Source organism: Oncorhynchus clarkii, chromosome 6 (assembly GCF_045791955.1).
Source record: "Oncorhynchus clarkii lewisi isolate Uvic-CL-2024 chromosome 6, UVic_Ocla_1.0, whole genome shotgun sequence".
NCBI classification, from domain to species: Eukaryota; Metazoa; Chordata; class Actinopteri; order Salmoniformes; family Salmonidae; genus Oncorhynchus; species Oncorhynchus clarkii.
The window spans coordinates 32,328,108-32,400,196 of NC_092152.1; the positions used below are offsets into that span (position 1 = coordinate 32,328,108).

A 72,089-nucleotide genomic window follows, 5' to 3' on the forward strand; every position below is an offset into this window, starting at 1 on the left:
CTTTCCGTTCACCTTCCCACTCCTGGGCCAGACTACACTCAATCATATGACCCACTGAAGAGATGAGTCTTCAGTAAAGACTTAAAGGTTGAGACCGAGTTTGCGTCTCTCACATGGGTAGGCAGACCATTCCATCAAAATTGAGCTCTATAGGAGAACGCCCTGCCTCCAGCTGTTTGTTTAGAAATTCTAGGGACAATTAGGAGGCCTGCGTCTTGTGACCGTAGCGTACGTGTAGGTATGTATGGCAGGACCAAATCAGAGAGATAGGTAGGAGCAAGCCCATGTAATGCTTTGTAGGTTAGCAGTAAAACCTTGAAATCAGCCCTTGCCTTGACAGGAAGCCAGTGTAGGGAGGCTAGCACTGGAGTAATATGATCAATTTTTTTGGTTCTAGTCAGAATTCTAGCAGCCGTATTTAGCACTAACTGAAGTTTATTTAGTGCTTTATCCGGGTAGCCGGAAAGTAGAGCATTGCAGTAGTCTAACCTAGAAGTGACAAAAGCATGGATTAATTTTTCTGCATCATCTTTGGACAGAAAGTTTCTGATTTTTGCAATGTTACGTAGATGGAAAAAATCTGTCCTTGAAATGGTCTTGATATGTTCTTCAAAAGAGAGATCAGGGTCCAAAGTAACGCAGAGGTCTTTCACAGTTTTATTTGAGACGACTGTACAACCATTAAGATTAATTGTCAGATTCAACAGAAGATCTCTTTGTTTCTTGGGACCTAGAACTAGCATCTCTGTTTTGTCCGAGTTTAAAAGTATAAAGTTTGCAGCCATCCACTTCCTTATGTCTGAAACACATGCTTCTAGCGAGGGCAATTTTGGGGCTTCACAATGTTTCATTGAAATGTACAGCTGTGTGTCCTCCGCATAGCAGTGAAAGTTAACATTATGTTTTCGAATGACATCCCCAAGTCTTCACTGACATTTTCAACCTACAGACTGAGTCTGTAATACCAACATGTTTCAAGCAGACCACCATAGTCCCTGTGCCAAAGAACACGAAGGTAATCTGGCTAAATGACTACCAACCCGTAGCACTCACATCTGTAGCCATGAAGTGTTTTGAAAGGCTGGTCATGGCTCACATCAACACTATTATCCCATAAACCCTAGACCCACTCCAATTTCCATTCAACCCTAACAGATCCACAGATGATGCAATCTCTATTGCACTCCACACTGCCCTTTCCCACCTGGACAAAAGGAACACCTATGTGAGAATGCTATTCATTGACTACAGCTCAGCATTCAACACCACAGTGCCCTCAAAGCTCATCACTAAGCTAAGGACCCTGGGACTAAACACCTCCCTCTATAACTGGGTCTTGGACTTCCTGACGGGCCGCCCCTAGGTGGTAAGTCTAGGTAACAACACATTTGCCATGCTGATCCTCAACACGGGTGGCCCCTCAGTCGTGCGTGCTCCAACACCATCATTAAGTTTGCCGACGACATGACAGTGTTAGGCCTGATCACCGAAAACGATGAGACAGCCTATAGGGAGGAGGTCAGAGACCTGGCTGTGTGGTGCCAAGATAACAACCTCTCCCTCAACGTGATCAAGACAAAGGAGATGATTGTAGACTACAGGAAAAGGAGGATCGAGGCCGCCCCCATTCTCATCGACAGGGCTGTAGTGGAGCAGGTTGAGAGCTTCAAGTTCCTTGGTATCCACATCACCAACAAACAAATGGTCCAAGCACACCAAGGCAGTCGTGAAGAGGGCACGACAAAGCCTATTCCCCCTCAAGAGACTGAAAAGATTTGTCATGGGTCCTCAGATCCTCAAAAAGTTCTACAGCTGCACCAATGAGAGCATCCTGACTGTTTGCATCACTGCCTGGTATGGCAACCGACCGCAAGGCACTACAGTGTTGTGCGTATTGCCCAGTGCATCATTGAGGCCAAGCTTCCTGCCATCCAGGACCTCTATACCAGGCAGTGTCAGTGGAAGGCCCTAAATATTGTCAAAGACTCCAGCCACCCTATTCACAGACTGTTCTCTCTGCTACCGCATGGCAAGCTGTACCAGAGCACCAAGTCCATGTCCACGAGGCTTCTTAACAGCTTCTAGCCTCTCTACTGTTATTTTACTGCTGCTCCTTAATTGTGTGTTATTTTTATTTTTTTACTTAACACTTATTTTTTCTTAACTGCATTGTTGGTTAAGGGCCTGTAAGTAAGCATTTCACTGTAAGGTGTCCACCTGTTATATTCATCAGCCATCAGAGTCCAGCAACTGTGGGGCATATGCTTTGGTAATGCCAATTTCTGAGGGGGTTTTGGGAGGCATTCATGGGCCAGATGGTGTTTGAGCTGCTAATGGAGAATGGCTATTGTTTATTTTGTTTCAGTACAGGCAGTTATGTCATGTCAATGGTTACAATATGCAGATACTGTAGGTGTCACAATAACAATGGAATCCAATTTTCTTTTGTTCATTTAATTTTCTCTTTTCTGTATTTTATTTAAACTGTTGCATGTATATATATTGTAATGTTTTATTTTTTGTTTCAGTCATTGTTCTTGTTGAATTGTTTTGTATGATGCCTTGGTGGAGTGGGTGGGAAGGATCAGTTCTGGGGATGTCGTATTGATGTCAATCTCTCTCTCCATGTTCTCAAATTTGAAAATGTATGAAGTATAAAAAAAAACACGAAACATAGATGATTTTGTTCAATAGCTGAGAATAAAAACGGACTTCTATAGAAATAGGTCCTACCTTGCGCTAAATAGTTGACAGCAGATTATTCAGTCTGCGTTCCCATCGGTCCTAGACTATGGCGACATCATCTATATGAACACAGCTGCCACTTCCTTAAAGCTGTTAGATGCAGTTTATCATAGTGTACTGCGCTTTATTACAGGTGACCATTTTTGTACTCATCACTGCATTCTCTGCCAGGAAGTTGGTTGGCCATCTTTGATGTCACGTAGGTTGACACAATGCCATGTTGTCTTTTGGTTCCACTGTACCTAACATCTTTACTAAACTTTAGACATACGAGTTACCACACCCGTTACCACACCCGGTCTCAGGGATGATTCCCTGGAAATTCCTTTGGTCTCTGCTGAGTTAGGAGAATCAGCTTTTAGTTGTTGCACATTTGTGGATCTTCAAAATGTTCTTAAATGTGATGTTCTGGTGCCTCTAGGGCACTTCAGAAAACTGAGTGAGAACATCATTACTGATGAATGTGTTTTTTTTTTAACCTTGTTTCTCTTTCTGCTTGCATTTTGTATTTATATTGCTGTGTGTATTTTGTGTAATTTCTGTAATTCAGGGCTCGTCTGTAAAAAAGAGGCCGTGTTCTCAGTAGGACAAAAGAGGTTACATTTTCTTCAAAATGTGTTTTTTGTGAAGGTGTAAACCTGACTGACTCGCTCACTCATATACAGACCCAATGGAGTCTGGAGTGACAGACTGTGTGTGTGTAAGTTCTCTCCTCCATCTGATGGGCTCAGTACTGTACACACCATTCTCTCTCCTCTAAGATCTATCTATCCCATTTCCATGGAGACAGCCGGCATCTGAAGTGCAGCATGCTCCTTTCACAGACAGACAGACAAGGTGCCAGACATTAACACATGATTGATGAGACTTAAACACGTTTTAATTTCAGAAAAATCATTTATTCCAGATCCAAATTGCGTAATCACACTTCTAAACACCATATCACCAGGGGTGGAATTGGGGGAGAATGTGTGTAAACACTGTTCCCAGAGTGAATTCCTAAGTGATTATCCCCCCCCCCCCCCCCAGCCCCAACATTACCCATCTGTATATTATGATCCTCTGCTAGGCATGCCTGTGGACGAGGCTGATCATATACACACAGCCAGTACATTCGGGGGGGGTGGGACCTGGCCCCATTCTAGACTACTGAGCAAGGAGTCATGTCTGTTTTACACCTTACATTTCTATCTGATCGTCCTGTAACATTGCTCCCCACTGGCAGCCCATAGTAAGGCTGGCAGTAAGGCAGGTTACATACTGTACAATCATATCACTGCTGTTGTTCCTGCTGCTGGGTCATACCATAGTACTCCGGAATATATGGCTGCTCAAATGGCGCCCAATTACCTATATAGTGCAATACTTTTGACCAGAGTCCCATCGGTCCTGATCGAAACTAGTGCACTATAAAGTGAATAGGGTGCCATTTGGGAGACGTCCTGAATAAATGACTAATAACCAAGTGTGCTTCTCCAAAGCATAGAAGACAAGATGGTTTTTCCTAAGGCTAATTGATAAGTTGAGTGTATTTGGCACAAACAATAAAAGCACTTTTAGCCAATTCAACCATTCTACCTTCAGTCATAGCAGGCCATGTAACTGTTGGGTTGATCCCCTGGCATTCAATATGGGCAATATAATACTGGTATGTAAAATCTTCCTCCACATGCACCCCTGGGGATGAACTTAAAAGAGCTCTAAATAAGTTATACACCACGAGTTATAATCTCCATCATTAGATGTTGATCACAGAGAATAAGTGAAATCAGTGCCACTGGTTTATGGTAATGTCTGTGAGTTTGTTTCTCATACTAACTCTGCTTCATAATTGTCATCCAACACTTGCAACATCAGCCATAGGCAAAATGTGGAGGAACTGCTGAAGTAATTAAAAATAAAAGGCAACACCCTTTAAGAAACAAAAAGCTAATTCCCAGCAAATAGATCTGTGGGGGGGGGGGGGGGGGGGGGGAGAGGGAGAGAGAGCGAGAGAGAGAGAGAGAGAGAAAAATAGGAAGCCGAACAGAGACAGTAAGGGCTCTATTTAATCAGATCCGATTTAGCCAACATCCGGTCGTTTTGACAGTGTCTGAGGTGGAACTGCTTTATTGCTGTCAAATCCACAAGTGGCTCCTGGCATTATACCTAAAGCGACATTACCAGTAAGAGAAATCCCATGCAGATCAAACACTGGAATGTGAAATGTAAGATAGAAATCCTTATTATTTTGCTTAATGATTTTCAATTTGAGCGTAATTATTTCTACATAGCCTAGACCTTTTCGTTCTGAACTAATGCGAGTGGGACGGGTGTGGCTTCGTGACGATGATCAAGAGCAGCCACTCCCCGGTTTGACAGCTCCAAAGTGGTTACACTTCATACACGGCCAAAACATCAGCTATGCGGTCGTCGGCTATTGCCAGATAGGCATAGATTCAATCAGATCAAGCGTTAAGTATCACACTCTAATAAACTAGACCTTTAACTGATAAACTTATAGTTGTGTCACAATCACTAGCAGTCAAATCATGTTCTTTGTTGAGATCCAGTCCATTATGGCTATCAGTCCAGCTCCAGCATTCGATGGCTAGTAGGCTACTAGCATATCGGTGCACATCTCAAATGACACTATATTCCCCATGTAGTTCCCTACTTTCACCACAGGATAGACTGCTGTTTCTAACTTTTCCTGTTTAGCATACTGTGTCACAGTGCTAGCCGATGCTAACTGGCGCTGCTATCGTATGATGTTGAGGTATCCTTGGTCTGGGTAGAGGAGGTTGGCCAGCAGAGAAAGGAGGCAAGGTCCATCTCTAAGACAGTGTCCTGGGTAGTGGATGAACTGGACAGCTTTTCCTATTGAGTCCTTTAGGCCAGCATACTGTTTATTGCTGGGCATGGACTCCAACACAACCAGAGCCTAGAAACACACACGAACACACAAGCTGAGCAACTCTCTGTGTGTGTGTGTGTGTATATATATATGTATATATGTATGCGTGTGTATGTATGTGTGTGTACCTGTTGTGCTTTAGCAGTCAGCTGCTGGTCGGTGCTGGGCTGGAGGCGGACCTGGTCCTCTGAGGGAATCTGGACTGAGAGAAACGCAGACAGACTGCGCACCACCACCCTGAACCTAAACATGCACACATCGGAGTTACCAAAAGAATCACACAGTAAACACCGAAGGTGTTTCAGAACGTTTTCAGACCCCTTGACCTTTTCCACATTTTGTTAGGTTACAGCCTTATTCTAAAGTTGATTGGATTTTTTATTTAATTTTTCCCTCAATCTACACACAATACCCCACAATGACAAAGTAAAAATAGGTTTTCACAAATGTTTAAAAAATAATCACATTTACGTAAGTATTCAGACCCTTTACTGGGTACTTTGTTGAAGCACCTTTGGCATCAATTACAGCCTCGAGTCTTCTTTGGTATGACGCTATAAGCTTGGCACACCTGTATTTGGGGAATTTCTCCCATTCTTCTCTGCAGATCCTCTACAGCTCTGTCAAGTTGGATGGGGAGTGTTGCCGCACAGCCCTTTTAAAGGTCTCTCCAGAGATGCTCGATCAGGTTCAAGTCCGGGCTCTGGCTGGGCCACTCAAGAACATTCAGAGACTTGTCTCGAAGCCACTCCTGCGTTGTCTTGGCTGTGTGCTTAGGGTCCTTGTCCTGTTGGAAGATGAAAATTCGCCCCAGTCTAAGGTCTTGAGCGCTCTGGAGCAGGTTTTCATCAAGGCTCTCTCTGTACTTTGCTCCGTTCATCTTTGCCTCGAACCTGACTAGTTTCCCAGTCCCTGTCGCTGAAAAACATACCCACATCATGATTCTGCCACCACCATGCTTCACCGTAGGGATGGTGCCAGGTTTCCTCCAGACGTGACGCTTGGCATTCAGGCCAAAGAGAATCTTGTTTCTCATGGTCTGAAAGTCTTTACGTGCCTTTTGGCAAACTCCAAGTGGCTGTCATGTGCCTTTACTCAGGAATGGCTTCCATCTGGCAACTATACCATAAAGGCCTGATTAGTGGAGTGCTCCAAAGATGGTTGTCCTTTTGGAAGGTTCTCCTCTCCACAGAGGAACTCTAGAGCTCAGTCAGAGTGACCATCGGATTATTGGTCACCTCCCTGACCAAGGACCTTCACCCCCGATTGCTCAGTTTGGCCGGGCGGACAGCTATACCATAGCAGACTACAGAACGCCAAACTTCTTCCATTTAAGAACAATGGAGGCCACTGTGTTCTTGAGGACCTTCAATGCTGCAGACATTTTCTAGTACCCTCCCCCAGATCTGTGCCTCCAAACAATCCTGTCTCGGATCTTCCTTCAACCTCATGGCTTGGGTTTTGCTCTGACATCCACCGTCAACTATGGGACATTTATGTAGACAGGTGTGTGCCTTTCCAAATCCACAGGTGGACTCCAATCAAGTTGTAGAAACATCTCAAGGATGATCAATGGAAACAGGATGTACCCGAGTTAAATTTTCAGTCTCATAGCAAAGGGTCTGAATACTTTCTTACTGACTTACTGAATACTTTTCTAAAATACTGTTTTTGCTTTGTCATTATGGGGTATTGTGTGTAGATTGCTGACGATTTTTTATTTGATTTAATCCATTTTAGAATAAGGCTGTAATGTAACAAAATGTGTTAAAAGTCAAAAGGCTCTGAATACTTTCCGAAGGTACTGTACATGTCCAGTATGTCTGTGAGTACCTGTTGGATAGGGGTGATCGGCGGCCCAATCCTATAGCCCCCAGCAGTCCTGAGCCGAGTCTCTCCTCTCCCATCTGAGAGAGCCGTGTCTGCAGCCGCAGCAGCCCCGCTACCACGGCTGGAACCTCCCCCAGCCCCTGCTGCAGATGCTCCACATACACACACAGGGCCTTGTGCCACCAGAGGAACAACTTAGCCTCATCATAGGGACCACTGTGAGAGAGAAAAAAACTATATTACCAACACACACACACAGAGAGAGACACACACACAGAGAGAGACACACACACATGGGGGGGGGGGCGGTGGTCAGACCTGGGGAAGACCTGACTGTTCCATGTGTTGAGTAGAGCGAGCGTCCTCTTCTCATTGGCCACTGTGTGTTCCGTGTTGAGGCGCTGCAGGATGTAAGCATAGAGTGTCAGGAAGCTGCCTCCTGATTGGCTCTCAGACAGGAAGTCGTCCACGGTCAGCTCAGGCACCTGCAGGGACGCCAACACAGGACCCCACCCGACACCCTCCTCTTCCGCTAGAGCGAGAAAAATGAAGATAGACGGAGGGAGGGGAGAGCAAGCGATAGAGTGAGGTTTTCACCTCATGTATGAAATAAAATACATCTGTCCATCACCAGTAACCCCTGCTGACAAACCCTGACATAGACCCTCCCCTAAGACCTTCCTTGGTAAACCCCTCCCCATGGTTACTGTCTCTGTGGTTACCATGGGTGAAGTAGGCGGTGATGCAAGCCTCAGTGATGCGGGTCATGTGGCGTACGGACGCTAGGCAACGGGAGCAAGCTGTCAGGAGCGGCAGCACTGGGAAACCCTGCCCCTTCCTGTCCAGCCAGCCAATGACACGAGCTGCCAAGGCCTCGCCTGTAGACACGCCCACTCCGTTCAGCAGAGCCAACGAATCACAGAACAGACTACAGAACGCCATGTGTCTCTGCTCCAAGCCCACCTCTACAGACACAAGAGACAGAGAGAGACAGAGGTTATTCATGAAGGTGATGATGAAGATGACTATGAAGAGTTCTTACCAGGTGGGTTGAAGGTGATGATGCTCTCCAGTAGTGCCTCTAACTGCGTCTCCAGGTTAGCCAGACTGATGCTACCACTCTGCTCCAGAGAGACCAGACACTGGACACACCAGCGCACACACACACTAGCCTTCAACGTCTCCTCCTACACAGAGAGAGAGGGAGATTAATGCATTAATTTTGTCTGCGGTAATGAGAGAGACAGTCTGTCTATATTAGAGTGAGGAGAGATTGACTGTCTGTTAATGATAAAACTAGAGAAATAGGGGGAGGGTGACATTCTGTTGTGTTCCCTCTTTCTCACCCGGTATGGCATCCCATGGGGGCGTGGCCGCAGCCCAGCAGCACTGCGTAGTGATAGGAGCAGTGTCTGAGCGGCGGAGTCTGCGCTGAGCAGCAGAGCGTGAGGGTAGTGGGTGCCTACATATCCCATGATTCCTTGGTAGGAGGAATGGTCCACCTGGTGCCATGGCAGGGAGACAGACTGGACCAACAGACTAAGGAGAGGGGAGTCCTGGAGGACAGAGGGGAAAATAGGCTAAACCAGGGACAGACCCTCGACAATTCCATCAATTGTGTACAAACACAAATAGCTATCCAGTGTCCTAATTCTCCCTCACCGGTTGGCTGAGAAGCTGCTCTTCTTTAGTGAGGAACACCAGCATGTAGAGTAGATAGACCAGCATCTTGTGTGAGTCTGTGTGTATGTTAGTGTTAGAGCTGGCTGGAGTTTGCAGGCTGTCACTCAGAACGCTGACCCAGTTGACCTTACAGAGGACTGCCCCTAGGAACAGGAAGCAGCTCTTAGGACTTCCTCTCTCCACCTGCAGAGGAACAGATTAACCTTCGGTAAAGAATCCCTCTACACCTCCCTAATGCTACATCGCACAGCACTACCCGCAAACAAGTCCTATTGACTGTGACACTCAAAGTGTACGAGGAGTCCGTTTGTTTTAGGAATCCAATAGTTGTGGGTTGAGGTTAGGGATTAAGGAGTCTGGGGTCAGAGTCTTACATTGAACAGCTGTTCCATGAGGTGTGTATCGGGGTGCAGGTGTGTCCAGGGCAGGCTGCCGAGGTGTGTGTGGTAAAGGTAGAGGAGGTACTCTGGTGTACGAGGAGAGCTGCAGCTGTCACAGTACTGCATCAGACACAGCCACAGAGCTCCACGCTGCCCGGGGAGGAGGCGGTCTGGAACACACACACACACACACACACACACACACACACACACACACACACCTTAAATGTAGGCTCAAACACATGAATGACCTTCATTACATCTAACATCACACGCAAACCTCTGAACTTGTGGTGTAGTGTTTGGGTCAGCTGGGTGTAGAGATCCACAAGACAGCCTGCAGCGTTGGCGTCTGACTCCAACCAGGGATAACACCTCGGATTACTGAGAGAGACAGAAAGGAGGAGAGAGAGTAAGAGAAGATAGGAGAGAGGGAGAAAATATTATAGTCCAAACAGCGCAATGCCACAGGCCTGTGCTTTTGTTAGCGTTATACAAGGCAAAGTAAGAAAGGGAGGAGTGAGATAGAAAGATGGAAAGGAGAGAGAAATAGACAGAGGGATAGAGACGTGTGTTTACCTGACATCGTCTGTCTCCAGAACCAGGATCCAGGGCTTAAACAGCCGGACCATCTTACCGTGTAGATCCTGCAGGGCTGAGAGAGACAGAAAGAGGAAGAGATGAGAGGTGGGGAGGAGGAGATATGTCAACAGCGACTGGGGGGGGGAGCAAAATGTCTTAATGAAAAACAGCCTAAACTGTGTCTGGTACCTTTCAGCACTCTGGCTCCCCCCAGTGGCTCCCTGGAGCAGGTGCTGAGCTGCAGGTCGATGAGGTAACCAATCAGATATCCCCAGAACGTGGTGACCTCACTGACGTATGGCGCCCAGGCGGAGTAAAGGCCAAAGCTGCGGAGGTCCGGCTTACTGAGACGACAACGCTGAAAATACTCACACAGCCAATCAACCGTCTCCTCCACCTGAGGAGGGCCAATCAAGAGACAAGGCAGGGTTAAATAAACTGGACTGGAAATGAACAGTATTGAATATGAAGATTTAGGTAGGACTTTCAGCACTCACCTGCTGAGGAGAGAGGGTGATGGGGGCTTGGCTGGGGGAGATGGATGTGGGTTTGGGGGTATCTGCGGTACCGGAAGGCTCTGCTGTGGGTTTGGTGTTGCAGGGGAGAGGAGAGACGCCAAGCACACACAGAGTCACCCTCCAACACTCTGGGCTCAGCAACTGCTCTGTCGAACCTGACAAGGACACACACAAGCACACGTTCGACGTCCGCACACACGTTGAAGTCCGCAATAAGAGATAACAAACAAAACAGTCTTACTGGTCATGAGCAGGCGCAGGCAGTCGCTGTAGTGGTCAGGAAAGTGGTGTCTGAGCAACAGGGTCCAGTGTCGTGTGAAGAGGTGAAAGGGCGTGAGGAGGTCAGCCTCGGGGTCACGGCCACAGGAACACAGAGCAGTGTGGACCAGCTCTACCAGTCTGCTACGCTCCGAGAACACTGGCTCGGCCTTACTCAGCCACGTACTCAGGTCAAACTACACAGGTAGAGAGAGAATCTGGTCATCTTAACACAGGAATACCACAGGCCTCCAGTTCTCTGTGTGATGTGTCGAGGTGGAAGTGTGTGTTCTGTGTGGGTGGTGTGTGTAGCTGTTGTGTATGTTTCTGAAGGTGGAGGCTGACCTTAGTGAGCAGCATGAAGATGACGTCAGCGCTGTCAGGGTGCAGTGATGTCACCACTTCCTTATAGAGAGAGACAAGCTGATTGGGTGCTGCATTTGGGGTGAAGAAGGGGGAGAGGAGGGGACACAGACGTCTCTGCTCCAGGATAGTGCTGAGGACACGCCCGCACTCTGCCTGGTTGCCCTGGATAAAAACCTACACACACAAACTGGATTAACACCTACACACACAAACTGGATTAACACCAACACACACAAACTGGATTAACACCTACACACACAAACTGGATTAACACCTACACACACAAACTGGATTAACACCTACACACACAAACTGGATTAACACCTACACACACAAACTGGATTAACACCTACACACACAAACTGGATTAACACCTACACACACAAACTGGATTAACACCTACACACACAAACTGGATTAACACCTACACACACAAACTGGATTAACACCAACACACACAAACTGGATTAACACCTACACACACAAACTGGATTAACACCAACACACACAAACTGTATTAACACCAACACACACAAACTGGATTAACATTTACACACAGTCACGTCCTATGTGTATGAAATTAGTTTGTTTGTGTGTTTGTGTGTGTGTGTGTGTGTGTGTAGTACCTGTCCCAGTATCTCGACGCAGGAAGAGAGGTACTGGCGAGTGGGTGGGTGGCGGAGTGTGTCCTCACAGACGAAAGAGACCACCTTGTAGAAGGCAGCCACTCCTACACTCTGCACTGCTGCCGTCGGCTTGGCCTTGTACAAATTCACTAGAGCACTACACACACACATTTTTAAACTTTATGGCACATATGACTATCAACAATTCTATTGAGAAATAATATGATACAGGTATGGTGTGTGTGTGTGTGTGTGTGTGTGTGTGTGTGTGTGTGTGTGTACTGACGTAATGAACTTCTCAGTGTGTACTGCAGCCTGGGCAAGGCTCTGAGGGGGAGGAGTCTTGGCTTCCGTCTGCAGCTGCTTAATGTCGCTTCTCAGAGACACGATCTGAGTCTCCACTGCTTCCTGCTTCTGTACACACTCGCACTGCACACACACAGAGACGGGAATGAGGGGAATAGGATGCATGTTTACAGAAGGAACACCTATGTGAGAATGCTATTCATTGACTACAGCTCAGCGTTCAAAGCCATAGTGCACTCAAAGCTCATCACTAGGCTAAAGATCCTAGGACTAAACACCTCCCTCTGCAACTGGATCCTGGACTTCCTGACGGGCCGTCCCCAGGTGGTAAGGGTAGGTAACAACACATCCGCCACGCTGATCCTTAACACGGGGGCCCCTCAGGGGTGCGTACTCAGTCCCCTCCTGTACTCCCTGTTCACTCAAGACCGCACGGCCAGGCACGACTCCAACATCATCATTAAGTTTGCTGATGACACAACAGTGGTAGGCCTGATCACCGACAACGATGAGACAGCCTATAGGGAAGTGGTCAGAGACCTGAACGTGTGGTGCAAGGACAACAACCTCTCCCTCAACGTGATAAAGACAAAGGACATGATTGTGGACTACAGGAAAAGGAGGACCGAGCACGCCCCCATTCTGATCGACGGGCTGTAGTGGAGCAAGTTGAAAGCTTCAAGTTCCTTGGTGTCTACATCACCAACAAACTAACATGGTCCAAGCACATCAAGACAGTCGTGAAGAGGGCATGACAAATTCCCCCTATTCCCCCTCAGGAGACTGAAAAGATTTGGCATGGGTTCTCAGATCCTTAAAAAGTTTTACAGCTGCACCATCGAGTGCATCCTGACAGGTTGCATCACTGCCTGGTATGGCAACTGCTCGGCCTCCAACCGCAAGGCACTACAGAGGGTTGTGCGTACGGCCCAGTACATCACCGGGGCCAAGCTTCCTGCCATCCAGAACCTCAATACCAGGCGGTGTCAGAGGAAGGCCCTAAAAATTGCCAAAGACTCGAGCCACCCTTGTCATTTACTGTTCTCTCTGCGACCGCACGGTAAGCGGTACCGGAGCGCCGAGTCTAGGTCCAAGAGGCTTCTAAACAGTTTCTACCCCCAAGACATAAGACTCCTGAACAGCTAATCAAATGGCTACCCAGACTATTTGCATTGCTCCCCCCCTCTTCTACGCTGCTGCTACTCTCTGTTATTATCTTTGCATAGCCACTTTAATAACTCTACCTACATGTACATATTACCTCGACACCGGTGCCCTCGCACATTGACTCTGTACTGGTACCCCCTGTATATAGCCCCGCTATTGTTATTTACTGCTACTCTTTAATTATTTGTTATTCTTATCTCTTACTTTGGTTAAGGGCTTGTAAGTAAACATTTCACTGTAAGGTCTACACCTGTTGTATTCTGTGCATGTGACAAATACCATTTGATTTGATTATTTGAACAGTCAGTTAATCATGTCACCCTTTCTTAGTGGAATTTTCAAGCAGAATCAGCCCATTCTGAAAATTAAATCAAAACAGAATTGACTCATTGTCCTACCGTGACAGTGATGTGTGCCGCTCCCTGGCAGGGCTGGCCCCCCCTCTGCCCTCTGCACTCAAGCGCCATGGTAACCTGCTCTGGCCTGTTCCTGTAGAGTAGAGGAAGACTCTCCAGCAGCTCTGACTCCAACGCCACCTGCTGGGCCTCCCGAGACACTGCAAACCTAAACACACCAAGAACACTGTGAACCATGTCCCAAAACATCACATACAGGTATACATCCATGGTGTGACGGTTGGTGTGTGTGTGTGTACCTGGCCTGCTCCTGCAGACAGCAGAGGTCCTGCTGTAGGAGAGTGGAGGCAGCAGCAGGGTCAGCGAGGCAGGCAGAGGGGACCTCTGGTACCGGAGCTCTCTGTGATTGCAGCTCGGGGAGCGGCCGAGGGATAGTGTGCTTTTGCAGGTTAGACTGGATACGCTTCCTCGCTACACACACACGAAAAGGTTACAACAACGACAATAACAAGGCCGCTTGGTTTGTTAGTACTAAAATCATTTACAATGTACACCCTACCTAAAAGCGAGCGATCGCTTTGGGCACAAGTAAGATCAGGGATATTGCCCCTGCGTATTGAAACAGGTCGGTGTAATGGTGAAATGTAAGAGGAAAGACTAATGTAAATATTGTGACCTTGATGAAATAGAGAATGAAATTCATTGGATCCTCTATTGCCCTTTCTACCTTGACATATACGCTTGTCCTTATTCCAGAAAGCCCACCAGATATACCCTGGAAATATGTGGCTGAGCCACGAGGAAAAACTGAAATGTTTTTTTTCTGTAAATTATGTATTTCCATTTACAGATTTTTTTTATAAAGCCTGGAATAAAAGAAAAAGGTTCACCTATAATAAAATGATACAAATATTTTGCTCCCACATAGGGAATGGCACCTATGTATATAGATTGTATGTAGGCTTGTCTCACACATGAATGCCTTCTGTGTATTTTTTCTGTAATTAACTGTGTTTATTTGTGTTATTTTTACTGCTCTTGGGATAAATAATTATTGCTTGGATAACCTTATTTACTATTATATATGGGTTTCTTTTCCCACTCTTTATCCGCTGCATCCTGCACAGGAACACCGGAAGAATTATCACTGAATTATTGTAATGTGTCAATTAAACCCATGAGGAATGGGCTGCCAGCCAATAAAACGTCATTAATTCAGTCAACTGCTATGTGCTGAGGCTGTGTTCATGTGCGTGTACCTGCGCTGGGGTTGGTGTAGTCAGTGAAGGCAGGGTTGTTGCTCTGTATGAAGGTGGGTTCATTCTTCACTTTGTCCCAGAGATCCAGCACCTCCCTCTCATCATACTGGACACGCTCCTGGTCCACATACTCCACCCACAGCTCCTACACTCAACCAATACAGTATGATACATCTAGCAAGCAATACAATATGATACATCTAGCAACCAATACATCTAGCCACAAATACAATATGATACATCTAGCAACCAATACAATATGATACATCTAGCCACCAATACAATGATACATCTAGCAAGCAATACATCTAGCCACCAATACAATATGATACATCTAGCAACCAATACAATATGATACATCTAGCCACCAATACAATATGATACATCTAGCAACCAATACAATATGATACATCTAGCCACCAATACAATGATACATCTAGCAACCAATACATCTAGCCACAAATACAATATGATACATCTAGCAACCAATACAATGATACATCTAGCAACCAATACAATATGATACATCTAGCAACCAATACATCTAGCCACCAATACATCTAGCCACCAATACAATGATACATCTAGCCACCAATACAATGATACATCTAGCAAGCAATACAATATGATACATCTAGCAACCAATACAATATGATACATCTAGCCACCAATACATCTAGCCACAAATACAATATGATACATCTAGCAACCAATACAATATGATACATCTAGCCACCAATACATCTAGCCACAAATACAATATGATACATCTAGCAACCAATACAATATGATACATCTAGCCACCAATACAATACATATAGCAACCAGTACAATATGATACATCTAGCCACAAATACAATATGATACATCTAGCAACCAATACAATATGATACATCTAGCCACCAATACATCTAGCCACAAATACAATATGATACATCTAGCAACCAATACAATATGATACATCTAGCCACCAATACAATACATATAGCAACCAGTACAATATGATACATCTAGCCACAAATACAATATGATACATCTAGCAACCAGTACAATATGATACATCTAGCCACAAATACAATATGATACATCTAGCCACCAATACATCTAGCCACAAATACAATATGATACATCTAGCAAGCAATACATCTAGCCACAAATACAATATGATACATCTAGCCACCAATTCATCTAGCCACAAATACAATATGATACATCTAGCCACCAATACATCTAGCCACCAATACAATATGATACATCTAGCAACCAATATATCTAGCCACCAATACAATATGATACATCTAGCAACCAATATATCTAGCCACCAATACAATATGATACATCTAGCAACCAGTACAATATGATACATCTAGCCACCAATACAATATGATACATCTAGCCACCAATACAATATGATACATCTAGCAACCAGTACAATATGATACATCTAGCAACCAGTACAATATGATACATCTAGCCACCAATACAATATGATACATCTAGCAACCAATATATCTAGCCACCAATACAATATGATACATCTAGCAACCAGTACAATATGATACATCTAGCAACCAATACAATATGATACATCTAGCAACCAATATATCTAGCCACCAATACAATATGATACATCTAGCAAGCAATACAATATGATACATCTAGCAACCAATACATCTAGCCACCAATACATCTAGCCACAAATACAATATGATACATCTAGCAACCAATACAATGATACATCTAGCCACCAATACAATGATACATCTAGCAAGCAATACAATATGATACATCTAGCCACCAATACATCTAGCCACAAATACAATATGATACATCTAGCAACCAATACAATATGATACATCTAGCCACCAATACATCTAGCCACAAATACAATATGATACATCTAGCAACCAATACAATATGATACATCTAGCCACCAATACAATACATATAGCAACCAGTACAATATGATACATCTAGCCACAAATACAATATGATACATCTAGCAACCAATACAATATGATACATCTAGCCACCAATACATCTAGCCACAAATACAATATGATACATCTAGCAACCAATACAATATGATACATCTAGCCACCAATACAATACATATAGCAACCAGTACAATATGATACATCTAGCCACAAATACAATATGATACATCTAGCCACCAATACATCTAGCCACAAATACAATATGATACATCTAGCAAGCAATACATCTAGCCACAAATACAATATGATACATCTAGCCACCAATTCATCTAGCCACAAATACAATATGATACATCTAGCCACCAATACATCTAGCCACCAATACAATATGATACATCTAGCAACCAATATATCTAGCCACCAATACAATATGATACATCTAGCAACCAATATATCTAGCCACCAATACAATATGATACATCTAGCAACCAGTACAATATGATACATCTAGCCACCAATACAATATGATACATCTAGCCACCAATACAATATGATACATCTAGCAACCAGTACAATATGATACATCTAGCAACCAGTACAATATGATACATCTAGCCACCAATACAATATGATACATCTAGCAACCAATATATCTAGCCACCAATACAATATGATACATCTAGCAACCAGTACAATATGATACATCTAGCAACCAATACAATATGATACATCTAGCAACCAATATATCTAGCCACCAATACAATATGATACATCTAGCAAGCAATACAATATGATACATCTAGCAACCAATACATCTAGCCACCAATACATCTAGCCACAAATACAATATGATACATCTAGCCACCAATTCATCTAGCCACAAATACAATATGATACATCTAGCCACCAATACATCTAGCCACCAATACAATATGATACATCTAGCAACCAATATATCTAGCCACCAATACAATATGATACATCTAGCAACCAATATATCTAGCCACCAATACAATATGATACATCTAGCAACCAGTACAATATGATACATCTAGCCACCAATACAATATGATACATCTAGCCACCAATACAATATGATACATCTAGCAACCAGTACAATATGATACATCTAGCAACCAGTACAATATGATACATCTAGCCACCAATACAATATGATACATCTAGCAACCAATATATCTAGCCACCAATACAATATGATACATCTAGCAACCAGTACAATATGATACATCTAGCAACCAATACAATATGATACATCTAGCAACCAATATATCTAGCCACCAATACAATATGATACATCTAGCAAGCAATACAATATGATACATCTAGCAACCAATACATCTAGCCACCAATACAATATGATACATCTAGCAACCAATATCATATGATACATCTAGCAACCAATACAATACATCTAGCCACCAATACAATATAATTCATCTAGCAACCAGTACAATATGATACATCTAGCAACCAGTACAATATGATACATCTAGCAACCAATACAATATGATACATCTAGCAACCAATACATCTAGCCACCAATACATCTAGCCACCAATACAATGATACATCTAGCAACCAATACATCTAGCCACAAATACAATATGATACATCTAGCAACCAGTACAATATGATACATCTAGCAACCAATACAATATGATACATCTAGCAACCAATATATCTAGCCACCAATACAATATGATACATCTAGCAAGCAATACAATATGATACATCTAGCAACCAATACATCTAGCCACCAATACATCTAGCCACAAATACAATATGATACATCTAGCCACCAATTCATCTAGCCACAAATACAATATGATACATCTAGCCACCAATACATCTAGCCACCAATACAATATGATACATCTAGCAACCAATATATCTAGCCACCAATACAATATGATACATCTAGCAACCAATATATCTAGCCACCAATACAATATGATACATCTAGCAACCAGTACAATATGATACATCTAGCCACCAATACAATATGATACATCTAGCCACCAATACAATATGATACATCTAGCAACCAGTACAATATGATACATCTAGCAACCAGTACAATATGATACATCTAGCCACCAATACAATATGATACATCTAGCAACCAATATATCTAGCCACCAATACAATATGATACATCTAGCAACCAGTACAATATGATACATCTAGCAACCAATACAATATGATACATCTAGCAACCAATATATCTAGCCACCAATACAATATGATACATCTAGCAAGCAATACAATATGATACATCTAGCAACCAATACATCTAGCCACCAATACAATATGATACATCTAGCAACCAATATCATATGATACATCTAGCAACCAATACAATACATCTAGCCACCAATACAATATGATTCATCTAGCAACCAGTACAATATGATACATCTAGCAACCAGTACAATATGATACATCTAGCAACCAATACAATATGATACATCTAGCAACCAATACATCTAGCCACCAATACATCTAGCCACCAATACAATGATACATCTAGCAACCAATACATCTAGCCACAAATACAATATGATACATCTAGCAACCAATACAATACATATAGCAAGCAATACAATATGATACATCTAGCAACCAATACAATATGATACATCTAGCAACCAATACATCTAGCCACCAATACATCTAGCCACCAATACAATATGATACATCTAGCAACCAATACAATATGATACATCTAGCAACCAATACAATATGATACATCTAGCAACCAATACATCTAGCCACAAATACAATATGATACATCTAGCAACCAGTACAATATGATACATCTAGCAACCAATACATCTAGCCACCAATACATCTAGCCACCAATACAATATGATACATCTAGCAACCAGTACAATATGATACATCTAGCAACCAATACAATATGATACATCTAGCAACCAATACATCTAGCCACCAATACATCTAGCCACCAATACAATATGATACATCTAGCAACCAATACAATATGATACATCTAGCAACCAATACAATATGATACATCTAGCAACCAATACATCTAGCCACCAATACAATATGATACATCTAGCAACCAATACAATATGATACATCTAGCCACAAATACAATATGATACATCTAGCAACCAATACAATATGATACATCTATCAACCAGTACAATATGATACATCTAGCAACCAATACATCTAGCCACCAATACATCTAGCCACCAATACAATATTATACATCTAGCCACCAATACATCTAGCCACCAATACAATATTATACATCTAGCAACCAATACAATATGATACATCTAGCAACCAATACAATATGATACATCTAGCAACCAATACAATACATATAGCAAGCAATACAATATGATACATCTAGCAACCAATACAATATGATACATCTAGCAACCAGTACAATATGATACATCTAGCAACCAATACAATACATATAGCAAGCAATACAATATGATACATATAGCCACCAATACAATATGATACATATAGCAAGCAATACAATACGATACATCTAGCAACCAATACAATATGATACATCTAGCAACCAATACAATATGATACATCTAGCAACCAATACATCTAGCAACCAATACATCTAGCCACCAATACAATATTATACATCTAGCAACCAATACAATATGATACATCTAGCAACCAGTACAATATGATACATCTAGCAACCAATACAATACATCTAGCAACCAATACAATACATCTAGCAACCAATACAATACATCTAGCAACCAATACAATACATCTAGCAACCAATACAATACATCTAGCAACCAATACAATACATCTAGCAACCAATACATCTAGCCACCAATACAATATGATACATCTAGCAACCAATATATCTAGCCACCAATACAATATGATACATCTAGCAACCAGTACAATATGATACATCTAGCCACCAATACAATATGATACATCTAGCCACCAATACAATATGATACATCTAGCAACCAGTACAATATGATACATCTAGCAACCAGTACAATATGATACATCTAGCCACCAATACAATATGATACATCTAGCAACCAATATATCTAGCCACCAATACAATATGATACATCTAGCAACCAGTACAATATGATACATCTAGCAACCAATACAATATGATACATCTAGCAACCAATATATCTAGCCACCAATACAATATGATACATCTAGCAAGCAATACAATATGATACATCTAGCAACCAATACATCTAGCCACCAATACAATATGATACATCTAGCAACCAATATCATATGATACATCTAGCAACCAATACAATACATCTAGCCACCAATACAATATGATTCATCTAGCAACCAGTACAATATGATACATCTAGCAACCAGTACAATATGATACATCTAGCAACCAATACAATATGATACATCTAGCAACCAATACATCTAGCCACCAATACATCTAGCCACCAATACAATGATACATCTAGCAACCAATACATCTAGCCACAAATACAATATGATACATCTAGCAACCAGTACAATATGATACATCTAGCAACCAATACAATATGATACATCTAGCAACCAATATATCTAGCCACCAATACAATATGATACATCTAGCAAGCAATACAATATGATACATCTAGCAACCAATACATCTAGCCACCAATACATCTAGCCACAAATACAATATGATACATCTAGCCACCAATTCATCTAGCCACAAATACAATATGATACATCTAGCCACCAATACATCTAGCCACCAATACAATATGATACATCTAGCAACCAATATATCTAGCCACCAATACAATATGATACATCTAGCAACCAATATATCTAGCCACCAATACAATATGATACATCTAGCAACCAGTACAATATGATACATCTAGCCACCAATACAATATGATACATCTAGCCACCAATACAATATGATACATCTAGCAACCAGTACAATATGATACATCTAGCAACCAGTACAATATGATACATCTAGCCACCAATACAATATGATACATCTAGCAACCAATATATCTAGCCACCAATACAATATGATACATCTAGCAACCAGTACAATATGATACATCTAGCAACCAATACAATATGATACATCTAGCAACCAATATATCTAGCCACCAATACAATATGATACATCTAGCAAGCAATACAATATGATACATCTAGCAACCAATACATCTAGCCACCAATACAATATGATACATCTAGCAACCAATATCATATGATACATCTAGCAACCAATACAATACATCTAGCCACCAATACAATATGATTCATCTAGCAACCAGTACAATATGATACATCTAGCAACCAGTACAATATGATACATCTAGCAACCAATACAATATGATACATCTAGCAACCAATACATCTAGCCACCAATACATCTAGCCACCAATACAATGATACATCTAGCAACCAATACATCTAGCCACAAATACAATATGATACATCTAGCAACCAATACAATACATATAGCAAGCAATACAATATGATACATCTAGCAACCAATACAATATGATACATCTAGCAACCAATACATCTAGCCACCAATACATCTAGCCACCAATACAATATGATACATCTAGCAACCAATACAATATGATACATCTAGCAACCAATACAATATGATACATCTAGCAACCAATACATCTAGCCACAAATACAATATGATACATCTAGCAACCAGTACAATATGATACATCTAGCAACCAATACATCTAGCCACCAATACATCTAGCCACCAATACAATATGATACATCTAGCAACCAGTACAATATGATACATCTAGCAACCAATACAATATGATACATCTAGCAACCAATACATCTAGCCACCAATACATCTAGCCACCAATACAATATGATACATCTAGCAACCAATACAATATGATACATCTAGCAACCAATACAATATGATACATCTAGCAACCAATACATCTAGCCACCAATACAATATGATACATCTAGCAACCAATACAATATGATACATCTAGCCACAAATACAATATGATACATCTAGCAACCAATACAATATGATACATCTATCAACCAGTACAATATGATACATCTAGCAACCAATACATCTAGCCACCAATACATCTAGCCACCAATACAATATTATACATCTAGCCACCAATACATCTAGCCACCAATACAATATTATACATCTAGCAACCAATACAATATGATACATCTAGCAACCAGTACAATATGATACATCTAGCAACCAATACAATACATATAGCAAGCAATACAATATGATACATATAGCCACCAATACAATATGATACATATAGCAAGCAATACAATACGATACATCTAGCAACCAATACAATATGATACATCTAGCAACCAATACAATATGATACATCTAGCAACCAATACATCTAGCAACCAATACATCTAGCCACCAATACAATATTATACATCTAGCAACCAATACAATATGATACATCTAGCAACCAGTACAATATGATACATCTAGCAACCAATACAATACATCTAGCAACCAATACAATACATCTAGCAACCAATACAATACATCTAGCAACCAATACAATACATCTAGCAACCAATACAATACATCTAGCAACCAATACAATACATCTAGCAACCAATACAATACATCTAGCAACCAATACAATACATCTAGCAACCAATACAATACATCTAGCAACCAATACAATACATCTAGCAACCAATACAATACATCTAGCAACCAATACATCTAGCCACCAATACATCTAGCCACCAATACAATATTATACATCTAGCAACCAATACATCTAGCCACCAATACAATATTATACATCTAGCAACCAATACAATATGATACATCTAGCAACCAATACATCTAGCCACCAATACATCTAGCCACCAATACAATATTATACATCTAGCAACCAATACAATATGATACATCTAGCAACCAGTACAATATGATACATCTAGCAACCAATACAATAAGACACATCTATCAACCAATACATCTAGCCACCAATACAATATGACACATCTTTCAACCAATACAATATGACACATCTTTCAACCAATACAATATGACACATCTATCAACCAATACAATATGACACATCTATCAACCAATACATCAAAGGCAAAGCAGAGGCAACAGTGGCAAGGAAAAACACACGACACACACACCTGTTGCTTGTGCATGACCTTGGCCAGTCTTTGGGGGTCATACTGTGGTGGGAGAGAGGGCAGATACACTTCCTTCTTCTGAAGAGTCTCATCGTCCAACCACACGGCAAACACACCAAACAGCCTGTAAACAACCAATCAGATCAGCCTGGGAAACAGCCAGTCACAAAGTTAAGGGGAGGGACTAGTAGCTGTACGTACCTGACCAGCTCTGTGTGTATCTGTGGGGATGTGAGGAAGAGATGTGGAGGGGAGTTGGGGCGGTCCTCACCCTGGCTGGGTGTGTGTGTGGGGGGCACCCTCAGGGCCTGGCTGGCGGCGTGGTGGAAGTCAGACACCTCCTGTAGTCTCTGTCTCAGATCTCTCAGTAACACAGCCTGAGTCGAGCCCTGGAAGAACCGACGACCAATACAGCCCCCTGCATCCAGACTGCAGACACCAGAAACAGGGGGACACTGAGAACATTACTGAATTTATACCAGCCTAGAGCAGGGTTCTCCAAGTGGGGTCTGAGGTCAAATTTCTAAATAAATAAATAAACTAACAGATTAAACTCATTTGGGCCAAAAGAACCGTGGAATAAGTTTAGAGGGTGTGGTACAATTAAATATTATTCATCTACAATTTATATTCTTAACCCTGGGCAACATGGGCCTGGGAGACTCACAGGGATATCGGTATTCACAGTACTCCACCAAGTATTTCCCCAAAAGCTGTAAAACTCCCAAGTTCTCCCTCTGCCACATCGACAAATGTGTAGAATTGCAGGAGATTATCTTGTAAACTGCAACATTCTCTCACTGATGTCAAGAGGCAGGACTCTAAAATGTTCATTCCCAGGGCCAGAGACTGGGTTCGTCCAGCCACGCAGCGCTGAAGTCATAGAATCCCTGGCCTAGAGGTTATGGTGTGTGTGTGTCGTACCCATACTCAGGTCCTGGCTGTCTCAGGTAGAGCTGCAGGAACCTCTGCCAGACGAGGGGGAGTAGTGGGTGGTCAGGGGGTGTGGACAACGCCTGACACGCCCACCTGTACACCTGCAGCCGCTGCAGAGATGGAGCCACTGGGAGCTTCAACCTCTGCTGGGCCTTCTGTCTCACACAGACACAAGAAACAAAGATAGTGAAACACAAACACTATGTATCTCAGATTAAGGCTTATTAATCTCTCATAGTTTTATTGTTCTGCTGGTCAGGTGAGAGGTTGGAGTGTGTGTGTGTGTGTGTGTGTGTGTACCTTCAGAGCCTGGTCAGGTGAGAGGTTTGGATCAGACAGTAGTTCATGCTCCACACAGCGTCCCAGCTGAGAATCCTCCTCAAACATCCCCTCCATGTTCAACACCAGCCACGCAAACCACACCTAAACACATACAGTTATCATTTCACATACAAACCACACCTAAACACATACAGTTATCATTTCACATACAAACCACACCTACACAGACGTTTTGTTTAGGTGTGGTTTTTAGCAGAATATTTTGGAAAATGCAGCAAAAATGTTTCCTTCTGTTTCACACAGAATGACAGCACGGATACGACAAGTTAGATAGGACTGAGGTTAAAGTTCTCACCTCCCCGCTCAGCGATTGGCCCTCAATGAATGAGGGTGTGGCATTTCCAGCAATCCAACCAACCAGGGAAGAGAGCAGACCCCGGTCTCCATGGTAACCTAAAGCAATCTACAGAGGGGTGAGAGAGAGCATCACAGACTGATCTACTGTGTGTGTGTGTGTGTGTGTGTGTGTGTGTGTGTGTGTATACTCTTTCTTCACAGAAAAAGAACACACACTGATCAAAATAAGCATAACAGCTGAAATATTTGGGACTCTACAATCTCCAGTCTCTCTGTGTGTGTGTGTGTGTGTGTGTGTGTGTACCTTGTGCTGCTGGTACAGTAATCTCTGTACACACTCCTCCTGGTGGTGTGTGAAGGCAGAACGACAGATCTGATCCATCAGGAATAGAACGGTCCTGTCTCGGTACCACAGGTTCTGCTGGGTTAGAATTCCCACCCAGAACTCTAGAACCGCTGCCGGACCCACACGACCTGGCCTCGAACTCTCGACCACGTGAGTCTGAAAGAGAAAAAACACACACACTCATCGTGAAGAGATTCATGGACTGTTTAGAGGCAGGAACATCCACTTCTACAGCTGGCCAAACTACTGATCTGGTTAACCCCATGTTTCACACCAGTTTGGATGTATTAGGTGTGTGTACATACCTGTATGACACTGTTGAGCAGGCGTACCATGTCCCCATAGGTGCCTCCAGTGAAGAGTGGCGCCACCCTGTGGGTGACCTGCTGCGTTACACCCTGAGGACACACACCGTCACACTGCAGGAACAACTGGACACAGCCCACAAACCTGGCACAGAGAGAGGAAGAGAGAAACATATATCGTAGTCCAAACATAGCAATACCACAGCCCTCCAGTTGTGTGAGATTTTAGTGTGATTTTAAGGTTTAGTTTAGGCAGGGGTAAAAGATCCTGAAAGTTAACTGTAGAAGCTGCGCGGGCAGAAAAGAGGGAAGATGTTGTCCAGTACAGAGGAAGTAGGGTCTAGGACATAGTGTGTATCTCTTACTGTGTGTTCTTCAGCAGGTAGAAGCTGAGAGGGTAGGTAAGAGGGAGGATGTTGTCCAGTACAGAGGAAGTAGGGTCTAGGACATAGTGTGTATCTCTTACTGTGTGTTCTTCAGCAGGTAGAAGCTGAGAGGGTAGGTAGGAGGGAGGATGTTGTCCAGGAGATGGACAGCAGCTCTCAGATGTTGAGACTGAATCAGGTTCTTCAACAGATCCACTCCTTCTGTGCAAAACACCTCCAGACTGGGATCAGACAGACAGACGGACGGTAATAGATGTTAGACACATGTAAACACACAGTATGTAACTGTGCTGTGGTCCTCACCAACCGGCCAGAGGGCTCATAGGGATAGTGACTTTGCACTCTGTGCCGGACACCGCAGCTGGTTTCACTGACCTGTAATACTAATAACTGCACTATACTGCTTTTGTACCATGTACACTTCTTCACGATATTTACGACAGTATATATACACACACACACACACACTGCATATATAGATATATCCTCACTGTAAATTGTAACGTTATATCCTCACTGTAGCTCAGCCTATACTATAGGGTTTTATTATTACTGTATTTATATTGTATATTCTGTATGTCGACTTTGTGTAAATTTCTCTGTCTGTATTCTGTTTGTACATTTGTCTATTGCTGGCAGCACCTGTTCATTTAGTCTGACTCCATGTATGTGGAAATGTACTTGGCGAATAAAGGGATTCTGATGTGAGAGAGAGAGCAGATGGTCACACCTGTGTCCTACAGTTGTCATGGCAATGGCCAGGTAGCAGCCAATGGGAAGGCCCGCCTTTACGGCCCTTAGAACAGGGTGCATGTTTGGGGCGTGCGTGAGCTCCGGAGAGGGGTTGGGGGCAGAGCCGGGGGTGGACCAGGCTGCTTGAGGGTACTGGGTGTTGCCATGGAGCTTCAGCCTTAGCAACAGTTGCCAGGCCCACTGGCTGAAGGAAGCCTCAGGTGACAGACCCAGACGGAGAACACTAGCCAGGTAGGACACCTGATCGACAGAGACAGAGAGATGTGTGTTAACCTCAGAGATGAGACGGGTGTATGATGTGCACGAATGTGTGTATTTGCGTTACCTGTTTGATTCCCTCTGAGATGAGTCCATTGTATGGCTTGTCTGTGAGGTATTTCTGATAGGCTTCTGCCACCAGCAGAGCAACTTCACTGTGGAGAGAGGAGGGCAGGGCCAGAGTCCCATCCTACAAGACACACACACTCAACATTACACACTGTACACACTCAAACTCAATGTAGGGTTAGGTGTGTGTGTGTGTGTGTGTAGTACCTGTGTGTAGCCCCAGTCCAGTCCTTCCAGTAGAACACAGGCCAGGCTGTTCTCCACAGCAGAGAGGGGGTGATGGAGCAGCCAGCCCCCGATCACACACACTTCCTCCGGGCTAGGACGCCACAGGAACAGGGGCAGCTCCTTACTGAGGTACAGTGCCACCTAACATACACAAGGCTAATCAACATGCAGGTGTGCTTAACCGAACCACCTCTTTTACACTTGAGGTCTTCATCCCCATTCTTTCCACAGCAACCCCAGGTGTTGACAGACGCCACGTGAGCACACACACACACACACACACACACACACTTACCATGCCGACTGTCTCGATGGTCTCTCTGAGTCTGTCCAGCAGGACTGAGATGATGTAAGGATGAACGGTTGCTATGGCGGCCAGCAGCTCCCGCCCCACCTTCGAGTAGGTTTCCCTCGTAGACACACTGACATAGGACACCTGGAGGCAGGGATGGAAATAAAGGGCGACCTGCAGTAGAAACTGGCAGCCGGCTTTGCTGCGACCTCTATTCATTCCGTGTGACAAATGATGTGCGTGTTACCTGGAAGACGAGGAGAGCTATAGTGGTAATGAAGGTGGGGTCAGAGTGGTGGGTGGGCATGGCCATGTGAGCTAGCGCCGTGAGGAGAGAGATTCCATCAGAACTGTTGACCTCACACAGCCATTTCTCAAACCTCTCCTGGTGACTCGGCTCTGCAATACACGTTAGTACATCATTAGCGTACGGTTCCTGTGCTGACACACTGTGTATGCGTGTGAACGTATAATATTGAGCTCTATTCTGTGTTGTTGTTTTTTTTAGTACATTGTGTTTTTGGAAAAAGTACTTGACGAACACAAGTCATTCCCATCACCATTATGTGTGTGTGTGTGTGTGTGTACCTCTGAGGGCCTGTAGGCAGGTGTATGTGTTGTCTGTAGAGTTGAGTGCGTCCGGTGCAGCGGTCTCTGCACACTGCATCACGTACAGAACTCTCCACAGCATGGAACTGGACAGGGTTCCGTAGGGCATCTCTGACATGAACAGCCAGATACCCAACCTAGGAGAACACAGTCAGATAATACACAAACACTTTACACTCTCTCTTTCACACACACAAGTATGCACGCACTCCCCAATCAATATTCTTACTGCCTTGTAAGAATAGACAGCCAAAAACATGACATTTCTTCCCCCTCGCACCTCTTGTTTCTGAGGACGTGTAGTACAGCTCTGAGGAACAGATGGTCGTACTCTAGCTGTAGTTTCTCCAGAGAGATGGTCCTGGGCCGGGCTGGACCAGCAATACTCACATACTGGGCCCAGTGATCACTGACATAACACACCGTCATCCTGCAGGGAGAGAGCGCACAGGAGGCAGCGGTTACACACCGTTACAAAACACACCGACATCTAAAATGTACTGCGTGTGGGTGTCTTACCGTATGGTGTGTCCGATGCGTTTGACTAGCTGGCGGTAGCGAGCGCTGTCGTAGGTGTTCAGACCCACAGCTAGCAGCTCGATCAGTGATGAGGCGAACGCAAACACACGCATCATCTTCTGACTGGAGCAGGACTTGGGCTCATAGACACCTAGATAAAGAACATCCGTTATAAAATGGTAGGACAGTCACACAGCTACACACACGCACATCTGAAGCCAAACAGCAGGCGCCAGAATAACAGAATTACCACGTCAGTCAAATACATGACAACACACGCGCGCACGCATACACACACAGCTTTACTTTCGTGAAATGTCAGGACTTTTTGGAGAGTAAAAATGTTTGACCATTCAAAATCTTATTTTCCCTAATCCTAAACCAACCCCTTAACCTAACCCAAAAACCCAACCCCTTAACCTAACCCTAACCCCAAAACCCTAACCCTTAAGCTTAAAATAGCACTTGAACAAATTCAGGTCCTGACTTTTCAAATGTTTTATTGCTTTCATACCTTTTCAGGACATTCGGGTGAAATGTTAGGACATTGGGATCCTGATCATGTAGGAAAGCAAGTACACACACACACACACACACACACACACACACACACACACACACACACACACACACACACACACACACACACACACACACACACACACACACACACACACACACACACACACACACACACACACACACACACACACACACACACACACACACACACACACACACCATCCTTCTTGCTCATCTCCAGCAGGTGTGTGAAGAGCTGTTGGAAGGGGAACTGGGACAGCAGAGAGATCAGGTCCTCCTCACACAGTAACAACCAGCTGCTCTCTGGGTCCTCATCCTGAAAAACACTCATGCACATCAGTAACCTTACAACACTTCTACCAACGCTCCTAGGGTCAAATTCCACACACACCAACACATGCATGCACACACACACACGGTTACCTCCTCTCCACCTTCATCCACTAGGGTCCAGTTGCCAGACTCAGGGCCGGAGGCTGCAGCACTCTGACTCTCACAGGGCTTCATGTGGCTCATGAACTCAGCCCGGTGTCTAAAGATGAAGGATCAACAATCAGAGAGAAAAACCCATAGGGAGCTAAATTGAAGTGTGCAAAAATCACATAAATAGGTAAGGATTAGAGATGAAAGGTCAAGGCTACCTGACTGGAGACATGAGGGTGGTGACATGTAGGGTTAGGGGTCAGGGGCCAGAGTGAGAAGTTAGGGTTCTTTACCTGACTGGAGACATGAGGATGGCCAGAGCCTGCATGAACTGCTGTACTCCTGAGGGGTTTCCTAGGACCTGGATCTGAAACACACACCCCCAAGCATGTTATAGTTAAGACTGCTAACTTTACCTGGCAATGATGCCATTGTTAGCCGAATATGATAACCTGCCAAAAAGCATACAGAAATAGTGGAGTGAGCCTTCATTCATAAACCAGGCCTACTTTTGAGGAAATCAAAACAATAAACAAACTAGATAGAGGGTGTGTCTCACCTGTAAGAAGGCTGCAGCCCACTTGCCCACCCCTGCAGAACAGCACAGCAGATGGTTCAACAGGTAGAGGTGCTCTCCTGATCCCCCCACACGCAGTAACACTGCCACCTATACACAACACACACCACAGCATAGCATGACTAAACTGCACAACAGGTGGGACAACAGGTTCTGCTGTACCAGGGCTAGTGTTGAGGTTTACTGTGTGTGTCTGTGTGTGTACCAGTCTCTGCAGCCAGAGGTGGATGTCTGTCTGGAACTGCGTGTCGTCCAGGACTCTCCGTGTGAAGCTGAAGAGAACACTGATGCTCTCCTTCAGAGGGAGGAGGGAGCTGGGCTGACTCTGGGTACCACACATATCTACAATACACTTAACTAATTAAACAAAGAAACACACTAAACATGTGTACAATATGGAAAATGTGAAATTAAATCCAACCTGTGTGTATATGTATGTACAGTGTGTGTGAGAGTGTGTTCTCACCGTGGAGCAGGCAGTGTAAGTATGACTCCACCTGAAGACGTGACAGCAGAGCTGTGTATGCGTGCAGCGCCACCTTCTGGTGCAGGAGTTCAGAGCGGGCCTCAAACAGCTTCCGCAGCTCCACCAACACAGCCTCACTGAAGTCAGCCTGCTGGAAGCGGTGGTAGCCATACACCTTAGACTGGTCCCCACACACACCCTGGAGAGAGAGAAAGAAAGGATTTAAAGAGAGAGAGATGAAGAACAGAAGTGTACTGTATAACTTTGTAGCTTCTGTGTTATGTCCTAAGTCGTATACTAACATAATCTATTGAACCACATACCTGAAGTGTGAGCTGCTCATCTCTGAAGCTCCAGAGTCGGTTCTGTGTGGTGTTACAGTCGGAGGTGTGTGTGTGGAGCTGTGTGTGTGCGTGTGTCAGCTGTCTGCGGCAGCGCCAGTAATTCTGCAGGAGTTCTGTCAGCTCGTGGCCTTCCTGCCGGGCCAACACTGCAAACCGGGCTGCACACACCTCCACCCCCTCCACCCACACACACATCCCCCCACCTGGCTCCCACACACTCAGCTGCTCCAAAGAGAATGCCTTCAGGAAAAACACAAGACAGTCAACACTATAAATAAATATTATTCACCATTCTTTTGTAACATAGATAGCTTTGTAATATAAAGCGGTTCGAGCCCACAATGGGTCATAGTAAGTGTGTGGTTACCTGTAGTTCTGGGCTAGGCTGGGGTAGTTCAGGGTACAGTCTGGTCCTGGAGCCCTCAGATGGAGCTAGTTCCACAACAGGCTCCAGACTGAGAGGACACTCCTGCTCCCCTAGAGGCAGAACAGCAGGGCCCCTTGTCCCACAGGCCCGCAGAGCCTCCTTATGCAGCTGCATCAGGGAGCCCTCCTCCAGTGTGGGTAGTGAGGGGTAGAGGGCAGGAGCGCTGGGGGCCAAGGGTGTCTCAAGCGTGGTAGATATGCAGGCCTGACTCTGGATGTGGGTTTTGTTTTGGGTCTCTCTCCCCACCTCAGTGCTCGGTGGTTCAGCTCTGAGCTCAGACCCTTGGTCCTCTCCTCTCCTCTCATCCCTCTTCTCTGGCTCTGTCTCAGAGGGCTTTTCTAGTGTCTGGGGTGAGGTTGATGATGATGTCTGTGATAATGTGGATGATGATAGTTTTTGTGATGCTGGTAATGGTTCCTCTGATGTCTGTGGTAATATCTGTGTTGATGGTTGTGATGTCTCTGATAAAGTCTCTGATGCCTCTGCCAGACCCTGTTGTTGCTCTGTCCCCTCGTTGGGCAGACTGAGGGGGATGTCTGTGAACTCAGAGCTGGGCGGGGCAGCAGCACCAGGTTTCTCATCACAACCAGCAGAGAGAGCTGTGGGACTCTTCACTCGTACACTCTGCCTCTGTTTTCTGTCCTGTTGGGGGTAACACACAACAGTAGTCTGACTTATTACTCATGAATAATGACAGGGTAATAAATACTATCATATGCTTTCACCATCATTTGATAAATAGACAGTAGTCTGCCCTCGGGGACATACAGGAGTGTACTGTACATACCTGAGACCTGCTACTGGTCTTGGACTTCTTTTGTCTCACAGCCTCCATCTGTCATATCCTTCACACCTTGTTCCTCTCACCACATTCACCCTAAGGCTTCTAAGGGGAGAAACAGTGTGTCTGTTAAATGGGAGCACAACAGTCAGCTCACAGTCTTTGGTACATGATTATTTTCTAATCTCACATTAGCCAGTTTGGTCCTGGCTGCCAACACAGGGCCAAATTATAATCCAGTCATTCATGCGTCAGCAAAACAACACCACTCACTTACTCACGTGACTACTGATGATAAACAAGGACCTAGATGTCTGTGTTATCTTTACATGAAGGCAGTTCTTGTTAGCAAATAGGCGTGGTTTCAGACCAGTCTCGAGCTGTATAGGGTAAGGGTTAGCTATTTAGAGTTAGCTAGTGTCGGGAAAACGAAACACATCCACCCTCTCCTCGCACAGCACTAGCAAAGCAATGGCTAGAGAGGGTGTAGTGACAGTCGTCGGTCATCATGGCTAGCACAGTGTACCCCACTTTACATATCACTGTCAGTTGATTATAAATAAGCTCTGCCATCTAGCTATCTTAAACAAGCTGGTGAAAGCATATTGTCGTTAACGTTACTAGCACGCTAGCTTACACGTAGCGCTCTCGAGGAGTGCGAAAACAATGACATAATTTAGCTAGCTAGCACCATTTTTTTGTGGTGTAGCTAACGTTAGCTATAATGATCAGCTGTAAACTGTAGGCTAAACCCCTACAAAATTTTAAATGCTACCTACCTTTGTAAAACAATGTGATCAACGCCAGCGAAGTGACATTTGGCAACACATCAGCTGTTATTTGTTTTGCTCCAGGAAGAAACAGTTATCGCGATAATATTTCGTCACATGACTCTATCTTTACGTACAACAGAAAGTGCCTACATCAAAGATTATGGATATACTGACAAGATACATGTCAATTCAATTCAATTGACTTTATTGACATGGCAAGATAATTATTACTTACATTGTCAAAGTATACATATATAATATATATATATATATATGTATATAAATAAATGGTGGGACCAACAGCAATAATAATAGTAGTTAGTAGTGGACATGGGATTACCATTAACAACAACTACAACAACAATATTAATCAGAACAACAATACGTTGAAGCAATGGTAGTAGACCAGTGTCAACATGACTGAGAAGACACATGACATGGTATGAAAGACAAAACAAAACAAGATTGGAAATATTATCGACATTACGTTGCACTTTTCACTGGCTGTCCCTCAGGTTGTGGCAGGAGGACACATATTTGGCTGCCAAAACTGCACATTTTGGCTTTTCACCCAATAAATATTTAATTTGTTCTTCATCTTTTATAGTTTCAAATTATTTTTATTAAATTATAATACATGTCTCTCTGCCCTAACAAATGGGAGTCGTTGTCCACAAAGCAGCACTGCGGGCTGTCTAGCTCCCGCGTATCCTTTCTTTGGATTGGTGGATGCGTCGATTGTTGTAATATTTTAAAAAATATATTCGATGAGGGTTGTTGACGTTAAACGCCTGTATTCAATGGAGAGAGACGCTATGCTGCTAGCCTCATGCATCAGATACGGATAGCCATCTTGAGACAACTCCGATATAAAGTGTTTTTTCTCAAAGGATGTCACTAGTCCTACTTATATCAGTAGACGCGTAACAACGTATGCATTACGAAACTTCTATTCAATCTACTCTCATTGACTTCCTTAAAAAACTATTTGTTTGGTGGGCGAAAAAACGCCACCTGCTGGAGGGAGACAGATTTTCCGCTGAGTTGGCCTCTCTTCCTCTGCCACCCGGGTGCACACCTGCCTACATTCATGTTAGTTACCCTATCGATGTGGTCCGTGTTATTCGGGATCCCTAGGACGTCCCTAACCCTATGAAGTTTGTATTTAAAATGGTTACGGTAAGGGTTATGGTTAAGGGTATGGAAGTCCCAAGGATTTCCGGCTAGCACTGACCCTATCTATTTGTGTTGCAAACGTTATGTTTACAAAATTACATGTTTATAAAATGAATTGTTTATTGGAGAAAAATACTCAAATTACACTGCATGACCAAAAGTATGTGGACACCTGCTCCTCGAACATCTCATTCCAAATTAATGGGTATTAATATGGAGTTGGTCCACCCTTTGCTGCTATAACAGCCTCCACTCTTCTGGGAAGGTTTTCCATTAGATACTGGAACATTGTTGCAGGGATTTGCTTCCATTCAGCCACAAGAGCATTAGTGAGGTCAGGCACTGAGTTTGACAATTAGGCCTGGCTCGCAGTAGGTGTTCCAATTCATCCCAAAGGTGTTCGATGAGGTAGAGGTCACGGCTCTGTGCAGGCCATTCAAGTTCTTCCATACTGATCACACAAACCATTTCTGTATGGAACTTGCTTTGTGCACTGGGGCATTGTCAATCTGAAACAGGAAAGGGCCTTTCCAAACTGTTGCCACAAAACTGGAAGCACAGAATCGTCTAGAATGTCATTGTATGCTGTGGCGTTAAGATTTCCTTTCAATGGAACAAAGGGGCCTAGCCCTAACCATGAAAAACAGCCCCAGATCATTATTCCTCCTCCACCAAACTTTACAGTTGGCACTATGCATTCGGCAGGTAGTGTTTTCCTGGCATCCGCCAAACCCAGATTCATCCATCGGACTGCCAGGTGGTGAAGCGTGATTCATCACTCCAGGGAACATGTTTCCACTGCTCCAATGGCAGCGAGCTTCACACCACTCCAGCCGAAGCTTGACATTGCACATGGTAATATGGACTTGTGTACAGCTGCTTGTCCATGGAAACCCATTTCATGAAGCTCCCGAGGAACAGTTATAGTGTTGAAGTTGCTTCCAGAGGCACTCTGGAACTCGGTAGTGAGTGTTGCAACCAAAGACAGACTATTTTTTACGTGCTACGCGCTTCAGCACTCGTGGTCCTATCTGTGAGCTTGTGTGGCCTTCCACTTCCCAGTGTTGTTGATCCTAGAAGTTTCCACTTCACAATAACAGCACAATTGACCACCGCAGTTCTAGCAGGGCAGAAATTTGATAAACTGACTTGTTGGAAAGGTGGCATCCTATGACGATGCCACGTTGAAAGTCACTGACCTCTTCAGTAAGGCCGTTCTACTGCCAATCTATGTATATGGAGATTGCATGGCAGTGTGCTCGATTTCATACCCCTGTCAGCAACGGGTAGGCCTATGGCTGAAATAGCCGAATCCACTAATTTGAATGGGTGTCCACATAGTTTTGCATATATAGTGAGTGTAGTTAAATCTATCTGTGATTATCAAGAACATAACTTGTGTGTTCCCAAACGTTATATTACTTTCGCTTTGGTCTTGAAACAACATGCTGGAGGAAACAGTATTGCTGCTCTAACTGTGACATGAATAGCCCTGGTATAGCGAACCACTGTGCATTGTTCAGTGCAGGTAGCCACCCTGGTGCACTGTTCAAAGCCCAAGGTCAAGTCGGCTCAAAACAAAAGTGATGTAATTAAGCGCGTGGAGTAATGAGTTGGATTTGGTGTTTTCACACGCACAAGTGATTGCTTTTCTTTTTATAAAAAACTATTTATCTGCCTTCCCAATGAAAACTATTTGGAAAAATGTTCTATAATTATATAGCAGACAGACAAAGTATTTATTTAAAACGTACACAAATATTTCACATTCCCTTTTAAAACTCATTGAAGACACAGCAGTCAGCTGTCTCAGCTGTGTCTTGAATTTGACAGAAGGTAGCCTGGCAGTGTCATTGGTGACATTTGACCTAGTCACCTGCTCAGTCTCTCTTGATGAAGCACCTCTTTTCTCTTGCCACTGTTTACATGCTAGTTGGGATGAGTTTTCTAGTTCCAACTAGTACATGAAGACTGCATCTGTTGTTCTCATCTAATTCAGCTGGGTGTATGTATGGTGGTTCAGGGTTTCATGTGTGGATCATATTCTGTGTCTGGATAGATGATGGTTCATAGTTTATGTGTGGTTCAGGTGGTTCATGTAGTTTGTGTGTGTATGTGCGACTCATTGGTGGTGTGTGTGTGGTTCAGGCGATTCTTGTGAATCTGTGTGTGGTCCGTGTATATCTGTGTGTGGTTGGTGTGTGAATTCTTGACTCAGTGCCAGGCTAAGGATCTCTGTTTTCTCCTTGTAGAAGCGGAGTTCATTGCCATGACGCCTAGCCACGTCCAGTTCCCTCTGTGCTGCTCGTAGCTCCATCCTCAGCTGCCTTGGCGTCTGCCGCTCCCTGCCCAGCCAATCCAGAGCCATGCTGCTGCGCATGCTGGCATCCAGTCCCCGCTGCAAGTAATAACCAATCACATTCTGTCGGGGCAAAGAGTAATAACCAATCAGGAAGTGTGCTTGATGTAGCACCCTTGGGTTAAATGCAGAAGACACATTTCAGTTGAAGGCATTCAGTTGTACAGCTGAATAGGTATCCCCCTTTCCCTTTCTGATGTGAGAATAGCAGGGGTGTATCCATCTTGTCCGCAGAGGGCCAGTGTGGGTGCAGGCTTTTGTTACAGCCAAGCAGTAATACACCCGATTCAAATCAAAGATTGGCCACCCTTGGAGTAGAAGATTATAGGATCAATTATATAATTGAATATCCAGATGAGTGACTTGCCTGGCGGGAACACTGTCTTTCCCTTAGAATCTTCAACGTCCCGTTCCAGTGTAACAACTGAAACACTGTCATCCCCTCCTACAGAGAGAGAGAGAGAGAGAGAGAGAGAGAGAGAGAGAGAGAAAAAAAGAAAGAGAGAGAGAGAGAGAGAGAGAGAGAAAGAGAGAGAGAGAGATAGAGAGAGAGAGAGAGAGAGAGAGAGAGAGAGAGGGAGTGAATAGACCTGAGCAATAAAAGAACGGCATAAAAAATGATCAGTGAAACTTGACAAGTATGAATTGTGTAATTACGCAGGACAGGGATGATAGATGATCTGAATATTTTTCTAATCCCTAACCAAACTGTGTGTGATTGTTTGAAAAGTTACGTTAGACCTTTATGTTCCAAGCCTGTCTGCTGAAGTTGTGATTGAGAGCATACGGTCTGGCTGGACGGCTGCCATGTATCCATAGACAATGTTATAAAATGATAAGGGTAACGTTCAGAAACAGACGGAACTAGTGCCAGTGCTTAGAACAGGTGGTGGAGGTCAAAGAATAGGGTTCAGCAAAAAGTAAAAAAGAGTCCGTATGAGGTCATGTTTGCAGTGCAAGAGAGAATAACATATATTATTAAACATATATTATAACATACAGTAATTAACCTATAACAAATTCCAATGATAATCCTGTCCTTACCTGGAACTCCAACATGGTTCTGCCAGTGTATGACTGGAGCAGGAGACAATAGGCTCCCAAACTGGTGCTAGGATCACAGGCATCCTCCACAGAGACCTGGATGGAACGTACAGTAACACAACACTTCAACCCTGACACGTATGATATCAGCCAATAGAAGAGAGCTTTTCATGACCAATAACTCAGGATATCCTATCGTATCCATGCTGCCATGTTGATGCTTTGTCGTGGTGAATTAGAGTTAGTCCTGTGCTAGAGTAAGTCCTGTGCCAGAATAGTCCTGTGCCAGAGTAAGTCCTGTGCCAGAATAGTCCTGTGCCAGAGTTAGTCCTGTGCCAGAATAGTCCTGTGCCAGAGTAAGTCCTGTGCCAGAATAGTCCTGTGCCAGAGTTAGTCCTGTGCCAGAATAGTCCTGTGCCAGAGTAAGTCCTGTGCCAGAATAGTCCTGTGCCAGAGTTAGTCCTGTGCCAGAATAGTCCTGTGCCAGAGTAAGTCCTGTGCCAGAATAATTCCGTGCCAGAGTTAGTCCTGTGCCAGAATAGTCCTGTGCCAGAGTAAGTCCTGTGCCAGAATAGTCCTGTGCCAGAGTTAGTCCTGTGCCGGAGTAAGTCCTGTGCCAGAGTAAGTCCTGTGCTAGAATAGTCCTGTGGCAGAGTTAGTCATGTGTTAAATTAAGTCTTATGCTAGAGTTAGTCCTGTGCCAGAGTTAGTCCTGTGCCAGAGTAAGTCCTGTGTTAGAGTAAGCCTTATGCTAGAGTTAGTCCTGCGCTAGAGTAAGTCCTGTGTCAGAATTAGTCCTTTGCTAGAGTAAGTATTGTGCCAGAGTTAGTCCTGTGCCAGAGTTAGTCCTGTGTTAGAGTAAGTCTTATGCTAGAGTTAGTCTTGTGCCAGAGTTAGTCCTGTGTCAGAGTTAGTCCTTTGCTAGAGTAAGTCTTGTGCCAGAGTTAGTCCTGTGCCAGAGTAAGTCCTGTGACAGTTAGTCCTTTGCTAGAGTAAGTATTGTGCCAGAGTTAGTCCTGTGCCAGAGTAAGTCCTGTGCCAGAGTTAGTCCTGTGCAAGAGTAAGTCCTGTGCCAGAGTTAGTCCTGTGTTAGAGTAAGTCTTATGCTAGAGTTAGTCCTGTGCCAGAGTTAGTCCTGTGTCAGAGTTAGTTCTTTGCTAGAGTAAGTCTTGTGCCAGAGTTAGTCCTGTGCCAGAGTAAGTCCTGTGCCAGAGTAAGTCCTGTGACAGAGTTAGTCCTGTGCCAGAGTTAGTCATGTGCCAGAGTAAGTCCTGTGCCAGAGTAAGTCCTGTGCTAGAATAGTCCTGTGGCAGAGTTAGTCATGTGTTAAATTAAGTCTTATGCTAGAGTTAGTCCTGTGCCAGAGTTAGTCCTGTGCCAGAGTAAGTCCTGTGTTAGAGTAAGCCTTATGCTAGAGTTAGTCCTGCGCTAGAGTAAGTCCTGTGTCAGAGTTAGTCCTTTGCTAGAGTAAGTCTTGTGCCAGAGTTAGTCCTGTGCCAGAGTTAGTCCTGTGTTAGAGTAAGTCTTATGCTAGAGTTAGTCCTGTGCCAGAGTTAGTCCTGTGTCAGAGTTAGTCCTTTGCTAGAGTAAGTCTTGTGCCAGAGTTAGTCCTGTGCCAGAGTAAGTCCTGTGCCAGTTAGTCCTTTGCTAGAGTAAGTATTGTGCCAGAGTTAGTCCTGTGCCAGAGTTAGTCCTGTGCAAGAGTAAGTCCTGTGCCAGAGTTAGTCCTGTGTTAGAGTAAGTCTTATGCTAGAGTTAGTCCTGTGCCAGAGTTAGTCCTGTGTCAGAGTTAGTCCTTTGCTAGAGTAAGTCTTGTGCCAGAGTTAGTCCTGTGCCAGAGTAAGTCCTGTGCCAGAGTAAGTCCTGTGACAGAGTTAGTCCTGTGCCAGAGTTAGTCCTGTGCCAGAGTTAGTCCTGTGCCAGAGTTAGTCCTGTGCCAGAGTAAGTCCTGTGCCAGAGTTAGTCTTGTGCTAGACTCACGGTGCTGGCTGAAGCAGCCTCCTGCAGGCTGTGTGTGATGAACAGAGGAGTGATTCGTCTAGACGGCAGCTCGTTCACTAGAGAGTTCATCAGAGCGACACGTGCCGCATCCCTACGAGCTTCCGCCTGGGTCTCACACTCCTACAGAGAGTCAGAAAGAGGTGGGAGGTTGGCAGAGAGAGGAAGTGGAGAGAAAAGAGGGAGACATAAGTCCCACTATGTAAATTATATTTGCAGTGTTGTTGGTTTGAGATGATCACTGTTTGCATAATCTCGGTTAACCCAGAACCAAAGTCCTGTGTAATTGGTCAAATGCTGGATTGTTCTGGGTCCATATGTGTTCAGAGAAGAAATAGAACGAGGATCGAAAACGGAATGAAGAGCTCCACCCTCTATCTTTACAAAATACGGGACAAATCTATGGGCCAAATGTCCCCCACCCCTTCCGAAAATCCAAAGATACTAACACTTGTGAAATCATGATTAGTCCAAAGCACCGGAACTAATGCTGCTCGTTATCTCACGCATCCCGTTGTATCAGGACAGATTTACGGTACCATTTATGTTTATGTAGTCTGCCTACGAGAGATGACTTTTTGCATGAATATGATTGACTGGAACAGAACTAAAGGTCATCTAGAAAAGGCCTCTGCTTGGGTTCGTTTCATGACTTTCTTCAACATGTGAGAGTTTATAAAAGCAAATCATGGGATTAGCAATCAAATGTGGAGTCAGAATATAACATCACAGGCAGCTCTGAACCAATCACAAGGCATTTGGGGCCTCGACCTCTGGGAGGCTGTGTGAGCCACAATGAGCCCTTTGAAAAGTATCACGGGATTCCAGCTGAATAAAATCATCAAAGCAGGTTGAGAGGCTGTGTGTGTGTACTGCCCAGGGTCTGACGGGTATAGATGCCCCGCCCCCCTTTCGGAAAAGCTGACCACGACTCCATTTTGTTGATCCCTGCCTACAGACAGAAACTAAAACAAGAGGCTCCCACGCTGAGGTCTGTCCAACGCTGGTCCGACCAAGCTGACTCCACACTCCAAGACTGCTTCCATCACGTGGACTGGGAGATGTTTCATATTGCGTCAGATAACAACATTGACGAATACGCTGATTCGGTGTGCGAGTTCATTAGAACGTGCGTTGAAGATGTCGTTCCCATAGCAACGATTAAAACATTCCCTAACCAGAAACCGTGGATTGATGGCAGCATTCGTGTGAAACTGAAAGCGCGAACCACTGCTTTTAATCAGGGCAAGGTGTCTGGTAACATGACCGAATACAAACAGTGCAGCTATTCCCTCCGCAAGGCTATCAAACAAGCTAAGCGCCAGTACAGAGACAAAGTAGAATCTCAATTCAACGGCTCAGACACAAGAGGCATGTGGCAGGGTCTACAGTCAATCACGGACTACAGGAAGAAACCCAGCCCAGTCACGGACCAGGATGTCTTGCTCCCAGGCAGACTAAATAACTTTTTTGCCCGCTTTGAGGACAATACAGTGCCACTGACACGGCCTGCAACGAAAACATGCGGTCTCTCCTTCACTGCAGCCGAGGTGAGTAAGACATTTAAACGTGTTAACCCTCGCAAGGCTGCAGGCCCAGATGGCATCCCCAGCCGCGCCCTCAGAGCATGCGCAGACCAGCTGGCCGGTGTGTTTACGGACATATTCAATCAATCCCTATACCAGTCTGCTGTTCCCACATGCTTCAAGAGGGCCACCATTGTTCCTGTTCCCAAGAAAGCTAAGGTAACTGAGCTAAATGACTACCGCCCCGTAGCACTCACATCCGTCATCATGAAGTGCTTTGAGAGACTAGTCAAGGACCATATCACCTCCACCCTACCTGACACCCTAGACCCACTCCAATTTGCTTACCGCCCAAATAGGTCCACAGACGATGCAATCTCAACCACACTGCACACTGCCCTAACCCATCTGGACAAGAGGAATACCTATGTGAGAATGCTGTTCATCGACTACAGCTCGGCATTCAACACCATAGTACCCTCCAAGCTCGTCATCAAGCTCGAGACCCTGGGTCTCGACCCCGCCCTGTGCAACTGGGTACTGGACTTCCTGACGGGCCGCCCCCAGGTGGTGAGGGTAGGCAACAACATCTCCTCCCCGCTGATCCTCAACACTGGGGCCCCACAAGGTTGCGTTCTGAGCCCTCTCCTGTACTCCCTGTTCACCCACGACTGCGTGGCCACGCACGCCTCCAACTCAATCATCAAGTTTGCGGACGACACAACAGTGGTAGGCTTGATTACCAACAACGATGAGACGGCCTACAGGGAGGAGGTGAGGGCCCTCGGAGTGTGGTGTCAGGAAAACAACCTCACACTCAACGTCAACAAAACTAAGGAGATGATTGTGGACTTCAGGAAACAGCAGAGGGAACACCCCCCTATCCACATCGATGGAACAGTAGTGGAGAGGGTAGCAAGTTTTAAGTTCCTCGGCATACACATCACAGACAAACTGAATTGGTCCACTCACACAGACAGCATCGTGAAGAAGGCGCAGCAGCGCCTCTTCAACCTCAGGAGGCTGAAGAAATTCGGCTTGTCACCAAAAGCACTCACAAACTTCTACAGATGCACAATCGAGAGCATCCTGGCGGGCTGTATCACCGCCTGGTATGGCAACTGCACCGCCCTCAACCGTAAGGCTCTCCAGAGGGTAGTGAGGTCTGCACAACGCATCACCGGGGGCAAACTACCTGCCCTCCAGGACACCTACACCACCCGATGTCACAGGAAGGCCATAAAGATCATCAAGGACATCAACCACCCGAGCCACTGCCTGTTCACCCCGCTATCATCCAGAAGGCGAGGTCAGTACAGGTGCATCAAAGCTGGGACCGAGAGACTGAAAAACAGCTTCTATCTCAAGGCCATCAGACTGTTAAACAGCCACCACTAACACTGAGTGGCTGCTGCCAACACACTGACACTGACTCAACTCCAGCCACTTTAATAATGGGAATTGATGGGAAATGATGTAAATATATCACTAGCCACTTTAAACAATGCTACCTTATATAAATGTTACTTACCCTACATTATTCATCTCATACGCATACGTATATACTGTACTCTATATCATCGACGGTATCCTTATGTAATACATGTATCACTAGCCACTTTATACTATACTATGCCACTTTGTTTACATACTCATCTCATTTGTACATACTGTACCCGATACCATCTACTGTATCTTGCCTATGCTGCTCTGTACCATCACTCATTCATATATCCTTATGTACATATTCTTTATCCCCTTACACTGTGTACAAGACAGTAGTTTTGGAATTGTTAGTTAGATTACTTGTTATTACTGCATTGTCGGAACTAGAAGCACAAGCATTTCGCTACACTCGCATTAACATCTGCTAACCATGTGTATGTGACAAATAAAATTTGATTTGATTTGATTTGATTTGATTTGATTTGATTTGATTTGAAGGACCTCTCTTTAGGGGCTGTGCAGTAATGAGGCCCTCCACACACCATTCAGACCCACAGCAAGGCTGAGCAGCACTCCTGTCCAGACAGGTATTTTTCTCACTCACACTAATGACAGAGCACCGTTAAAGCTGTTCAGTGGTGGTCTTTGGCTGCGCTATGGAAACTCTGTCTCTACTCCACGGTGGGCTCCTGTCATTGGGATATGGAAAATAACCACCTGGGCCTCAACTCTTACCCCCTCCTCCCTCCTCTCCTCAACCCTTACCACCAACCCTAACTACCTACCCTACCCCACCAATAACCTTGTCCGCAACAACCCTAGCTTTCCACCACAGTGGAATTTGGTAATGAAGTGAGGGTGGCAGGTAACCTAGTGGTTAGAGCGTTGGGCCAGTAACCAAAAGGTTGCTGGATTGAGTCCCCAAGCTGACAAGGTAAAAAATCTGTCGTTCTGCCCCTGAACAAGGCAGTTAACCCACTGTTCCCCGGTAGGCTGTCATTGTAAATAAGAATTTGTTCTTAACTGACTTGCCTAGTTAAATAAATACATATTTTGTGAGTAGTGCTGGTTTAGGTGGGTTAGGTAGCTGTGGTTGTGATGGTTATGATGGCAGTCACCTTATAGTTTCCAAAGCAGCTTCCTCCAGGCAGAGTGACGTAGTAGATGTAAGGGGGTCTTGGGGAAGGGGCAGACTCATACAACAACAAGCCCTCTGATTGGCTGGCAGAGCCTTTCACCGAGTCCTCTGATTGGCTGTCGGACCCCTTGACCTGTTCCACTTGCTTCTGCTCCCAAAAGTTATGCAACATGGCCACAATGTTCACTGAGGACACACACACACACACACACACAAACACACACACGCAATAATGAAAGTCTGCATGTAGGCCTGATGATTGACGCGTCAAAATAAATCTGAAAAAAGTCCTCAGGGCATTAGAACAAGCCATACAGTTTCAGATATGTCCTGTGCCTGTGGTGGAAACACAATGAGGAATGAAGAGAGGCCAGGGTGATTTAGAGTTTCAATATACTCAGCACCACTCCTCTACAGACCCTCTATCTGACTTAATAAGGGTATGAGGCGGACACTGTTGGAATGGACTGTAGATATGTTTATCTTAATTAATGCAGAGACAGCCCATTAAAACGTTGTTTAACTTCTGATATCTACTGTCCGTCTATAGTGTTGGCCACAGTTATACACCTATTCCTTCACTGTGTGTGTGTGTGTGTGTGTGTGTGTGTGTGTGTGTGTGTGTGTGTGTGTGTGTGTGTGTGTGTGTGTGTGTGTGTGTGTGTGTGTGTGTGTGAGAGAGAGAGAGAGAGAGAGAGAGAGAGAGAGAGAGAGAGAGAGAGAGAGAGAGAGAGAGAGAGAGTGTGTGCATGCGTGTGTGTATGTTTGTGGAAACAACCTGTTTCTGTAACTGAACATTCCCAGGCTGAGTTAGGTTCGAGCTGATTTAGAAAAAGGGGACACCACCCAACCACTCAACTCTAAACCTCCCTACAGAGATGGCTGAGATGGCTTCAGGTCATGGCAGGCTAGCCCTGCAGCCTGATGGACGAGGGCAAGCTTACCTTTGAGTGAAAAAGTTTCATTAAAATCAAATGCATTTGAAGGGGATTATGCCTACTGTAGATCGACAGAGTGGAACATCTCCACGCAACACTGCTTGCATCAAATCAAATCAAAAGTACTTGCATCAGAACCACTGTAATGTTTTTTTTTTACTGTGTGCATTTATGGCTGATGCAGTAAACAGAGGCACCTGAATGTTCTATCTGGGAAAACAAGCATCTAATGAATCAGCGTTTTCAACTCTGCTTATTGATAAAAAGCAATTCACTGAAGATTTCCCAGGCCCTATGTCAGTGTGTTTTGAGTAACTAAATGCAATACATGCCTATATAAAACAGCCAAATGCAATACATGCCTATATAAAACAGCCATATGCAATACATGCCTATATAAAACAGCCATATGTAATACATGCCTATATAAAACAGCCATATGCAATACATGCCTATATAAAACAGCCATATGCAATACATGCCTATATAAAACAGCCATATGTAATACATGCCTATATAAAACAGCCATATGCAATACATGCCTATATAAAACAGCCATATGTAATACATGCCTATATAAAACAGCCATATGCAATACATGCCTATATAAAACAGCCATATGTAATACATGCCTATATAAAACAGCCATATGCAATACATGCCTATATAAAACAGCCATATGCAATACATGCCTATATAAAACAGCCATATGCAATACCAAAAGCATGGTCTGAGTATGGCCCTCACATTGATTCAACTGCAGGTGACATCCCAGTTAGATGCTCAAGCACAGATGTCTGAGAATTATGTGCATTTGTGTGTCTCCATGTGTGTGTCTCTGTGTCTGGATAGCTACTCACAGTCCTTGAGGCTTTTACCGAAGTCACTTGGGGACAGAAGGTGTGACATCGTATTATCGTATGGAGAACCCCAAACTTGGCTCATCCTCTTCAATCTCAGTCTTCCTGCACACACGCTCAGTCTAGTTCAAACCATGTTCCATGGAGAGCGCAGCAAGCAGTGGGAAACTACTCCAAACGCAACTCCACTCAATACTTTTTTAAATGAGAGGATAAAGACTGCACTTCCCCTTAACTCAACTCCCCCTTTTTCTCTCCTCCTCCCCGCTCCTCTTTCTTCCCCTCTCTAGTATGGAGGCCTCCCCAGGGGTTCTCCTCTGGAGCGCTCTACCTTTTGTCACGAGCTCTGCTAATTAGCTAGGGGGCCCCCTCACACGCATATACACTGAGGCCTGCTGTTGGTATGTGCCCCCCCTCCCCCCAGCCCTCTCACCTCTCCTCTGCAGCTGCCTAATCCCAGAGTGATCAGACAGACTTTACAGGGCTCTATAGAGGGTCACTGTGGAGCCCCTCTCTCCTCTCTTACAGCCACACAGGATCTGGGTCACACCCTAAACATACCAGGGCCGTTGGCAGCAGGAATCCTAGTGGACAGAACCATCCCACCCCTAACTGGGTCCCTCTGTCCATGAAATGTGCTCAAGCTTCTCATAGTAAAAGGTGCCATAAGACCAACCAATGTTAATAACCCCCATCCTAATCCCTAACCCACCAGCCAAACACCAACTAACCCACATCCTCAGAGGAATGCTGTGTGTGTGTGACCGTGTGAGTGGGGGTGGGTGGGATGGAGCCATGCTGTTGACTTCTCTTGGCTATTATTGTGGATCCAGGGCCTGAGCTCCTTTCAGGCTGCGTGTATGAATGGCCATTGTTCAGCTCTGCATTCACTCAGACACTCACTCCCTCCAAATATATTACAGATTAATATACTCACTATCACAGAGTGGAGGGGATTCTGTCCTCAAGACTTCCATTCCTCATTGTCAGGTTGGTGCAGTGTTTCCAAAACCCGAGAACCATTAGGGCAGTGTTTCCCAAACCCGAGAACCATTAGGGCAGTGTTTCCCAAACCCAAGAACCATTAGGGCAGTGTTTCCCAAACCCGAGAACCATTAGGGGCGTGTTTCCCAAACCCGAGAACCATTAGGGCAGTGTTTCCCAAACCCGAAAAGCATTAGGGCAGTGTTTCCCAAACCCGAGAACCATTAGGGCAGTGTTTCTCAAACCCGAGAACCATTAGGGCAGTGTTTCTCAAACCCGAGAACCATTAGGGCAGTGTTTCTCAAACCCGAGAACCATTAGGGCAGTGTTTCCCAAACCCGAGAACCATTAGGGCAGTGTTTCCCAAACCCGAGAACCATTAGGGCAGTGTTTCCCAAACCCGAGAACCATTAGGGCAGTGTTTCCCAAACCCGAGAACCATTAGGGCAGTGTTTCCCAAACCCGGTCCTGGGACCCCTCTTTTGTTTTTTGCCCTAGCACTACATAACTGACTCAAATAAATAACTCATCAAGCTTTGATTATTTGAACAACTGTGTAGTACTATGGCAAAAACAAAAACGTACACCCGGGGCGTCCCAGCGTTAGAGGACAATCATTAACACACACACACACCATTCTGAAAACGATATTACTCATCTCATATGTATGTACTGTACTCAACACCATCTACTGCATCTTGCCTTTGCCGTTCTGTACCATCACTCATTCACATATCTTCATGTACAGATTCTTTATCCCTTTACACTTGTGTGTAGAAGGTAGTAGTTTTGGAATTGTTAGGTTAGATTGATTACATGTTGGTTATTACTGCATTGTCGGAACTAGAAGCACAAACATTTCGCTACACTCGCATTAACATCTGCTAACCATGTGTATGTGACAAATATATTTGATTTGATTTTTTGATTTTTTTATTTGAAACTTCCGCTAGTGAGTGACACAAGTAATCTCTTTACAAGGTAAAGCACTTTGACTACTTGGAAAAGCGCTATATCAATGTAATCCATTACTTTTACCAGTCTTTTGTCTGTTTGCAAATCAGTATTTGCAATATGTGCAACAATTCTAAACTCCCATTAAAAAAAAATACTTAGAACTGTAGCTATATACTTTAAATACACACCTGGACTCATTGTCATTCATATTAAAGTTGTCTATATTGTAAGTATTCACACTGCATTAGATACAGAGCAGGAGAGTTCAACACTGGGGGATCATCACTGGGAACATTAGCCTTCTTCCAATAGGTCTTTCTCCTCTCATCTCCAATGTGGTTCATGTTCTCCTCATCTTCTGCTGTCCTCGGGGACCAGGTTATCGGACGCACGTACGCACGCACACACTCACTCAACTAAGTCACACAGACGCTTGACGAGGGCTGCTGTAGTGACCATATTACCGCCACACCGGCGATCATGAGTCATGAAGACAGTCAAATTCCACATGACAGTTTTGTCACGGTAATTAGGCTTCCCCAAGCTCTGATGCTACTGATGGTCATGAGTAGCCTACTAAACTTGCTAACCGCATGGTACTCAGCACTCTATTGTCCCTCAAATCACTCTGATATCAATGCAACTGCATTCGAAAATCTAATCAAACACTTCATGGGTGTTCATGGGCTGAGAGCCCATGAGCTCTCAGTCAAGACAAATACACACACAAACTCACACTTTCACACACTACCTGAAAATGAGGAATGGAAGTGGTGAGGAGAAAACAGAGTGACAGCTGCTAATAAAAAGGAGGATCCCATCAGCTTTCTATATTTATTTCTCAACTTTCCTAATATTAAGCACATTGCTTATATTTACAACAGGAGTATAGCCTACCTGGCTGTCATCAAAATTAACCACGGGGAATAGCATCCTCCATTCGCTATTTAAGTGCATAGATGACATGTATTTTTTCCCCGCTGCCTCTGTTTCGATACAGGTGCATGATAATGGTCAATTCTAAATCAAGACAAATGTCACACATATATTATTTAGTATATGTAAAGACAAGATTAAATCAAGAATAGTCTGATGGGTGACAATAATTGTCACGACTTCCATCGAAGTCGATTCCTCTCCTTGTTCGGGTGACGTTCGGTGGTTGGCGTCACCGGTCTTCTAGCCATCGCCGATCCACTTTTCATTCTCCATTTGTTTTGTCTTGTTTTCCTTCACACCTGGTCTTCATTTCCCTCATTAATTGTTGTGTATTTAACCCTCTGTTACCCCCATGTCTTTGTGTGGAATTGTTTGTTGTAAGTGCTTGTGCACATGTTTATTGGTGCGCGTCGGGTTTTGTACCCATGTTTGTTATTTCTTTATGCCGTCGGTTTTGCAATTAACGTCTTGGTGACAGTGGGGCAGTATTGAGTAGCTTGCTACTCTGTCCCAGATGCTAATATATGCATATTATTAGTAGTATTGGATAGAAAACACTCTGAAGTTTCTAAAACTGTTTGAATGATGTCTGTGAGTATAACAGAACACATATGGCAGGCGAAAACGCTACCGTCCCACATATCCCAGAGAGGTTAAACTGCTCCGGCTATTACCTAGTTCTGCTCTCCTGCGTCTACTTCCCTGCCACCAGTTACGCACCCCTTACAGAATTCCACAACACCATATGGAGTCAGTAGGAGTAGGTGCCCCTGGTATAGGTGTCCACCAGCACAACCAGGGCCTCCACTACTCGTCCCCCCTTCACCCGGCCCCAGTGGGATTCGTCTCGCCCGTCCCAAGGAGTACGACAGGACAGCTGCACGCTGGCAGGGTTTCCTATTGCAGCTAGATCCCTAACTGGCAACCGTCCACCCGGCTCCTTTGGGCCGTGAGACGGTGTCCGCCCTCGTCTCGTGCCTCTCAGGGAAAGCCCTGGAGTGGGCCAACGCCGTGTGGGAGGGGTTGGGGACGAGGGGGACGAGGAGCGTCTAGGGGACGAGGAGCGTCTAGGAGTTCGCCATGGACTTTCAAACCCTGGCCGCCGGTGCGGGATGGAGAAACAGGGCCCTGATCGACCACTATCGCTGCAGTTTGAGCGAGGACGTCCGTCGGGAGTTAGCCTGCAGGGACACCACCCTCACCTTCGACCAGCTGGTGGACCTGTCCATTCGGTTGGATAACCTGCTGGCTACCCGCGGACGTCCAAAGCGGGGTCTGTCGGTTCCATCCCCCAGCACCACCGCTCCAATGCCCATGGAGCTGGGATGGGCTGTGCGCTGGGAGACCAGAGGAGGTTCCGTCTCGTGCACCATCTGTGGCCGCAGAGGTAACACTGCCGGTCGGTGCCGGGTTAGTTCCTCTGGGGATCGAGGCAGCAGGCAGGGCACTCTGGTGTCACCCCAGGTGAGCCAGCACCATTCTCATCCAGAGCCCTCTGTTGCACACATGTTTTTGTTTGTCACTTTTCCTGAATTTTCCCCGCATTCCCAGCATAAGGCACTCGTCAATTCAGGCGCGGCTGGGAATTTTATAGACAGATCGTCTATAGTTTAGGGATCCTCATTCAAATCAAATCAAATCAAATTGTATTTGTCACATACACGTGGTTAGCAGATGTTAATGCAAGTGGTATTCCACTTGTCCAGATGGGTTAGAGCAGTGTGCAGTGTGGTTGCGATTGTATCGTCTGTGGACCTATTGGGGAGGTAAGCAAATTGGAGTGGGTCTAGGGGGTCAGGTAGGGTGGAGGTGATATGGTCCTTGACTAGTCTCTCAAAGCACTTCATGATGACGGAAGTGAGTGCTACGTGGCGGTAGTCGTTTAGCTCAGTTACCTTAGCTTTTTTTGGGAACAGGAACAATGGGGGCCCTCTTGAAGCATGTGGGAACAGCAGACTGGGATAAGGATTGATTGAATATGTCCGTAAACACACCAGCCAGCTGGTCTGCGCATGCTCTGAGGACGCGGCTGGGGATACCGTCTGGGCCTGCAGCCTTGCGAGGGTTAACACGTTTAAATGTTTTACTCACGTCGGCGGCAGTGAAGGAGAGTCTGCAGGTTTTGGTAGCGGGCCGTGTCAGTGGCACTGTATTGTCCTCAAAGCGAGCAAAAAAGTTATTTAGTCTGTCTGGGAGCAAGACATCCTGGTCCGAGACGGGGCTGGTTTTCTTTTTCAATCCGCGATTGACTGTAGACCCTGCCACATACCTCTTGTGTCTGAGCCGTTGAATTGCGACTCTACTTTGTCTCTATACTGACGCTTAGCTTGTTTGACTGCCTTGCGGAGGGAATAGCTACACTGTTTGTATGCTGTCATTCTGTCATTCTATTTCCGGTCACCTTGCCCTGGTTAAAAGCAGTGGTTCACGCTTTCAGTTTCGCGCAAATGCTGCCATCAATCCACGGTTTCTGGTTTGGGAATGTTTTAGTCGTTGCTGTTGGTATAACATCGCCGATGCACTTTCTAATGAACTCGCTCACCGAATCAGCGTATTCGTCAATGTTGTTGTTGGACGCAATGCGGAACATATCCCAATCCACGTGATCGAAGCAGTCTTGAAGTGTGGAATCAGATTGGTCGGACCAGCGTTGAACAGACCTGAGCGCGGGAGCTTCTTGTTTTAGTCTCTGTCTGTAGGCTGGAAGCAACAAAATGGAGTTGTGGTCAGCTTTTCCGAAAGGAGGGCGGGGCCTTATATGCGCCGCGGAAGTTAAAATAACAATGATCCAGGGTTTTACCAGCCCTGGTTGTGCAATCGATATGCTGATACAATTTAGGGAGTCTTGTTTTCAGATTAGCATTGTTAAAATCCCCAGCTACAATGAATGCAGCCTCAGGATATGTGGTTTCCAGTTTACATAGAGTTAAATTAAGTTCGTTCAGGGCCATCGATGTGTCTGCTTGGGGGGGAATAAATACGGCTGTGATTATAATCGAAGAGAATTCCCTTGGTAGATAATGCGGTCAACATTTGATTGTGAGGAATTCTAAGTCAGGTGAACAGAAGGACTTGAGTTCCTGTATGTTGTTATGATCACACCACGTCTCGTTAATCATAAGGCATACTCTTATGATTCTTACCAGAAAGATGGTTGTTTCTGTTGGCGCGATGCGTGAAGAAACCAGCTGGCTGCACCGACTCCGATAGAGTCTCTCGAGTGAGCCATGTTTCTGTGAAGCAAAGAACGTTACAGTCTCTGATGTCTCTCAGTCTCTGATGGAATGCTACCCTTGCTCGGATTTCATCAACCTTGTTGTCAAGAGACTGGACATTGGCGGGTAGTATGCTAGGGAGTGGTGCGTGATGTGCCCGTCTCCGGAGCCTGACCAGAAGGCCGCTTCATTTGCCCCTTTTACGGCGTTGTTGTTTTGGGTCGCCGGCTGGGATCCGATCCATTGTCCTGGGTGGAAGGCAAAACACAGGATCCGCTTCGGGAAAGTCATATTCCTGGTCGTAATGATGGTGAGTTGACGTTGCTCATATATTCAGTAGTTCCTCCCGACTGTATGTAATGAAATCTAAGATTACCTGGGGTACCAATGTAAGAAATAACTTGTAAAAAAACAAAATACTGCATAGCTTCCTAGGAACGCGAAGTGGCTGTACCCTTCCCCTTTCACACCTTAGACAGTCGACCATTAGGGTTGATTAGGGAGGCCACCGCTCCCCTGGGCATGGTGATGCAGAGGGATCACAAGGAGAGAATCAGTCTTTTTCTTATTGACTCTCCTGCATTTCCCAAGGTGCTAGGCCTACCCTGGTTAGCCTGTCATGGCCCCACTGTTTCGTGGCAACAGAGGGCTCTCACGGTGTGGTCGCAAGAGTGCTCGGGGAGATGTTTAGGGGTTTCTGTTGGTGCCACTACGGTGGAAAGTCCAGACCAGGTTTCCAGCGTGCGCATCCCCCCTGAATATGCCGATTTGGCTCTCGCCTTCTCCAAAAAGAAGGCGACTCAATTACCATCCCATCGACGGGGGGATTGTGAGATATATCTTCTGGTAGACGCCGCACTTCCCAGGAGTCACGTGTATCCCCTGTCACAGGCGGAGACAGCGGCTATGGAAACATGTCTCTGAATCCCTGCGTCAGGGGTACATTCGCTCCTCCACTTCACCCGCCTCCTTGAGTTTCTTTTTTGTGAAGAAGAAGGGAGGTCTGCGCCCGTGTATTGACTATCGAGGTCTAAATCAGATCACTGTGAGGTACAGTTACCCTCTACCTCTCATAGCCACAGGATTGTCAATGCACGGGGCGTGCTTCTTCACCAAACTAGATCTCAGGAGTGCTTACAACCTGGTGCGTATCCGGGAAGGAGACGAGGGCTTTTAGTACTACCTCAGGGTATTATGAGTACCTCGTCATGCCGTAAGAGTAGATGAATGCTCCATCAGTCTTCCAAGCCTTTGTAGACAAGATTTTCAGGGACCTGCACGGACAGGGTGTAGTGGTGTATATTGATGACATCCTGATATACTCCACTACAGGCGCCGAGCATGTGTCCCTGGTGCGCAGGGTGCTTGGTCGTCTGTTGGAGCATGACCTGTACGTCAAGGCTGAGAAATGCCTGTTCTTCCAACAGTCCGTCTCCTTCCTAGGGTACCGCATTTCCACCTCAGGGGTGGAGATGGAGAGTGACCGCATTTTAGCAGTGCGTAAATGGCCAACTCCCACCACGGTAAAGGAGGTGCAGTGGTTTCTAGGGTTTGCAAATTATTACCAGAGGTTTATCCAGGGTTTTGGTCAGGTAACGGCTCCCATTACCTCACTGCTGAAGGAGGGACCGGTACGTTTGCAGTGGTCGGCTGAGGTGGACAGGGCTTTTGGTCACCTGAGGGCTCTGTTTACCTCGGCTCCCGTGCTGCCCCATCCGGATCCCTCTTTGGCATTCATAGTGGAGGTGGACACATCCGAGGGTGGGATAGGATCCACCAAAGCTCCGTCCCTGTGCCTTCTGTATGAAGCTCTGTATGACACAGAGGAGCGGCCCATGGATCCCACCCCCATACTCCCGGCCTCCTGCCTGGTGGCGCCAGTAGTGTGGGAGCTGGACACGGACATTGAGCAGGTGCTACGTGCAGAGCCCACTCCCCTCCAGTGTCCCGCTGGGCGTCTGTACGTTCAGTCTGCTGTCCATGACCGACTGATCTATTGGGCCCACATGTCACCCTCCTCTGGTCATCCAGGCATCGGTCGGACGGTGCGCTGTCTTAGTAGGAAGCACTGGTGGCCCACTTTAGCTAAGGACATGAGGGTTTATGTTTCCTCCTGCTCGGTGGGCGCCCAGTGTAAGGCTCCCATTCCACAACGGCCGTGGTCGCACCTGTCGGTGGATTTCCTTACTGATCTTCCTCCTTCACAGGGTAACACCACGATCCTGGTCGTTGTGGACCATTTTATGGACAAAGTCCTGCCGTCTCCTCCCTCTGCCCGGTCTCCTTACGGCCCTACAGACTGTGGAAGCCTTGTTTACACACGTCTTCCGGCACTACGGGGTGCCCGAGGACATAGTGTCTGACATAGTGTCTGTCCCCAGTTCACTTCGAGGGTCTGGAGGGTGTTCATGGAACGTCTGGGGGTCTTGAGCAGCCTTACCTCTGGTTTTCACCCCGAGAGTAACGGGCAGGTGGAGAGAGTTAACCAGGATATGGGTAGGTTTCTGAGGTCTTATTGCCAGGACCGGCCGGAGGAGTGGGCGGCGTTCGTGCCCTGGGCAGAGATGGCCCAGAACTCACTCCGCCACTCCTCCACTAACCTCTACCCCTTCCAGTGCGTACTGGGGTATCAGCTGGTTCTGGCTCCTTGGCCAGACCGAGGCTCCTGCAGTGGACGACTGGTTCCTGCGCGCGGAGGAGACATGGGACGCAGCTCATGTTCACCTTCAGCGCGCCGTGCTATGTCAGAAAGCCCCCCCCCCCCCCCCAAAAAAAGTAAGAGATAAGAATAACAAATAATTAAAGAACAGCAGTAAATAACAATAGCGGGGCTATATACAAGAGGTACCGGTACAGAGTCAATGTGCGGGGGCACCGGTGTTGAGGTAATTGAGTTAATATGTACATGTTGGTAGAGTTACTAAAGTGACTATACATAGATAATAAGAGTAGCAGCAGCGTAGAATGGGGGTGGCAATGCAAATAGTCTGGGTAGCCATTTAATTAGATGTTCAGGAGTCTTGTGACTTGGGGGTAGAAGCTGTTTAGAAGCCTCTTGGACCTAGACTTGGTGCTCCAGTATCGCTTGCCGTGTGGTAGCAGAGAGAAGAGCCTATGGCTGGAGTCTTTGGAAATTTTTAGGGCCTTCCTCTGACAACATCTGGAATAGTTGTCCTGGATGTCAGGAAGCTTGGCCCCTGTGATGTACTGGGCCGTACGCATTACCCTCTGTAGTGCCTTGTGTTCGGAGGCCGAGCAGTTGCCATACCAGGCAGTGATGCAACCAGTCAGGATGCTCTCGATGGTGCAGCTATAAAACCTTTTAAAGATCTGAGGACCCATGCCAAATCTTTTCAGTCTCCTAAGGGGGAATAGGTTTTGTCGGTCCTCCTTTTCCTGTAGTCCACAATCATCTCCTTTGTCTAGATCATGTTGAGGGAGAGGTTGTTGTCCTTGCAGCACACGGTCAGGTCGCCAACCCTTCTCCCTATAGGCTGTCTCATTGTTGTCGGTGATCAGGCTACCACTGTTGTGTCATCAGCAAACTTAATGTTGGTCTTGGAGTCGTGCCTGGCCGTGCAGTCATGAGTGAACAGGGAGTACAGGAGGGGACTGAGCACGTACCCCTGAGGGGCCCCCGTGTTGAGGATCAGCCGGGCGGATGTGTTGTTACCTACCCTTGCCACCTGTGGGCGGCCCGTCAGGAAGTCCAGGATCCAGTTGCAGAGGGAGGTATTTAGTCCCAGGGTCCTTAGCTTAGTGTTGAGCTTTGAGGGCACTATGTTGTTGAATGCTGAGTTCTAGTCAATGAATAGCATTCTCACATAGGTGTTCCTTATGTCCAGGCGTGAAAGGGCAGTATGGAGTGCAACAGAGACATCATCTGTGGATTTGTTGGTGCAGTATGCAAATTGGTGTGGGTCTAGGGTTTCTGGGATAATGGTGTTGATGTGACGCTCTACAACAAAGCTTTCTTAATGTCCAACAAGCTTTCTCTGCCCTTAACCTTGTTATTAACACCTCTAAAACAAAGGTAATGTGGTTTGGTAAGAAGAATGCCCCTCTCCCCACCGGCGTGATTACTAGCTTAGAGCTTGAGGTAGTCACCTCATCCAAGTACTTGGGAGTATGGCTAGACGGTACACTCTCCTTCTCTCAGCACATATCAAAGCTGCAGGCTAAGGTTACATCTAGACTTGGTTTCCTCTATCGTAATCACTCGTCTTTCACCCCAGCTGCCAAACTAACCCTGATTCAGATGACCATCCTACCCATGCTAGATTATGTAGACATAATTTGTAGATCGGTAGGTAAGGGTGCTCTCGAGTGGCTAGATGTTCTTTACTGTTTGGCCATCAGATTTGCCACCAATGGATACATCACTGCACTCTATACTCCTCTGTAAACTGGTCATCTCTGTATACCCGTCGTAAGACCCACTGGTTCATGCTTATTTATAATATCCTCTTAGGCTTCACTCCCCCCTATCTGAGATACCTACTGCAGCCCTCATCCTCCACATACAACACCTGTTCTGCCAGTCACATTATGTTAAAAGTTCCCAAAGCACACACATCCCTGGGTCGCTCCTCTTTTCAGTTCGCTGCAGCTAGCGACTGGAACGAGCTGCAACGAACACTCAAACTGGACCTCATTCAAAGACTCAATCATGGACACTCTTACTGACAGTTGTGGCTTCTTCACGTTAAGGATTGTTGTCTATACCTTCTTGCCTATTTGCTGTTGTCTGTGCCCAATAATGTTTTTACCATGTTGTGTGCTGCTACAATGTTGTACTGCTGCCATCTTGTGTTGCTACCATGTTGTTGTCATGTGGTGTTGTAACCATGCTGTGTTGTCATGTGTTGCTGCCATGCTATGTTGTTGTCTAAGGTCTCTCTTTATGTAGTGTTGTGGTGTCTCTCTTGTCGTGATGTGTGTTTTGTCCTATATTTTTAATCCCAGCCCCCATCCCCACAGGAGGCCTTTTGCCTCTTGGTAGGCTGTCATTGTAAATAAGAATTTGTTCTTAACTAACTTGCCTGGTTAAGTATGCCTCAGCATACGACACCTTCTGCACTACTGACTCTGGAAACCTCAACTGGCCTCTTTCGCACCGGACACTTCCGATCCCCAGCAAAATGGGTACCCCTACAGTTGACACACAATTTTATCCACCAAAACTACGCAATCCTCTGTCCAATGGCCTCCTGCACATTTCCTGCATCTTGAAATCTCCCTCCTACACACTGCTGCAACGTGACCATAAACGTGGCACCAAACGACGGGCGTCACCAACAACAGGAATCTTTAACGTCAATTACTACACCTCCACACTTAACACTACCACATAAATAACTCATTTCAATGTTACTAGGAGCAAAGCAAGAAATAGATCTTGATCCGAGTTGCGTGACACGGAGTGCCCACTCCCTCTGGGCGGAAGAAAACACTTTGGGTTACCTTCACCGATTTAACAATACCCCATGTCTTTTCCACCCAACCTGACACCACATACGGATCAGCCAAAAAGCCTGGATCCACTTTCTCCAAGAATCTAACTCCCACTGGACCAAACTCATCTTTATCATAAGTCTCGAGCTCTGAAATCTCCCCCGTTCACTTTCATTTCACCTCCAGAGCTCGGTGAGGTGGACATCTCACTCTGTCCCAATATTCCTCTTCTCCCCGCTTTGCTAGCGGCCTGGTGGCATCATCCTGCTCACCTAGGAAACGTGTCTTCTCCGGGGGCGCCAACCTTTTGAGAGCATGACGACGTCAGGGCCTACTAGTTGTTATTCTTTTTAAATGTTTTTTTTTTTTACAGGAGCAACATAAAAACAAGACTCATTGCTTTTAAAAATAATATTGAAATGCTCTAGCCACTTATACCTTGTTATTCATGTTAGAATAATTGCAGTTCCTCGCCTGCAAATAAGTTGTGAGAATGTGTTGTAGTGTTTTGACACGGAGTTTACAAAACATTAGGAACACCTTCTCTTTCCCGGACATAGACTGACCAGGTGAATCCTGGGGAAAGCTATGATCCCTTATTGATGTCACCTTCTTAAGCCTTGAGACAATTGAGACATGGATTTTGTATGTTTGCCATTCAGAGGGTGAATGGGCAAGACAAAAGATTTAAGTGTCTTTGAACGGTGTATGGTAATAGGTGCCAGGTGCACCGGTTTGAGTGTGTCAAGAACTGCAACGATGCTGAGTTTTTAACACTCAACAGTTTCCTGTGTGTATCAAGAATGGTCCACTACCCAAAGGACATCCAGCCAACTTGACACAACTGTGGGAAGCATTGGAGTCAACATTGTCCAGCATCCCTGCGGAACGCTTTCGACACCTTGTAGAGTCCATGCCCTGACGAATTGAGTCTGTTCTTAGAGCAAAAGGGGGTTCAACTTAATAGGAAGGTGTTCCTAATATTTTTGTATACTTGGTGTACATCTCAGGCAGGACAATTTGTTGGCGCACCATAAACATGTCATTCTAGAGTGGGTCTAAATTAAATCTACCGTATGTCCATATCTTTTATTTGCAGATCTATTAATTGAATATCTGTAATATATTAGATGGGGTGTTAATTAAGTCTTGCACCGGACAAAAAGCAAACAGAGCAAACGGAACACAACGGGGAGGGACCTACCATAGAGAGATAGAGGACACAGCTTTGTATCTGTGCCATTATAGTGTCTGTGACAGCATGGGCAGCGCCATTGAGGCTATCTCTATTTTAAAGTAGTACATTTTCTTCTTCCTTGGCTGATTGTTCCCAACTCATAGGAATCTCCACCCAGTTGACTACTTTAAAATGGCGGAGCCCTCAAGGGTAATGTTCATGTTACACTGAACAAAAATATAAACGCAACTGTGTTGGTAAAGTGTTGGTCCCATGTTTCATGAGCTGAAATAAAAGATCCCAGAAATTCTCCATACGCACAAAAAGCGTATTTCTCTCAAATGTTTAGCAAAAATGTGTTTACATCCCTGTTAGTGAGCATTTCTCCTTTGCCAAGATAATCCATCCACCTGACAGGTGTGGCATATCAAGAAGCTGATTTAACAGCATGATCATTACATAGGTGCTCCTTGTGCTGGGGCCAATAAAAGGCCACTCTAAAATGTGCAGTTTTGAGGGAGCGTGCAATTGACATGCTGACTGCAGGAATGTCCACCAGAGCTGTTACCAGATAATTGAATGTTAATTTCTCTACCATTTCTCTGCCTCCAACATCGTTTTAGAGAATTTGCCAGTACGTCTAAACCGGCCTCACAACCGTAGACCACGTGTAACCATGCCAGCCCCTCCGGCTTCTTCACCTGCGGGATCGTCTGAGACCAGCCACCCGGACAGCTGATGAAACTGAGCAGTATTTCTGTCTGTAATAATGCCATTTTGTGGAGAAAAACTGCGCCCCTGCCCAATCATGTGAAATCCATAGATTAGGGCCTAATGAATTTATTTCAATTGACTGATTTCCTTATATGAACTGTAACTCAGTAAAATCATTGAAATTGTTGTATGTTGCGTTCATATTTTTGTTCAGTATAAAAAGGGTTATATCCACTATAAGTCCTCTATCCATCTCTATCGAACCTACCTGAAATGGTCCGCTAGAAACATTCGTTTTCGTTGCAAAACGTTTTCCGTTTGTAGTTTTTTTTTTAACGGTTTCGGTGGTTTCCACTAGTTACCACAGCCACAAAGTCAAACATGGCTATATCGTATGAATTCATAATAACAAAAATTAGCTTTTTGGTAATTATTTAAGGTTAGTCATAAGGTTAGCAGTATGGTTAGGGTTACGGTAAAGTGTTAGGTTTAAAATCACATTTTATGAAGATAAATTGTAGAAATATGCAAGGTCTATGACTTTGTGACGTGAAAGGTTTTGCAACAGACGAAACGTTTTGTAACAGAATCGGCGTAATGAATACACCCCAGCGACACACTTTTGCAACACAGTTGTTGGTTGTTGCGAAACTGTGAAGAGAGAAAGTAGTGCTGAGCGAGTAGTGATTTTTGTGGTAGGTTCATTTAGATTTCGTTTATTAAATGCGGTATGCATATGTGGATTGAATGCTGAAACAAAACAGAATAAAACAATTAATAAAAGTCCCATGATGTAAGTCACTGCCCATCATTTATTCACATTACTTTACTACAATATTTCAGTTGATGTGTAAATTACATTTGTTTAATTTGATGACATAATTTCATTCAAAGTCATAATTTCATCGCTGTAGACCGCTGACTATGTTGTCTGACAGAATCTTATTTTAGTAGTTCTTCAAAGTAAGTAAATAAGGCATACTTTTATGACTGCAGAATACCAACCAATCACTTAGTTCATGTATTTTCTGGTGGAAATACCTTGCGAAATACCTCTAGCTCTCAATGTCTGTCCCACGCTAACCTAACACAGCGGGTGTAAAGAAAACGCAGAAGACGCGCAACGGATTAGGGTCATTGTAGTTAATTATCACGTTTTCTGAAACAAACTATGCAGCATATTGGCCTGTTGGAAACTACAACTCACTACAACATCACACAGTTCGGTCTTGATCTGATTTATCTCTAGAGAAACTGAGCAATGTGCACATTGAGCTCACAGAAAAAGCCCAAAGCAAATGCAATTGAACCGGTGTCGGTCAGTTATTTGTTTGAAAACCAAAAAATAATAGATATTTCATTTACTCGATCAGCTCTACCGCCAAATTTGATTTACAGTAACAGTTACCGCCAGTAGTTATACAATTACCTGTAAAGTACCCCATGAATACTATCAGGCATTCGACAAAGGTAAGCAACATTAGTAGGCTATAATAGCTAGCTATTATAACTAGGGTTCTCAATCTCAGTAGGCTACTGTCAGTATCACACAAAACAGGGAGAATCTCTTTAACCACAGTTTTACATAGTAATAGATTTGCTATACTGGTAGCTAGTTAACCAGGCTTGTTGGCATTCACAATGTTTTTCATGCTACAACCAAAGCTTCAGTGAACAGGTAAACTTCCAGTCTTTTTGCCACAACTTTCATTGCTATCTACTGCTGTCTAGTGCTCAAAGTCAGTAATTGTAGCTACTCATCATGGGCACAAACCACCAATTTTGACTTCTCCAATCTCTGCGTAAATATCAGTATGTCCTGGATACCCATTCAGGGTTTGCACTGCAGGCTTTGACTCTATCCCAATACGGATTACACGGTAGACATATTAACATGCAATAATCTCACATCAGTCTAGCTAGCATAACTAGGGTGACTAGGGTGAAGTTAGGGTAGTGGTGCGAATAAGCTTTTTCTGCTTTTGATCGGCCCTAATAAATTGTGTTTCTTATGATATCTCTCAATGGTGAATATGTACAGTGAAACACTGATGTTGAAATCAGAACATTGGGCTGAGAAATAGTTTTTACTGGGCATTGACTAGAGGTCGACCGATTATTCGGAATGGCCGATTAATTAGGGCCGATTTCAAGTTTTCATAACAATCGGTAATCAGAATTTTTGGACACCGATTGTAGCGGATTTATTTGTTTTTGTTTTTATTATAATAATTTGTGTACACCTTTATTTAACTAGGCAAGTCAGTTAAGAACACATTCTTATTTTCAATGACGGCCTAGGAACAGTGGGTTAACTGCCTCGTTCAGGGGCAGAATGACAGATTTTTACCATGTAAACTCTGGGATTTATTTTTGCAACCTTCCGGTTACTAGTCCAACGCTCTAACCACCTGCCTTACATTGCACTCCACCAGGCGCCTGCGTGGCAGGCTGACTACCTGTTACACGAGGACAGCAAGAAGCCAAGGTAAGTTGCTAGCTAGCATTAAACTTATCTTATAAAAAACAATCAATCTTAACATAATCACTAGTTAACTACACATGGTTGATGATATTACTAGTTTATCTAGCGTGTTACATAACATTGAAGGTTGTACAATGTAACAGCAATATTTAGACTTAGGGATGCCATCCGTTAGATAAAATATGGAACGGTTCCGTATTTCACTGAAAGAATAAATGTTTTGTTTTCGAAATGATTGTTTCCAGATTTGACCATATTAATGACCAAAGTTTTGTAGTTCTGTGTGTTATTATGTTATAATTAAGTCTATGATTTGATATTTGATAGAGCAGTCTGACTGAGCGATGGTAGGCAGCAGCAGGCTCGTAAGCATTCATTCAAACAGCACTTTCGTGCGTTTGCCAGCAGCTCTTCACTGTGCTTCAAGCATTGAGCTGTTTATGACTTCAAGCCTATCAACTCCCGAGATTAACCTGGTGTAACTGATGTGAAATGGCTAGCTACTTAGTGGGGTGCGCGCTAATAGGGTTTCAAACGTCACTCGCTCTGAGACTCTGAGTAGTTGTTCCCCTTGCTCTGCAAGGGCCGTGGCTTTTGTGGAGCGATGGGTAACGATGCTTCGAGGGTGGCTGTTGTCGATGTGTTCCTGGTTCGAGCCCAGGCAGGGGCGAGGAGAGGGACAGAAGCTATACTGTTACACTGGCAATACTAAAGTGCCTATAAGAACATCCAATAGTCAAAGGTATATGAAATACAAATGGTATAGAGAGAAATAGTCCTATAATTCCTATAATAACTACAACCTAAAACTTCTCACCTGGGAATATTGAAGACTCATGTTAAAAGGAATCACCAACTTTCATATTTTCTCATGGTCTGAGCAAGGAACTTAAACGTTAGCTTTTTTACATTTCACATATTGCACTTTTACTTTCTTCTCCAACACTTTGTTTTTGCATTATTTAAACCAAATTGAACATGTTTCGTTATTTATTTGAGGCTAAATTGATTTTATTGATGTATTATATGAAGTTAAAGTAAGTGTTCATTCAGTATTGTTGTAATTGTCATTATTATAAAACATTTTGAAAATCATCCGATTAATCAGTATCTGCTTTTTTTGGTCCTCCAATAATCGGTATCGCATTGAAAAATCATAGTCGGTCGACCTCTAGCATTGACACACATTCCCTTCCAAAATCACTTACAGTGCCTTCAGAAAATATTCCCGCCCCTTCACTTTTTCTACATTTTCTTGAGTTATAGCTTGAATTTAAAATGTATTAAATTTAGATTGTGTGTCACTGATTTACACACAATACTCCATAATGTCAAAGTGGAATTATGCTTTTTAGAAATGTTTACAAATCAATAATAAATTAAAAACTGAAATGCCTTTAGTCAATACAGCATTCAACCCCTTTGTTATGTGAAGTCTAAATAAGAACAGGAGTACAAATTTGCTTAACAAGTCACATAATAAGTTGCATGGACTCACTCTGTTTGCCATCATAGTGGTTTATATGATTTCTGAATGACGACCTCATCTTTGTGGCACACATATAATGATCTGTCCCTTAGTTGAGGTCCCTCAGTTGAGAAGTACATTTCAAGCACAGATTCAACCACAAAGACCAGGGAGGTTTTCCAATGCCTCGCAAATAGGGCACCTATTGGTAGATGAGTAGAAATAACATAAACAGCAGAGATTGAATATCCCTTTGAGCATGATGAAGTTTGGTATTTATTTTGTTATTTTATTATGGATCCCCATTAACTGTTGCAGAAGCAGCAGCTACTCTTCCTGGGGTCCACACAATACATGAAACATAATACAGAATGACATAATACAGAACATCAATAGACAAGAACATCTCAAAGACAGAACTACATAATTAAAATTAAAAATGCCACACGTAGCCTACATATAAATGCATACACACAAGCTATCTAGGTCAAATAGGGGAGAGCCGTTGTGCCGCGAGATGCTGCTTTATCTGTTTTTTGAAATCAGGTTTGCTGTTTATTTGAGCAATATGAGATGGAAAGAAGTTCCCTGCAATTAGGGCTCTATATAATACTGTATGCTTTCTTGAATTTGTTCTGGATTTGGGGACTGTGAAAAGACCGCTGGTGGCATGTCTGGTGGGATAAGTGTGTGTGTCAGAGCTGTGTGTAAGTTGATTATGTGAACAATTTGGGATTTTCAACACATGAATGTTTCTTAGAAAAAGAAGTGATGCAGTCAGTCTCTCCTCAACTCTTAGCCAAGAGAGACTGGCATGCATAGTATTTATATCAGCACTCTGATTGCAAACAGGATGCATATTTTGGAATATTTTTATTCTTTACAGGCTTCATTCTTTTCACTCTGTCTTTTAAGTTAGTATTGTGGAGTAACTACAATGTTGTTGATCCATCCTCAATTATCTCCTTTCACAGCCATTAAACTCTTTAACTGTTTTAAAATCACCATTGGCCTCATGGTGAAATCTCTGAGTGGTTTCCTTCCTCTCCGGCAACAGAGTTAGGAAGAACGCTGGTATCTTTATAATGACTGGGTGTATTATACACCATCCTCTAGTTTTGTCTATTCTTGATTATTGTCCAGTCATGTGGTCCAGTGAGGCAAGAAAATACCTAGTTAAGCTGCAGCTGGCCCAAAACAAAGCGGCACGATTTTCTCTTAATTGCAATTAGGCACTAAAGTACTACTGCAAAAAATGTGTCAAAGAAATTACATTTTTGTCCTGAATACTCAGCTTTATATTTGGGGCAAATCCAACACAACACATCACTGAGTACCACTCTTCATAATTTCAAGAATGTTGGCTGCATCATGTTATGGGTATGCTTGTCATCGGCAAGGACTAGGGAGTTTTTTAGTTTAAAAAGAAATGGAATAGAGCTAACCACATGCAAAATCCTAGAGGAAAATCTGATTCAGTCTGCATTCCAACAGACACTGGGAGAAAAATTCACCTTTCAGCAGGACAATAACCCAGTGTACACACATGTACACTGGAGTTGCTTACCAAGATGACATTGAATGTTCCTGAATGGTCTCATTACAGTTTTGACTTAAATGGCAAGACTTGAAAATATCTGTCTAGCAATGATCAACAACCAACTTGACAGAGCTTGAAGAATAAAAAAATAAATAATGGGCAAATTTTGTACAATCCAGGTGTGCAAAGCTCTTAGAGACTTATCCAAAAACACTCACAGCTGTAATCACTGCCAAAGGTGATTCTAAAATGTATTGAGTAGGGGGTTGAATACTTAACTAATAAAGATACAGTATATTATTGTTTTATTTTTCATTAATAAAAACAAATCTTGACATTTTTCTTCCACTTTGACATTACAGAGTATTGCATGTGGATCATTGACAAAAAAAACAACAATAAAATACATTTGAATCCCACTATGTAACATAACAAAATGTGTAAAAAGTCAAGGGGTGTGAATATATTCTGAAGGCATATCTCCTGTGTGTGTTAAACAGAGATTTACTGGCTGTGTTATGTTGCCATGGCCATGGGATTCTGAGCATTCCATGGGCAGGTAGGATCTAAACAGAGGCAGCCATGTGTGTGTGTGAGTGAGATGGAGAGAGAGTGTGCGAGGGAGGTAGAATCTAAACAGAGCTTGTGTGTGTGTGTGTGTGTGTTTACCTCACTGCCCTGCTACAAGCACAGCTCTGTTCACAGTTTCACACACACACACACAGACAGACAGACAGACAGACAGACAGACAGACAGACAGACAGACAGACAGACAGACAGACAGACAGACATACAGACACATGCACACACAGAGAGCTCTCATCCCCAGGATGTGTTGACTTAGTAGAATTCCTCCACTGGTTTATTTAACATTCTGCGGTTCAGCAAGTGGCTGTCCAAGAGGAGCAAGGCATGCATTGACCATATGTGTATTTCTGTGTGTGTGTGTGTTTGTCTCTGTGTGTGTGTGTCTTTGCTTGTCTCTCTCTGTGTGTGTGTGTGTTAATGTGCATTAACATCCCAGCCAGGCCTTTAAGTATTTAGTTTGCTTTCCTTTACCTGTCAGCTGATGTGCTGAAGTTAGACCTCTCACTGCAGTGTTGTTTATTGTGTAACATCTATCATGTATCAGTTGTCTATTTGTTGACTAGGTGTTTGTGTCTGTGAGAGTGTGCACCACTCTGCATCATACATGTCATGGCACACATGATGTGTTGACAGCTTAGGCATGTGTGTTGGCCTATGTGATGGTAATCAGATTGTGTGTGCATGTGCTTGTCATGCATAGCTTTTCACAGGTAGCCTATTTATAGAGCTTTAAAAAACATAATGCCTAATGGACTCCAGCTGCAGTATCATATCTGTCTCCTAGATGGCGCTGTGACACACCGTACCACACACTGTACGAGGGGACTTGAGGCTTTGTTTTGGCCCATTGTCATTTCTGAAAATCTATGTAGACTATTTATCATTCAGAAAATGTGGAGTAGTTTGCATCAATCTGGTGTTCAATATAACATAGCATCATTAGCATTTGGTCACCATGATCAGTGGATGGAGGACCAAGTAAATCCCCATAACAACGTATTGTCAGGGCTGAATGGGACAAGAGCAAAGAGAGAAGCCATAGACATGAATGGCTGAGTGACATTCTGAACGCTTCACCCATCTGAAATTCTGAACATACCTAAGGCTCTATTTTCGGCTGGCGTGAAGCCAGCGCAAATGTCAAACGCACGCTCATTTGCTATTTTTGACCTGTAAAAGCCGGCGCCCTTCTATTTTTAACCCATTGTGCCAGGATTGGCAATTGACCTATCTTATATGAGCTCCTTGCGCTGAGGTGGCAGAAGTGGCAATGTCAGAGGTGTGTCCTTAAAAACGTGCGCCAAAGTTCCAATTTCAGGCCGCGCTGGTAGGGATATTTGGTTATGGATTGGATTTTGACAATGGAAGCTCAGTTTTTTCCAGGCGTGACGCACGGTGCCCATATGCATATGGACTTTTGTGGCCGTGAACCTCATATGGAAACATAAAAACGAATGTATTTTTTCACATTTAGTTTCTTTTGATAAAAAACCGAGCATAGCCTCCGCTCATCTCAATGAAGGCTGTTTTCATTTGTCCTGCCCAATGTTGCCAAGTAGTCAAGGCAATTGATAAAGGGGTTTGCTCACGAGACCGCTTTGAAATACATCTTGAATCACCAAAGCAGAATTAAAATATCAAGTTTGGGAGAAGCAAAACAGTGAGAGGACCCCCCCCCCCCCCCCCTTTTGTATCTATGTATGCTATTGTTCATTATATTAGCCAAACCCCGCCATGTAGGCTATATCCCCATCACGGAACAAAATATCAAATAAAATGTATTTATAAAGCCCTTCTTACATCAACTGATGTCACAAAGTGCTGTACAGAAACCCAGCCTAAAACCCCAAACAGCAAGCAATGCAGGTGTAGAAGCACGATGGCTAGGAAAAACTCCCTAGAAAGGCCAAAACCTAGAAAGAAACCTAGAGAGGGGTGGTCAGTCCTCTTGAGGCTATGAGGGGTGGTCAGTCCTCTTCTGGCTGTGCCGGGTGGAGATTATAACAGAACATGGCCAAGATGTTCAAGTGTTCATAGATGACCAGCAGGGTCATGTAATAATAATCACAGTGGTTGTCGAGGGTGCAACAGGTCAGCACCTCAGGTGTAAATGTCAGTTGGCTTTTCATAGCCGATCATTCAGAGTATCTCTACCGCTCCTGCTGTGTCTAGAGAGTTGAAAACAGCATGTCTGGGACAGGTAGCACGTCCGGTGAACAGGTCAGGGTTCCATAGCCACAGGCAGAACAGTTGAAACTGGAGCAGCAGCACGGCCAGGTGGACTGGGGACAGCAAGGAGTCATCATGCCAGGTAGTCCTGAGGCATGGTCCTAGAGCTCAGGTCCTCCAAGAGAGAGAAAGAAAAAAAGAGATAAAGAGAAAGAAAGAGAGAGAGCATACTTAAATTCACACAGGACACCGGATAAGACAGGATAAATACTCCAGATATAACAGACTGACCCTAGGTCTCCGACACATAAACTGTTGCAGCATAAATACTAGAGGCAGAGACAGGAGGGGTCGGGAGACCATCCAGTGACAAAGTTATTTAGAAACATTTAAGTTATTTCCCTGTAGCAATTGCTTGTTTCTGTTTCGTTTGATTAAAGAAAAAGCCCATATAAACTCAGCAAAAAAAGAAACGTCCCTTTTTCAGGACCCTGTCTTTCAAAGGTCATTCGTAAAAATCCAACTTCACAGATCTTCATTGTAAAGGGTTTAAACACTGTTTCCCATGCTTGTTCAATGAACTATAAACAATTAATGAACATGCACCTGTGGAACAGTCGTTAAGACACTAACAGCTTACAGACGGTAGGCAATTATGGTCACAGTTATGAAAACTTAGGACACTAAAGAGGCCTTTCTACTGACTCTGAAAAACACCAAAATAAAGATTCCCAGGGTTCCTGCTCATCTGAGTGAACGTGCCTTATGCATGCTGCAAGGAGGCAAGAAGACTGCAGATGTGGCCAGGGCAATAAATTACAATGTCCGTACTGTGAGACACCTAAGACAGCGCTACAGGGAGACGGGATGGACAGCTGATCGTCCTTGCAGTGGCAGACCATGTGTAACAACACCTGCACAGGATCGGTACATCTGAACATCACACCTGCGGGACAGGTATAGGATGGCAACAACAACTGCCCGAGATACACCAGAAACACACAATCCCTTCATCAGTGCTCAGACTGTCCGCAATAGGCTGAGAGAGGCTGGACTGAGGGCTTGTAGGCCTGTTGTAAGGCAGGTCCTCACCAGACATCACCAGCAACAATGTCGCCTATGGGCACAAACCCATCGTCGCTGGACCAGACAGGGCTGGCAAAAAGTACTCTTCACTGATGACTCGCTGTTTTGTCTCACCAGGGGCGATGGTCGGATTCGCGTTTATCGTTGAAGGAATGAGTGTTACACCGGGGCCTGTACTCTGGAGCGGGATCAATTTGGAGGTGGAGGGTCCATCATGGTCTGGGGCGGTGTGTCACAGCATCATCGGACTGAGCTTGTTGTCATTGCAGGCAATCTCAATGCTGTGCATTACAGGGAAGACATCCTCCTCCCTCATGTGGTACCCTTCCTGCAGGCTCATCCTGACATGACCCTCCAGCATGACAATGCCACCAGCCATACTGCTCGTTCTGCTCGTTTTCAAAGAGTGCATTTTGTCTGGTTACCAAACACCCGCTCCTCCAAACATATTTAAATGATTCAGTCCTATAACGCCATATCGACGTTAGGCCTAGGCTACAGTATATGTTACTTATTGAGAAATTGTCTCACATACAATACCATTTACTGGACCCTAGTATTTTTTGCAGGAGATGCAATGGGCAAAGGCCTATTCAACAATGTTGACTGTCGAAACACTCCAAACATATTGAGCAAACACTGGATGTTGTTTTTTTTTTACTGTTGCTATTTTTCGTTATTGTAGCCTATGCTATTTAATAAACTGAATCAATCCACAATGGACAAGGAAGAGAATATTCTGTGCCACCAGCTGAATTGGAGTTGATGACAACGCAAATATGTCAATAACCTACAGAATTTGAGACAGCATGCAGTATTAAGCCATGAAAGGCATTGACTGGCCAGTGAGTGGCCAAGCCCTCACCACACCTATCATTTATTTATTCATCCGAAGCCCAGCCCTTCCGCACCACCGCCAGCTATTGCTCTGAAAATAGCATCAAATATTTCTGACACACCCCCTGACCTATGGGCTACCACTAGTGCTTCGATTTACCATTGTGTTAGGTTTGTTACAATACAGCCCCTAAGCTACATGTCTAAAGGAGTCATTATTAGGAAATCCCTCCCTCCCTCCCTCCCTCTGGACCCAGGCCAAGGCAGGCACATGATGGCACTCTGGGACTGGAACTTCTAGATCTAATATTCTATCTGATTTTGATTGGATAATCCTGTCATACTGTAATTTAATTCATCATGTTCAGGACGAATCTCCACCATCTTGATGTTGACTACAAATCTCCCCTCTGTTAAAAAACATTTAGTGTGGTTGGTTGGTGTGGTGTAAGTGGATGATCAGGTTTGTGTGTGTGTGTGTGCTATAGCGTTGTCTGTTTTGGTCCTCAGAGTCTTGTGGTCTGATAAAGCTGACTGAATGACAGAACACTCTGTCTGTTATTAGTATTAGCCTGTATTATGAAGACCTACTAGTTCAGAGTCCGATGTCATAGTATAGTCAGGTAAGCCTAAGGGTTGCCCAAGTTTCTGTACTGTCTCGCAGATGTGAGTCAACGAAAGAGACTATATGAAGAGGTCCAGAAACTTCTTCTCCAATAGATATCCCTGATTACTCTAGTAGGCAGACACTCAAACAGGAAGTACCCGTGCTATGGTCTATTCAACGCTGGTCTGATCAATTGGAATCCATGCTTCAAGATTGTTTTGATCACGCAGACTGGGATATGTTCCAGGTATCCTCGGAGAATAACATTGACGTATACACGTGACTGAGTTCATCAGGAAGTGGGTAGGGGATGATGTTCCCACTGTGACTATTTAAACCTACCCAAACCAGAAACCATGGATAGATGGCAGCATTTGCTGGAAAAAGCGCAAACCACCGCATTTAACCATGGCAAGGTGACTGGGAATATGGTCGAACACAAACAGTGTAGTTATTCCCTCCGAAAGGCAATCAAACATGCAAAACGTCAGTACAGAGACAAAGTGGAGTCACAATTCAACGGCTCAGACACGAGATGTATGTGGCAGAGTCTAAAGACAATCACGGATTACAAAGGGAAAACCAGCCACATCGCGGACGCCGATGTCTTGATCCCGGATAAGCTAAACACCTTCTTTGTCTGCTTTGAGGATAACACAGTGCCATCGACGCGGCCCGCTTCCAAGCACTGTGGGCTCTCGTTCTCCGTGGCCGACGTGAGTAAGACATTTAAGAGTGTTAATCCTCGCAAGGCTGCCGGCCCAGCATTCCTAGCCGTGTCCTCAGAGCATGCGCAGACCAGCTGGCTGTAGTGTTTACAGACATATACAATATCTCCCTATCCCAGTCTGCTGTCCCCACTTGCTTCAAGATGTCCACCATTGTTCCTGTACCCTAGAAAGCAAAGGCAACTGAACTAAATGACTATCGTTCTGTAGCACTAACTTCGGTCATCATGAAGTGCTTTGAGAGACTAGTTAAGGATCATGTCATCTCTACCTTACCTGACACTCTAGACCCACTTCAATTTGCCATTGCCATTGCACTGCACACTGCCGTATCCCATCTGGACAAGAGGAATACCTATGTAAGAATGCTGTTCATTGGCTACATCTCAGCCTTCAACACCATAGTACCCTCCAAGCTCATCATCAAGCTCGGGGCCTTGGATCTGAACCCGCCGTGTGTAACTGGGTCCTGGACTTCCTGACGGGCCGCCCCCAGGTGGTGAAGGTAGGATACAACACCTCCACTTCACTATTCCTCAACACAGGGGCCCCACAAGGGTGCGTGCTCCCCCCCTCCTGTACTCCCTGTTCACCCATGACTGCATGGCCACGCACGTCTCCAACTCAATCATCAAGTTTGCAGATGACACAACCATAGTATGCCTGATTGCCAACAATGATGACACTGCCTACAGGGAGGAGGTCCCTGGCGGAGTGGTGCCAGGAAAATAACCTCTCCCTCAATATCAACAAAACGAAGGAGCTGATCTTGGACTTCAGGAAAAAGCAGAGGGAGCACGCCCCTATCCACGCCCCTATTGACAGGACCGCAGTGGAGAAGGTGGAAAGCTCTGAAATTGTCCACCAAC

At 44.5% G+C, this 72,089-nt stretch overlaps 2 protein-coding genes across 4 annotated transcripts; both read right to left on the reverse strand.

Moving 5' to 3' along the window:
- Nucleotides 1–3,622: 3,622 nt before the first annotated feature.
- LOC139411001 (ectopic P-granules autophagy protein 5 homolog (C. elegans)) lies at nt 3,623–33,895 on the reverse strand. 3 transcript variants are annotated; one of them, XM_071156767.1, is made up of 47 exons: nt 33,793–33,895; nt 33,295–33,393; nt 33,020–33,118; nt 32,173–32,874; nt 31,785–32,045; nt 31,462–31,660; nt 31,201–31,337; nt 30,978–31,085; nt 30,712–30,785; nt 30,419–30,527; nt 30,197–30,311; nt 29,453–29,603; nt 29,214–29,363; nt 28,913–29,070; nt 28,572–28,723; nt 28,328–28,468; nt 28,012–28,173; nt 27,803–27,925; nt 27,455–27,717; nt 26,805–26,945; nt 26,339–26,483; nt 25,992–26,189; nt 25,686–25,793; nt 25,349–25,471; nt 25,037–25,203; nt 24,314–24,541; nt 24,113–24,236; nt 14,973–15,117; nt 14,013–14,184; nt 13,756–13,921; nt 12,171–12,313; nt 11,885–12,041; nt 11,238–11,432; nt 10,876–11,089; nt 10,614–10,789; nt 10,306–10,513; nt 10,114–10,189; nt 9,815–9,918; nt 9,529–9,704; nt 9,134–9,337; nt 8,818–9,027; nt 8,514–8,658; nt 8,194–8,436; nt 7,790–8,003; nt 7,475–7,687; nt 5,770–5,884; nt 3,623–5,668 (listed from the first exon to the last, which is right to left on the reverse strand). In XM_071156767.1, the coding sequence occupies exons 3-47, from the start codon at nt 33,065–33,067 to the stop codon at nt 5,486–5,488; spliced, it is 7,746 nt and encodes a 2,581-aa protein (XP_071012868.1). In that variant the 5' UTR covers nt 33,068–33,118; nt 33,295–33,393; nt 33,793–33,895; the 3' UTR covers nt 3,623–5,485. The 3 variants fall into 3 exon arrangements, with proteins under 3 accessions (XP_071012868.1, XP_071012869.1, XP_071012870.1); XM_071156768.1 differs by having other exon boundaries at nt 33,291–33,393; nt 33,793–33,872; XM_071156769.1 differs by lacking the exon at nt 33,295–33,393 and having other exon boundaries at nt 33,793–33,868.
- Nucleotides 33,896–36,866: 2,971 nt separating this feature from the next.
- LOC139412029 (protein limb expression 1 homolog) lies at nt 36,867–46,356 on the reverse strand. The gene is made up of 7 exons (XM_071158813.1): nt 46,272–46,356; nt 44,454–44,659; nt 40,346–40,486; nt 38,366–38,461; nt 37,689–37,766; nt 37,116–37,384; nt 36,867–37,071 (listed from the first exon to the last, which is right to left on the reverse strand). Exons 1-7 carry the CDS (start codon nt 46,354–46,356, stop codon nt 36,990–36,992), a joined length of 957 nt encoding a protein of 318 aa, XP_071014914.1. The 3' UTR covers nt 36,867–36,989.
- Between the last annotated feature and the right edge of the window lie 25,733 nt (nt 46,357–72,089).

Bases quoted from the DNA above. Each gene is read 5' to 3' on its own strand.
- LOC139411001 (XM_071156767.1), bottom strand. From the start codon at position 33,067: ATGGAGGCTGTGAGACAAAAGAAGTCCAAGACCAGTAGCAGGTCTCAG. The intron at 9,919-10,113 runs GTAAACACACGT...TGTCTCTCTCAG, and splicing joins CTGGAGACAGACGATGTCAG to TAATCCGAGGTGTTATCCCT. The intron at 8,004-8,193 runs GTAACCACAGAG...TTCTCGCTCTAG, and splicing joins CACCGCCTACTTCACCCATG to CGGAAGAGGAGGGTGTCGGG.
- LOC139412029 (XM_071158813.1), bottom strand. From the start codon at position 46,356: ATGAGCCAAGTTTGGGGTTCTCCATACGATAATACGATGTCACACCTT. The intron at 44,660-46,271 runs GTGAGTAGCTAT...GTGTGTCCTCAG, and splicing joins CGGTAAAAGCCTCAAGGACT to TGAACATTGTGGCCATGTTG. The intron at 40,487-44,453 runs GTGACTGCCATC...GACTCTCTGTAG, and splicing joins GCTGCTTTGGAAACTATAAG to GAGTGTGAGACCCAGGCGGA.